Here is a 64,493-nt window from a genome sequence, read left to right as displayed (position 1 = left end):
ATATAATTAGATAAGATGAAATATTTTATTTAAAATTAGATAAAATATTATTATAATATAATTTTTATTTTAAATTTTTAAAAAATTAAATTATTTATTATATTTTTACGTAAGAATTTAAAAAAATTATAATAATTATATAAAATAAAATAAAATAATTTGATTTTATATATCTTAACTGAGAGTTTATCTGATTTGATGGATACATTATATTATAAAATAAATGATTTCATAAAATGTGATTTTATAAATTTAATTTAGACGAAAATAAAGAAGACAGGGGACAGATATAAACGAACGGGGTGGTGGGGGCTTTTGTCTTGTCGGGTGGCCCCCACAGCACTAACAACTTTCCTTTGGTCTGGGCTTTTTTGTTTTTTGTTTTAGGTAGCAGAAGCCAATAACTTCACTAGCTGTTATTTTCAATTACCTCGTTTATTTATGGTACTATGCATTATAATTATTATATAATACTAATAATAATTGGGGCATGCTTCTTTTTCCCGCAACGCAATCCTTTTTTTTGAATTCCCGCCGAAAGCCCGAGTGGAGTGAGACCCATCTCGAGTCAACTCAACCGTCGCTTTCAAATAATGTCCCTAGTTTTCTTTTTTCTTTGTTTTTTTTTTGGAAAATAAAAAAGATAAACATGTCATTATTTTTCCCTACACATTATACTATTATATTTAAAAAAATAATATCACATATAATCATTTTACAAAAAAGAGATCTATTATGTCTCGTTATTCATTTTTTTTTTAAATTATGTAATATTTATGTATTTTTTGACTATAAATATCATTTCTCATTTTAAAATAAAAGATATTTTGATAATATCATTTTATAAAAATAACATCATTTTTAAAAAAGAAAAATGGTAGTGGAGCCTTCAAAGTTACCGCTCAAAATTATTGCTTGATTATTTTAATTTTTATACTTAATGGTTAAGCAAGTAAATATTAACGAAACTATATATTTTTTTTATTTTTTTCTTAATAATTAATGATTTTACAAAATTGTTGAAAAAAATGAAGGAAAACAAAAATTTTAAATATGCTAGTGGCATGCCCAATAGTAACCGTTGGGAGGCCTGCTAGCAGTACCCTTATAAAAATACTCACTTTAAAATGTGTTATTAAATATGTTATAAAATATATTGTATGTATATCATTATTCTTGATAAATATGTAACGACATATTACACAATGCACAAGAATTTTGGTTTGAGAAATTTTAGAGGATATTTTGAAAAGTTTTTCATCTATCTCATTTTATCTAATTTTATTTCCTTCCCAATATCATTCAAATACAAACACTTTCAAATAAATCATTATAATTTTTTTAAATTAATCATTACAACTTTCAAATAAAAACATTTTAAAATCTCAAAATAAAAACAATATTATAAAAATATTTTTTATTTAATTTTTTCTTTCTCATTTTCTAAAATTCAATAAATACAACCTCATTTGGATAATGAGATGAGATGATATAGTTTTTTATAAAAGTTAAAAGTTGAATAAAATATTGTTATAATATTATTTTTTAATATTATTATTGTTTTGAGATTTGAAAAAGTTAAATTATTTATTATACTTTATACGAAAATTTAAAAAAATTGTAATGATGAGTTTAGATAATTTCTCAATCCAAACGGAACCTTAATTCAAACAATCTCATTACTATTTACAAACTATCTACTAGTACTATTTATAAAATTCTCATCTCCATACATATCTCCTAATCGGAACTCGTAAAAAATTAAGAATGCAGAAATTTGTTGTAACATTATATTCCGTATAAAGGTGCTTAATTTGTGATAGTCAAAAGGTGGTTTGAATTGTTGGGCAAGTTTTATGTTTTGTATTTGGGACATTTGGAGTGGCTACGTGGTATTTGTAGTTGTTGATTTTTACCATTGTGGGAACTAACTAGTTTTGTAATTTTGTAACATATCCCAACTAGTTTCACTTTCCTCGATGGGGGGACATGTGATGTCCTATATTAGTACGACCACCTGCCTCTCTGAGAATCGAGCCTTGTTTGGACTATTTCTCATGCTTCTCTCTCCATAATTTCCAACATTTGTTCTGCTCCTACTTGTCCTCTACGGTATAGGTTTTGATTGAAAAAAAGTTATTATAATCTATTTCATTTCGTTATTATAAATTTTATAAATTTATATATAAAATATAATAAATAATTTAATTTTTATAAATATTAAAATAATAATAATATTAAAAAATAATATTTTATTTAATTTTTAACTTTCATTTTAATTCATTATCAAAATCCAATCTAAAACTCTATTAGAAAAATTCTATAAAATGCCGCACTACCCACACCCAACAAATTAACTTTTATATATATATATATATATTTTAAATACTAAAAATAACCGTCCCATGTAAACGCCACGCAACCGACTCCACGTCAGTAAATGAAAGTAGCAGGCAGGATATAATAAAATGACAAAATACTTTGTTTTGATTTTTCTCTTCCTTCTCCTTCTTCCCCCATTGGTCCGTGTGAGGTTGGTATACTCTCAATCTCTCTCTGTGTGCACCTCAACTCTCAGGACAACTAAAGTTGTTACTAGTAAACCGAAATCACTCACTCCCTAACCAGAGGCACACCACTCTGTCCCTACAAATCTCTAAAAATGAAATATAAAAAAATTCTTTTTTTTCTAACTCTTATACTTTCCTTCCCTCAACACGAGTCAACTCTAAATATATAACAATATAATAGATTATTTTATCTCATCTTATCTTATTATCTAAATCAAGATTTTCACCTAAAGATTCCTAAATTATTGTTGAGCAATGTGTGAACTCTTTGTATTTATAAAAAAAAAAAAGATAAATGCCTAGTTACGAAAAAATACTATAAAAAATAGATTTATAAAATTATTTTTATTATAAATTAAATTTAACATATCACATGAAATTATATCAATTTATAAATTTATTTTCATAAAAAATTATTCTATTGTGTTGCCCAGCTCTTATTGCCAGGTGTGCCCATTAGTGCAATCTAGCTTTTTTTAAAAAAATAAAAAATACACAAATTTATTAGTAATAACTTTTTTAAATATTTAAAAAATTAAAGTACACAATTTTTTTGGGTCTTCGATCATTTGGTTTTCGTTAATTTCATGTATTTTAATTGAGAAAAAGGAAAAATTCTGATAAAGTATATAACAATATAATAACTTTTCTTTTTGGTCCTCGTTTTTCATCTTCTTTGTTAAGTGTGAGCTATAATTGATCTAAATTTATTTTTTATTTTTTCCATTGATTTGGGTTTTGCTACTCTTCCTTGATATTTGAATTTTTTGTAATTAAGAAACGGCTTTCCGGAATAATAAAAAAGGACAATTTTTTTTTTTAATTTCGTTTTAACTCTCATTGAAAAATTGATCAGCATGCAGAACCATCTTTGGGTCCAAGTTTATTTCCATTTGTGTGCTCTCTGGAGGGAGAGTTTTCCCTGCACTGCATGACTGTGTGTCCCTTTCTGTCCAGAGAAAGTCAGCGACGAATGCAAATCCGAAAAGCCCCACGCAGATGAGCACAAGCTTCGTAAATGCTGCAGTCTTCTTCTCAATTTACAGATGGGTCTCGAAATGAGTTAGGGGTTTGGGCATTTCTCTCTTCTCAGATTTCTTCCCGCTAAGTCGTCTTCTCGATTTTTAATTTCTTTTTTTAATTTTATCTGACGTGACAAACTCGATTACCCGACAATTACGCATGCAGGTTGTACGTAGCAGACTTGATTCGATAACCCTTGATGGTTGTTTAATTTAAGGGACCCCACAGATGAAAAGGATCACGACCCTTCCGTACTATATCCGGTGCCAAAAGATGGCAAGCGATGCCTCACACCATACCCTTGTCCTTCAAATTTGAGTAACGACGTACGTAATTTCAAAATTTTGAGTATGGTGGTGTAGGTCCTACATTCACATGCATGGGACAAAAATTGAACAGGATTGGAGTCAAAGATTGGTTTGAATCTGATCAGAAGAATAATGTGGGGATTACCTTTGGTAATCAAGTGGGTCACATGCCCAACATGGAACGCACGTGTGGGCCACTTCTCGGCGTTTGTTGGGACTTGAGAAAACTCTCAAGATCCAGTGGTCACATGCGTGCTCAGTGCTCTAACACCTCGTCAAATTAAATAGAGTAATGATATATACATAGTATATCACGCAACAATATGATATTATGATACGTATGTTTTCTTACAACAGATAAACAGAACCGACCGTAGGCAAGTGCTCTCCCATACACTTTTCTCTGTCGCTCACTCTTTCTTCTCTCTCTCTCCTCTCAACCGACTACGTGAGTAGTGACAACCTATATGGTGTAAATTGATAGGCAGATAAGAGTCAATTGAACAATTTTTAGAGCATTGACAATAGTCTTGTTGATGTTGTATTTCACAGTCCGAGCAATACCATGTCAACCAAGCTCACATAAGCTACGGCTAAGAGGAAGAATGGGCTCCGGTGATGTCCGGAATCGCTTCAATGCCAAAATCAATGGAGAATACTTGGGTGATGAAGAAACTTAAATAAACTAGAAAATAGTAAGGGTTCAACGAGTCGTCCCGTGGGAGAGATGACTGTTATTTATATTTGGTTTGGACTCGACTGTTGAGGGAGATTGTGGAGTGTCTGGTCGTGTTTGGGTCAGACCTACTTCCACCTTCATGTCATGATTGTGTGTCAGGTTGCGACTCAAAATGCCGAGGGAGATTGTGGCGTGTCAGGGTGTGCTCGGGGGCAGACTTGTTGCCACCCTCCTGCCGCGGCAGGGTGTCAGGTCATGGTCGAGTCGTCCTACAGTACTTCTGGTAGCACGTCATTACTTGTTGGGTTCCCTGACACGCATTGAATGCAACGTGCCTCGGGTCTGGTGTGCCCAAAATCGAACACGCCCAGTTGCCTACGTCCAGTGGCTGTAGTCTGCAATGTATCTTATGGCAGGGCTCAACAGTTCACTGAGTTCCCAAGCGATCACTGCCTTATGGTGGGCTTCTTGGCTTGGTCGAACTCGGTGCCAAAGCCTTTTCGAATGAGTTTGTGGTCATGAGCTCAGTACGTGATTTCCCGGTCTGAGCTTCTGGCCTGCTTTGAGTTTCCGCTTGAGGGGCCTGGAGTCTCCGCAGCTTGATTTCTTTGGGCCTAAGCCCCTCTCTCCCCTCACAAGTCTAATCATTGGCAAGTCTAATTTTGATTAGAATTTGAAGTTTTAGCTATGGTAAAAACTTTTAAAGAGATTAATTTACATTGGACTAGTTATCCTAAAGTCAAAATAGTAATATAATATTATATATTTTAATAATATTTTTTTAAAAAAATTAATATTCTGTAAGTACACTTGTATTAATATTGATATTTACTATTTTGTATTAATATTAAAAGGGAGGTAGTTCAGTAGGGTTGTACAAAAAATTGAGAAACTGACCTAGACTGACTTAGACCGATCGTCGGAGCTCAGAACCGGCCGAAACCGATGGAGAACCGGTCGGCGTGCGGTAGCAAATAGAGAAAATCGATATTGACCGATTCGGTGTCGATTCGAACCTGGTTCTAACTACTGAACCGACAGACTAAATAAATTATTATTTTTTTTTTATGTATTTTGTACTTAAAACGATGCCGTTCCACTTAAGTTTAAACTTAAGTGGAACGGCGTCATTTTAAGCCTTAGTTGTGTTTTAAACACAGCTTAAATGACGCGTTTGGTATTAAACCAAACGGTGTCATTTAATTCATAACGAATAAAAAAAAATTAAGTAGGACGATGCCATGGCATTGTTTCAAAATAATTTCGTCTTCCTCCTCGCGTTTTTTCTTGTTCTCATCCTCTCTCTCTCCTTTGCAACACACACTCTCTCTACTCTCTCAGAGGAAGCTCGGTCTAGGAACGATTGTGAACTGTTAGAGAAATGAAGCAACGGTTTTGACCAGTATTTCTCCCCCCCCCCCTCCCGTTCAATCGGTTTCGGCCGATTTTCTCCTCCACAAATTAATTTTCGGTCGGCGTCGATTTTATCCAAAATCCGAATTGAATGGGTCAGTTTTCAACCCTAGATAGTTGGATGAAAAAATAATAAAATATTAATTTGATCATTCTACAATGACTCTTCATATATGACTAAAAATCCTAAATTATGTAGCTCAAAATTTCACTAATATTCCTTTGACTAATCTAATACATAATTTTTACCTCAAAAAAAAGATAAAATTTAGACTTGTACTTCACAATCTAAACCATTGCCAATGCTGTTAAGGCTAAGGAAAGAAAGTGTACAGCTATATCCCGTGCAAACGATCATTTGAATAGCTTGTACGAAAAGCAAGCCACTGTAATTTACAAATTGGGAAAGCAACGAGGGTATTTATTTTCGAGCTTTGTTATATAATCTATATCATACTCTATATTTTATATTTTTTAAAATTTTTTTAAGTTTATTCTTTTAAAATTATTTCAAATTTTTTATTCATTATTTATATAATAAATATTTGATAAAAGAAAAAAAAAATAAAAAATAAAAATAATGTAGAGTGTGGAGTATTAGGAGGTTGTAAAGATTTTTTTGTTTATTTTTTGGAAAACACTAATTTGCCAATTTTGTTTGACCGTTGGTCAAAATTTTTTTTATTTAATGATTAATGAAGTAATTTTATGTATATTGATGTATTTTTTTATTTTTTAAGAATATTTAAATGTATTAAAAATATGTGAAAAAAAGGAAAAAAAAAAACCCTCATTAGTTGCTTGTCTAAAAACATTTCAATTTATCTTATTTAATTATTATAATTTTTTTAAATTTTAATATAAAATATAATAAATAATTCAATTTTTTCAAATCTTAAAATAATATTAATATTAAAAAATAATATTATAATAATATTTTATTTAATTTTTAACTTTTAACTTAATTTAACATCTAAACGCAGCTTCAAAATAAACAAAGAACTCCCATGAGAGAGAGAGAGCGCAAGAACTCCATACAAACGGTGAATTATGATTGTTGAGTAAAGCTACTCTTACCGTTTTTATTGTTTTAATATTTTTTTATTTAGTAATTAAGTAAGTATTTTATAATGATATTATGATTTTTTTATTTTTTTAAAAAATATTTTACAGTATTAAAAAAATACATATATAAAAAAATAAAGTAAAAAAATATAATATTTTACATTAACAATAGCTACCAACGGGATTGAGAGCGGTAGCTATAGAGCAACCCTTGTGATTGTTTGGTTTCCAAGATTGTTGCAGATTTCTATTTATTTGACCGTCCCCTTTATTTAAAGAAAAATGTTATTTTAAAAAAGTAATCGATTGAATTTTTTAATTTTAATTTAATGATTAATTAATAAATTGATATTTTTTTAAAATGTATAAAAATGATTACAAAACAAAAAAAAAATACATTTACACTTATCGATTAATTTCATCGATTAAATTATCAGTCTGAATAACACGATCCTTAATTAAAGTATCATGTTCCTTCTAGGAGCGTTAGACAAGATCCTTTAGTTATAGGGCAGTGCTAATGCCATCGAGAGGTATCTCGACTTTGCCCACCGATATGTGTATTTTGTATTTTTTAATTTTGTGTATTTTTTCTAGTATTTTATTTTCAAAAAATTAAAATAAAATCATTAACTCGTTAAAAAATAATTTTTTAACTAATGACAAACTTGACGAGTGAGATGATATGATAATTTTGTGAATAGTAATAAGATAATTTATGAATAGTAATTTTTTATAGAGTTTTGAAAAAGAAAAAAGAGAAAATGTTGAATAAAAAATATTATAAAATTAAAATATTGTTAGAATATATTTTTTTAATATTATTTTTATTTAGTGATTTGAAAAAATTAAATTATTTGTTATTTTTATTTAAAAATTTAAAAAAATTATAATAATTAATTTAAAAATATTTATATTTAAATAATATTTAAAAAAATGAGACGAGACCAGACAATAAGAAAATTTTGAGATCAGATATTTTTCCAAACAATTCTAAAACAAAAAAAAAAAAAAAGGTCACAATCAGGATGTCTCGGTGAGCTTTTTCCTTATTTATAAACAATGCTCTCACAGTCACAGCTGCCTAACTTTTGATTTGGGCCCCAGAAATTTTCCCAGATCCAAATGTCATGATGGATTATCAACGACAACATCCAACGCCTTGCTTTTCCTACTTTGTGATGGCAAAGCTCTAGTAGATTAATTTTATCTTATTATTATAATTTTTTTAAATATTAATAATAAATAATTTTATTTTATTATATTTTAAAATAATAATAATATTAAAAAATAATAATTTAATAATAATTTATCATCTCAATTCAATTCAATTCAACATTCAAACGCATTTAATATTTTCAAACGCCAACCAACATCCAAGCGGGCTCCCCAAAATCAAATTACTGTTGCTTTCCACGCGCGCATTCAAATTCCAACGTCTTCATACCATTAAAAATATGGAAAACACTACTCTTTATCTCACAATCATATCGCTCTAGTTGATTGTTGGTTAATTTTTTTTTAAGTAAGGATTAAAAAAGTAATTTTAAGTGTATTGAAATATATTTTTTATCTTTTAAAAATATAAAAAAAAAAAACCCAAAAAGCGTATGCCATGCAGTAAACGCTGGGCGGCATATAGTAGGGTTGCCCTATGTTAGCGCAGCTGATTTCTTTGTATCCTTGCACAAAGGCTCCCAGCCTTTACTCACTGCCAGCGTGTCAAAACATAATGCTCAATGTGAAGAAGAATCCTCTGCACACATGCATAACGGCTCACAGCCTTCACTCATGCCCAGCACGTCAAAACCGAATCACCTCACAACAGAAAAGGTAAAAGTCATGTGAGGCAATTCCAGAAATGCAACCAACGAATCTTCTAAAAATATTCTGTATCTTGGTTCTGACTTGTCTATAAATAGTAATCAAGCACTATGTGCTATTGTAAGGGAAAATGATACTCTGTAATCAACTCTGAAATAGTAATTGTTTATTGAGGCATTTCAACAAATGATTTGCATTCACAAAGCATTGTTGTTTCTTAGCATGGTATCCAGAGCCGTCTAGGACCTCTGTCCATTTACGATCCCTCCATGGCTCCCCCACTTCCAACTCCGTCCCTCACTAATACTGCTGCCCATCTCCTCACAGTCAAACTCTCTCACGATAACTTCCCTCTTTGGAAAGCTCAACTTCTTGCTTTCCTCAAAAGCCATCAACTCTTCGGCTACGTAGATGGTTCTTTTCCTCCTCCCCCTCCCACCATTGATGACAAACCCAACCCAGCCCATACCTCTTGGCTTCTACAAGATCAGATGATCATTTCTTCTCTTTACTCTTCTCTCACCGATAACATTCTCTCTCAAATTGTTGATTGTCCAACCTCTCACGAAATTTGGACTACTCTTAATAATCTTTATTCTGCTCAGTCCACCGCTCACTTAATGCAAACAAGATACCAATTGGCTACATTAAAAAAAGGTTCCGATTCGGTTTCTACCTATTTTCACAAAGCCAAGTCGTTAGCCTCTTCACTCTCCTCTGCTGGTCATCCCCTCTCTTCGCACGAATTCATCATTTATCTTTTAACTGGTTTAAGCTCTGACTATAAATCTGTAGTTTCTTCTATCACCACTCGACCCGAACCATTATCCTCCTCTCAAGTCTATAGTTATCTGCTAAATCATGAATCTCGTCTCATGCATCAGACTCAAACTACTCTATCTGCTGCGTCGTTCTCGGCCAACTCTACCAATTTTCGTCCAGCTTCAAATTTCTTTCATCAAACTCGTGGCCGTGGTCGTGGCTGTGGTCGAGGAGGTGCCCGTAATTCCTCCTCTGGTTCTCCCAATTTCTTTTCCTCTCAGTCTTCCACCAAACCCACTTGTCAAATCTGTAATCGAGTTGGTCACTCTGCGTTTCAATGTTATCATCGTTTTACCCACAATTATCAACCATCCCCACCACCATCTCTTACAGCTCACTATACCTCCATTCCCAACTCTTCAAATCCGTCCAATTTATGGTTTCTCGACTCCGCTGCTACGAACCATTTTACGTCAGATTTCTCTAACTTAAATTTAGAGTCAACACCATACACTAGACCCGATCAAGTCTCTATTGGTGATGGATCTTCTCTCCCCATACAGAATACTGGCACTGGGCTTCTTCCCACACCTACTGGCAAATTTCTTCTTCGTCATTTAATTCATGTTCCTTCTATTTCTAAGAATTTATTATCTGTTAGACAATTTTGTCTTGATAACTCGGTTTTCTTTGAATTTAATTCTTCTGGTTTCTTTGTGAAGGATTTGCATTCCCAAGAAGTACTTCTTCAGGGCTCCGTTAAGAATGGCTTGTACGTGCTTCCATCACATGAAGAGTCCATTTCTGGGTCCACTAGCAACACTCATCATCAGGCTCTCATTGGTGAAAGGACTACTCCTCAAGTTTGGCATTCCCGCTTAAGCCATCCTTCTTCCCGTGTCACATCTTTTACTATTCGTCAGCATCATCTACCCGTCACCTCTACGTCTACTGTTTCTCTTTGTAATGCTTGTCTTCAAGCAAAATCTCACACTCTTCCTCACCCTCCCTCTCTCTCTAGATCATCGCATGCTTTTCAACTTTTATTTTTAGATGTTTGGGGACCAGCTCCTGTGCTATCCTCTAGTGGTTTTAAATTTTATTTTTCCATTGTTGATGACTTTACTAAATATATTTGGTGTTTCCCTTTACATTCTAAATCTGAAGTTTCTACTATTTTCTTAGCTTTTATTAAATTTGTACAAAATACTTTCTCTAAAAATATTATTGATGTACAAACTGATTGGGGTGGAGAATTTCGCCCATTTTCCTCTCTTCTTCTTAATTATGGTATTTCTCATCCTGTTACCTGTCCTTATTCTCACGCTCAGAATGAGAGTGTTGAGAGACGACATCGTCATATAGTAGAAACCGGGCTCTCTCTTCTAGCTCAATCTTCGGCTCCTTCCAAATTTTGGGCTGAGGCTTTTCAAACGGCCACTTATCTAATAAATAGAATGCCTACTCCAATTTTAAATAATATCTCCCCTTTTCAAACTTTATTCAATCAACAACCTGATTATAAATTTTTGCGTATTTTTGGGTGTGCGTGTTGGCCTAATCTTCGTCCCTTCAATCGTCATAAAATGGATATGCGTTCTCAACTTTGTGTTTTTATTGGATATAGTTTAAATCACAAAGGCTACAATTGTTTACACATACCTACGGGTAGAATTTATGTCTCAAGAGACGTTCGTTTTAATGAAAATTTCTTTCCTTTCTCGGCCACCACTTCATCTCCAAATATTTCCAACTTTTCATCTCCATCCACTTGCACGCCCATCTCCCTTTTTGGATCTGCATCTCAACCCATATCTCCCGATCCTACCAACGCTCCATCTTCTCATATTCCTTCCTCTCCTATCGGTCCACATAGCAGCCCATTACCTATCTCTCATTCGGTCCAACACTCTCCCACTCATTCGGCCCATCTCAGCCCATCCTCTCCAACCCGATCCAATAATACTCCCTCTCGTGTGTCTTCCTCCCCAAACCCTACCTTACCTTCTGCGCCGAACTCATCACATATTCCCCTATCTCCTGCGCCGCACTCATCTAATACTCCATCCACTCCTGCGCTACCTTCACCAATTCCTCACATCCCTATTTCACAAGATCCTACAATCTCTCATCCAATGTTGACCCGATCAAAGACCCATAACTCTCGACCCCTTCAACGCACAGATGGCACTCTCTCTTGGCCTTTTCCCAAACCTTCTGCCTCCATAACCGAATCCACCACTATTCCTGAGGAACCAACCTCGTATACAGTGGCTTCGCAATATCCGGCTTGGCGTGATGCCATGGCTACCGAATTCGAAGCCCTTTTACGGAATCACACCTGGGATTTAGTTCCTCCCTCTTCCAACCTCAATATTCTTGGTTCTAAATAGGTTCTCAAAACCAAAAGACATGCTGATGGAACCCTAGAACGACGAAAAGCTCGGCTTGTTGCGAAAGGGTTCCACCAGCAAGTCGGTTTTGACTATTCCGAAACCTTTAGTCCTGTTGTTAATCCGGTCACCATTCGTTTAATTCTTTCTCTTGCAGTGACTCGGAAATGGCCTCTTCACCAATTGGATGTGCAGAACGCGTTTCTACATGGGGATCTGGAGGAGGATGTCTTCATGCATCAGCCAACTGGGTTTGTAAATCCTGACTATCCTCATTTTATTTGTAAGCTCCGAAAATCAATCTATGGTTTGAAACAAGCCCCGAGGGCTTGGTTTGCTAAGTTGAGTTCGCGTCTGTTAGATTTAGGTTTTCATGCGTCTGCGTCTGATTCCTCTCTATTTATTCTGTCTAATTCAATGATTTCCATTTATATCTTAGTTTATGTTGATGATATTGTGGTCACAGCTTCAAATACCTCTTTAATCACTGACTTTATTCTTGCTTTACGTCACTCATTTCCGGTTAAAGACCTTGGTATTCTACATTATTTTTTGGGTATTCAAGTTTCTCGAAATTCCTCTGGTTTGTTTCTTTCCCAGCAGCGTTATATTTCTAATCTTCTTCACCGCACAAATATGCATCAATCAAAAACAATGAACACTCCAATGGCTTCCTCCACTCGTCTTAATGCTGTTGATGGACCCTCCTTTGAGGATCCACAACTTTATCGAAGTGTTGTTGGAAGCCTTCAATACCTGTCTTTTACTAGACCTAACATCTCCTTTGCTGTTAACAGAGTCTGTCAATACATGCATAGTCCTCGTCTCACTCATTGGCAAGCTGTTAAACGCATTCTTCGTTACCTTCGTTTAACCTCTTCCTTTGGTCTATACCTCTCTCCCACTTCCTCCTTTAAAATCACTGCCTTTTCGGATGATTGTAAATCTACCGGAGGTTTTTGCATCTTTTTTGGCTCACATTTAATTTCTTGGGGTTCAAAGAAACAACCCACTGTTGCAAGGTCCTCAACTGAGGCTGAATACAAGTCGGTAGCAAATACGACTTGTGAAATACTTTGGTTACAATCTTTATTAATTGAATTAGGAATTGTTATTACTGATATTCCCACTTTATTTTGTGATAATCTTGATGCTACTTATCTCTCGGTTAATCCTGTTATGCACTCAAGAATTAAACATGTTGATTTGGATTATCATTTTGTTCGTGATCGTGTTGCTGCCAAATCTCTTGCTGTTAAATTTCTCCAAAGCAAAGATCAAATTGCATATATTCTTACAAAGCCGCTCTCCTCTGTTCGTTTCTCTCTTTTACGATCAAGCCTCACCATCATGGAGGTGCCGCTTGTCTCGCGGGGGGATGTTAGCGCAGCTGATTTCTCTGTATCCTTGCACAAAGGCTCCCAGCCTTTACTCACTGCCAGCGTGTCAAAACAGAATGCTCAATGTGAAGAAGAATCCTCTGCACACATGCATAACGGCTCACAGCCTTCACTCATGCCCAGCACGTCAAAACCGAATCACCTCACAACAGAAAAGGCAAAAGTCATGTGAGGCAATTCCAGAAATGCAACCAACGAATCTTCTAGAAATATTCTGTATCTTGGTTCTGACTTGTCTATAAATAGTATTCAAGCACTATGTGCTATTGTAAGGGAAAATGATACTCTGTAATCAACTCTGAAATAGTAATTGTTCATTGAGGCATTTCAACAAATGATTTGCATTCACAAAGCATTGCTGTTTCTTAGCACCCTAAAAACATTGTGCGGTCTATTGCTGTGCAGCAAAAATGTGAGTTTTCCTGAATAAATCTTGATGACCCAGTTATCAACTATCGCATGTATCTGTGTCCAGCTCATGACCAGACAAATATTATTGCACTACTGATCTGGACCATATATGCATGGGGAACTTCAGTATAATTTTGAATTTAGACGAAAAGAACAAATAAACAAGCGGACGGGAACATTCATCCAAGTTATAACAAGGACAAAAACAACAACAACCACAAGGGATTGGGAGTTATAACAGATCGTTTCTTAAAATTGGTTCAAATCCTTGGACCGATTCATGTGTACAAAGAATGTGACAAGACAGTGAGCGATGCATATCACGAGAGAGAGCTCATGTTAAGATCCCCAAATTTTGCAAAATGGGCTTTTTGTACTTTATTGCCATCATGAGTTGCAGTATGTATATAGCTTATATGAGACAAAGTTTATACATAAGAGGAACATTATATTGCTCATTTACAGTTAATTCAGAGAAAACGTAAAGACTCAAAAGCAAACTTTGTTTCAGAAATGAAACCAAACCCAAGACAGATAAAGTACTAATCACGAAGAACAGCACGGAATCATGCATGGACTGTGTATGTAAGTTACATGTCCCATTCTATCAGAACCTGCATTATGTTTTGGGGGATTCTTCCACTATCAATTGCATCCTCAGTTTAGTTGTCCTAACTTTATTTTCCACCTCTTACGGCCTTGGTCAGACCATGAACACCCCAATTATTAATAATCAATAGTAATTTAAAAAGAAAAATATATGTTACAAGGAACTAGAGCGGCGCGCACCATGCTTGTGGTGTTTATCTGTCCCCCCTCCTCACACACCCATGACCCACCCACAATCCGGCGCATATACAGATGTATAAATAAAACATTCAGCCTAAGAAAATCTTCCTTGTAATTGACACGATTCACATAGGAGCCAAGAGCTCAGGCAGCCTTTGATACTCCATCGAGGAACTCATGAATAGGATATAGCTTGTCATGAAAATACATTGTTACGTGAGAAAAAATACATGTTTTTATTTGGCATTTTTTAATAAAGATGCGCATGTATTTAAGCAGGAAAAGCTACTAGCTATCTCTTGTTTCTAATTGGGAAATATCACATTTTCGATCAAAACTTCGAGCCCCAAGCAAGCACGGTAAAAAAATTAGATGAGTATTAAACATACCTGTATGTTTACTTGGGTCTAAATTAAAGTACTGAAATCAGCTTCCCAAATCTGCAGGAAGACAGAATAATTGCTAAAGATTATGGGAAAAACAATACGTAATTTTACAAGTAAAATAAGCAAATATCATAAGGTTCTGTACATTAATTCACGTTTGATTTGTATCATGAAATATTTTGTAGAACAACAGTGTGTGTGATATCTAGTGGAGAACAGATGGTGGACCATACACAAAATAACTTGTTATGCATGCAGTTATGCATGCAAGAAAATGATTTAAGAATTAGCTAGAAACATCTACGAAAAGGAAGTCATAAATCAATATTGACCAGCTACAGGAAGTTGCAGTACTGAAGGTCTGTTTTGCTTATCACTCCTCTTCAAATATGTCTGATGGATAACCAAACGAAAAATCTTACAATTGGTATTTTACAACAGAGAAGACAACAAGAGTTGACTGAATAAAAGTTGATTGATAAAAAAATAATTGATTATCGCGAAAGAATACCCTCATCAGTAACAAATCATTTTCGTGCTACTTCTAGGCATTTTAATAATCTATATTGCTGGAAAGCAGCAGATCGGCAAGTGACGGTGCTAATGGAAAAGAACTAAAAAACCAACTGGAAATAGATAAAGCTAAACTGAAATAGACAATGTTGTGTCCGGCGAGGAGGGGAGGTGGGTGGAGCCGAAGCACCAACCCCCCTCCCCCCGGTGAATGGAAAAGCTTCGTGGGTGAGGCGATGTGGAGTCTTGGCTGCTGGAGAGAAAATAGAGAGAAAAAATACGAAGATTCAGATTTGTTGTTTACTAACAAGGAACTTATGTAATATATATATCTCTACTATTATATAAGTGGCTATCTAACGATTAGTAAACGGAATTTCTTGTTTTCCGTCAAATCTCAGTTAAATCAACGTTAAGTTTTTGCAGTTTTAAAAACAATGGGTAAAAACTTATTTTACATGTTTATCTGTTGGATATTAGAATGTTTTGTATTTATTATTTTTTTCTTTTATATTTTACCAACCGTCAGTCTATCACTTTTACGTTCTTTCATTGTCTACTTTTTCACTGTCAACTGTTTTTCTTTCGTAACTTTTATACTTTTATGTATTTTACTTTCTACTTTTTTTACTCCTGCAGCTTTTATATTTTATTTATATTTTATAGTGTGTCAGTATACTTATATGCTGTTAATACTTTTTCTCTTTTGCAGCTTTTTCTTCTCAGCTGATGCGTGCTTTTTCTATTCTCGCTTGTCTTTGCATACTTTTTCCGTTTGATAGCCTCTCTCGATTTCGATTTTAAAAGTAAAAAACCAGACCCACTCTCTCTCTAGAAACTCGCTCGGCTCCTTCTTCCTCTACAAACTCTCTAAAAGTCAAAAATCAGACCCTCTCTCTCTAGAAACTCGCTCGCTGAGCTGGGGGGTGGGGAGCTTCGGCTCCTTCTTCCTCTTCCTCTCCTCCCTCTCCTCGCCGGTCGTTCATTTCCAGTGGTTTCGTTTGATTTTTTTGCTTTTTTGTTTTTTTTTTTCAAGTTTTCGGCAGAATAAAGGGGGTAGCCGTTTCGAGCTTCTCCGGCGACCATCGTCCGACACGCGCACCACCGGGAGAAGCCTCACCCGCCGATCTTACGGTCGACTGGCTTGGGAGCCAATCGGAGCGGCGCGTTCCGCCGACGTGCGGTTTAAACGAAACGTGTGGGTATGGTTTTTATTGGTTCTATTTCTTTTCACTCTGTGGGATGTGAATTTGAAGGATGGTTTGATTTATTTTTTTTCCCGTTTTGTGTTGATTTTTTTATTTCATTCTTTTGCTTGTTGGATTTTTGTTTGTTGGTATGGACCATTTTTTGGAATCTGAAGGAAGTGAGTTTCTTGTTCATTCTTCTAGGCATGTTTTAGTTTTTAGTGTGGATCCTCTCTCTTCTCTTTGTGGGATGTGAATCTGAAGAGCATTTAAAAATTCTTTCCAGTCTTGTTGTTCTTCGACTCAAAACCTGTGTTGTTTTTTTTTTTTTTCGTTTTTCTGCTTGTTGGATTTTTCTTTTCCAGTTTTTATTTGTTGGGTGTAAATCTGCCTTACTTTCCTGGGATATTTTTGCAGATTTTGTCTCCTTCATATGTTACCTAGGTAGTTCGAAGGATGACTAAATGCATTCGGCCGTGTATGCAAGTGAAATTTGTGTCTTCGTCATCTCGACCTTGCTTTATGATTGTAGTACATCCTATAGTACTTTTATTTTTATTGCAAACAATATGAAGTTTGTTGGCCCTGATATGAAGTTTGTATCTCTTCCATATACATTTACAAAATAGGATCCCATATGTATCATTCAAATCTACAGAAGCTTGGGAAGCAGTTTCATAAGTAACACCTGAAAGTATAGCTATGAGAATAATCATGGTTATTTTCCAGACTACAGCATTTAAGAACCCAATACAAAACCACTAAGGGATCTAATAAGTTAAGACTATAAATAAATAACGTTTAAAGAATCTGTAATTGGCTTGAGATTTCAGTCTCGAGTTTCTGATTAATTTTCTGTCATATGGAAAATGAGTTCATTACCATGAAATCTGTATTTGAACCATAACTCCTACATTGAGTTTGTAGGCATTTGAATATTTAAGTCCAATTCCGGTCTCTCTGTTTTACTAATGTTGACTGAATGAGGTTCCATGCAGTCCCTAGGAACTTCAGATTGTTGGAGGAGCTTGAACGTGGTGAAAAAGGTATTGGCGATGACATTGTCAGCTATGGAATGGATGATGGAGATGACATCTACATGCGCTTTTGGACTGGAACCATTATCGGTCCTCACAATGTAAGTGCCTTTTGTTTCCTCTCTCCCTTTATATATGTGTGTCAGTATTTGTAAAGTTTTCCGACAGATAAAAATTGCTTTTGTTTGCACATGCATAGATAAAACATTTTATGAATTGATCAAGTTACTTACACTTCTGTCCTGTCAATATGTATTTTTTGATCCATATAGCTGTCACTCTCAAATTTCTTCATTTATTTATAGGGAATTTAATATCATTATTATTATTTGTATATAATTGAGCCTCTCATTTTTTTTTCTAATTGTGACCAGAGCCCTCCTTTCTGCATGCATATTCAACATGGAAATAATCACTGGCCACTAATCTACTAAGAACATTAGTAATGATACTTTTGCATTCTGAAAATTTGGAGGAACAGTGCTAATTCTCATGTTTCGTCTACTCTCATGTGATTCCAAACCATTGGCAATATTTATATGTATATATTTCTTTCATTCATTTGGATTCAAGTTTTGGGTGATGCTTACCAAGTATTTAGCGATCCAACCCAACGAGAAGCATATGACACTTTTGGGAAATCAGGAATCTCGACGTTAGCATTTTGTTCTTTATTTATCAATAGATGTATTTCGAGAGTGATGATGTGTGTGTCTTCTTGTACTATATGTAGGTAGAATGGAATAAAATGTTGCCAAATTTGATTTGAAGATTCTTTTCTGATACATCACATGGTTCCCTAATATTGCAGTGAAGCAATTATTGATCCTGCAGCTATCTTTGCGATACTTTTTGGTAGTGAGCTTTTTGAGGAATACATAGGTCAACTTGCGATGGCATCAATGGCTTCACGAGACATATTTACAGAAGGGGAATAGTTTGACACTAAAAAGCTGCAAGAAAAATTGAGGGTATGAGTTTACAATGCCTCATCAATTTGAGCTTTATGTTATTATTTTATATTATCTTGTACTGGACCTCATGTACTCATTTATTTGTACCATTGCTAGGGTCTTGTCTTGTTTCTGTTGTGAGAACATGAAGTTGGGTGTTTAATCATGATGGAAATAAAAATGCTTTAGTAAAAAGAAGGGATAGGGAAATATATGACTGCTACTTGGGAACTTTACAAAACCCAACCAATCCCAACCATCTGGCTCTGTAATGGTGAGTGATCTATTAAATTTAGATCTTGATACTTACAATAGTTTTCTGCATCCCATTTTCTCTAATGAAAAGTGGTGTATATCTTGGCTTTAGATGCTCCAATCAAATTAAAATATCTTAGTCATATTGTGAAATACAAAACCATGATAGTACGGTTCACTTGGTTTCTTCATATTCTTTTATTTCCAGCTTAAAAACTGTTTATTCCAGGAAGTGTTCTATGTCATTCAATTGTATAAACTGAAACTTGTATATATGTCATGGTTTTTGCTATTTGGATTTTAATTCCTATAAACTATTTGGATTTTGGTGATTTTTTGCATTGAGTTTCATTTGCAAGTTTTGCTTCAAATTCAGTGTTTAATCTGACTCAAAGTTCATAACCTTGTGCCCAATGGTTATCAATATCATAGAAAAAATTTCTGAAATTGAACTTTTCTCATCCATGGATTTATATTGAATATGACCTAGCCTTTGTGATGGTATATTGAATTTGCAGGGTATCCTTCAGTCAACTGAGCAAGGAGAAATGGTACCGGCAAAGTTTGGGCTACCACAGAGTGGTCAGACAGTTGGAGATGTACACAACAGCTGTTCTGCTTGCAACCCTACGTCCTCCACACCCGCCCTAAGAAGAACAATGCAGTCAAAATTAATAGATTTCAAAAATCAACTGTCAGAATTATCGTAGTGTTGACTACGAATTAAAGTCAAACTATTAATCTTTTTGTAATACAATAAAAAACTAGCTAATATTATGATTAAAAAAAATTGAAATGTAAGGGATGTAACATTATTAAAAAAATGAATTTTAAGTACGTAATTTTCAAATTAATATATACTTGTTACGCGTTGCCTGTGAAAGATGCTTATCACATCTTTCACGACTTAATTTACACGATAATAAAGAGATGTTATGCATTGCATGGTCTGCCACAAACAAGTCAACCAGCATTTTGAACTAATATTTTTCTTAATCTTGTATTAAACAAATTTAGCAAAGTGATCAATTTGTAAAATTTTTATTATACTGTCGTATTTTGAACTAATCCTTTTGTTTTCTAATCTATTCAAACATATAATTATTATACTTTATTACTATATCATTATCTAACGATACTTGTTAAAATTTGTTAAATAATTTATAAATCTAATTTTTGTTTGTAAAAAATTATATAATTTTTGTAAAAAATCTAAACTAGGCAAACGTCCCTTGGACGTTGCTCTATTACTAGTATATATAAATGCAAGATGTCCAAATGCTGCAAACAAGGTGTTAAGGATGAGACATGTACATCAGCTTATTCAGTTACATGAGTCATGTATAACATACATACATATACATACATATATATATATATATATATATATATATATGAATTGATATGACTTCACAATTAAAGTATACATCAGAAAATCCAAACACTCGGTTATGCAATCGGTTAAAGAGTTACCGTATGGTTGTTAAAGTGATCTCAATTCATCTCAAATTAATTATTGATGAAATTTATTATTTTTTTAAATTTTTTATAAAAAAGTTTAAACTCATCTCAACCTACTTCATAGATTTAAATACATATATTAACCTATTTATATTTAAATACATCTCAATGAGACTTGTAAGATATTATTATTTACAGATCAACTAATATCATCTTAACATCCAAACACAATAAATAGCCATTCTTGTAGATTCAATGTGTCAATATATACAATCACTTAACAATATTATCTACAAGCACCAACGTAAAGTGATAAATTCGATAAGTTAACGGATCAAGCTTACGATAAATTAGAACAAAATGAAACCAAATAGAGTTATGTGAACTGACATATCAATGACACGAATGACTTCAACAAAATATGAGCGGGGCAAGACCACATCGTTGCATAATTCTCCGAAACTCATGAAACGATCTCCACTAGATACTATCATCGGAGTCTTTAGGAGAGGTTTGGATTCAAAATACACATCAACTCATCATTACAACTTTCTTAAATTTTCACACAAAATATAATAAATAATTCAATTTTTTCAAATCTCAAAATAACTTTCCTAAATTTCTACACTAAATATAATAAATAATTTAACTTTTATTTTACTATTCACAAACCATCTTAACCCATCTCAACTTATCTCTAAATCCAAACCCCTCCAATTAACTGTGCAATTCCCTCCACAGCGCTAAAACTCAATACATTAGAAACAAATATCCTGAGTAGGAATCACTCGGTTAACACACATTTTCATTTTGAATCACTCGGTTAACACACATTTTCATTTTTAGCTACAGGCTTGGGAAAACGCAAAAAGTTTTACATAGTATGCCCCGATAACTGATATATGTCTGTCGCTAAGGCGTAGAATTTCATCTCAAATCCGCCCAAATTCCAGCGAGATATTAATTGGTAGATATAGATGAAAACAAACGAGGTTCGCTGCAATCGGTATATGAAATACCAAATATCGATCGGTAATTCAACTGCTGATCGAGAAAGGAAGATAGACAAAATAGAAAAAAAAGAGGTCATTCAACCAAGTCATTATTAGTTCATAATTAAATTCGTAGTTGACATTTAATATCAGGAAATGGACTTGCTTCGTTTGTTTGGTGGTGCAGGTTCATCCAAATTTATTGTTTATAACTAGTAATCCGTTAACTTGGACCAGGTTTGTACTACTACTCCATCACTTCACGGACGGGTTTGATGCATGGTGGTCTTGCCAAAAAGGTTTCGGTTTTTTAGCATTTCAGATCCAAAAAACAGAAGGCCCCGGCCCCCACCCACCCACGCGGTTTTAATTCAAAAGGCCTAACCTCAGCCTTCTTAATTCCTTCATTATTTTATACAGATGACACAATCTATCATGGTACAATTTGCAGTGAAGGGATACGAACTAATTGACTTGGGAAATAATTGACCACTAAACGTTCAAATAATGGTAGTAGTTGTGTAGTTGAAGCATCAAAGCCCAAGGGACGTCTGCATAATGGCATAAATAATTAGAGACCGCCCAGCACATGGGCATATATATATGCATGGCTGATTTGCATGCACTTACAGAAGGAAGGGTACGGCCTATGCCATCCACCGTCGTCCGTACCAAGTCTCGTATTAAATTGAATTGCAAAGGAGGGATATATGAGAGTGAAAAAAAATATATGGGACTTTTGAAAAGCAAGCGCCATGCACGCATCAAAAGTCGAGGACCGCGGCCTGCTTTCTTTGCTTTTTCAAACGGCTAGCTATCACCAAAGACAGATGCTTTAAGATAGTTTTTATGCTGGATTTCACTTTTCGTTAAAATTAGGGTCAAAAGTCTATGATTTCAGCTTGCCGCAACAAAAAAAGGTTCAAAATAAGTTTAGAGTGGAGGAAGTCCTTTTCGCGGACAACGGAACGATCGCTCCAGTCATACAAACGGCCATATTATATCCAATCTCAAATCCATTCCAAACCGCTATACAATTACTTAACTGCCCTCTCTCTACTACATTTAAACAAATATCTCATATTTACAAGGACGAAGAAGGTCCTATCGCTTGTTAGAAAATAGCGAGTAGGCAATATTTATTCGGATGACGTATATCAAAGCGTGTAATGTTATATATAATTATGGAGAGTCCAGTCTTTGTATATATATATAATTTAAAAAAAAAAGAAAAAGAAATCACCATTAAAAAAAGATAATATTTTTATATAAAAATCAGATTTATTCATATTTTTTAAAATGTATAAATAAACAAAAATTACAAATTTTAAAACTGTAAATATTATTTTACAATAAAAGCACTTATTGTTGTTTAGCCGGGACTGAACTGGATTTGTATACCCAAAATCAGAGGCTGTATTCTCTACAAAAATTCACTGCCAATCCTTTGTTTTTTGTTGTTGTTTTCCTTTTGTTGTCATTTAATCTCAGAGAAATGATATTTGCAGTTGTAAATGTGTAAGCGCCATACAGTCATTTTAAAAAAAGTAAATAAATATAAGACCTACGTGAAAAGAAATTAATTTTTTATGAGTAGATCCCACTCTTTTTCAAAACGATTACACGGTATTTATACATTTCACGACTGTATGTAACATTATTCTTAATCTCAAGTCCCCACTCATTGATAAAATGAGTTGGGAAGAGCAAATGCAAACCAATTGAGAATCACACTTAAAATTTATCACATGTCCACCAAACCTAACGCATCTGTTCCATTTATTTCCACATTTTCCTCCCACCGTACCCATACATGAGTTGTTCTTGTATGTGCTCAAGAACTTATTAGATTTCGTTTGCAATTAATTAGGTGAACACATTTTTGAAGTCTATATTGAAGAGTGGCAAGTTATTAAGTCTTGGTTTGAGTTGAAAGAGTTCTCAATCCATTTTATATCATCTAATCATTAATTTTTTTTACAAATTATCAAATAAAATATAATAAATAATTTAATTTTTTTAAAATTTTAAATAATAATAATAAAAAATAAAATATTTTATTCCATTTTTATTTGGAAAACTAACCTTGAGCTAAAAAGGAAGTGTGCAAAGATATTAGGGGTGAGAATGTAAACTCAGGGGAGGCCTGGATTCTGGACACGGACACCGCCGTGAGTACTTAACTGGTAGCCTTATCATTAATTAATTTATTATTCTTTTGAATTGCGTACGTATTCCAGAGAAAGAGAGCGAGAAAGCAGGACGTGCGACAAAGCAGGACGTTCTCAGCAAGGCATGTCTTGATCAGCAGTGAACAGTTCAAATAACCCAGCCACAGCTTTCTCTGGTCGGGGATCCCTTCATCTTCCACGCCGTCACGCAGTAGGCTCAGCAATCATGGTGCAGGCTTGCCCACCTCACAGTCCCCTCTCGATTTCTCCTACTCTGCTCTCTCACCTGGCACTGTGACCATGCTTGTACTCGTTTAGCGGTTCGTCGACACTGCGAAAACTTTCATGTCGGAGAGAGTTCGGATGGAATCTTTGATAAAGAAGAGTGGAAATTTTCAAAAGAGAAAGGATGGGTCTAAATCGTTTTCTGGTAAAGGTGTTCGAGCTGAGTCGCACATTGATTTGAGCTCCGAGTCCAGGGAGAGCAGCGGTTTTTCAAGATCGAGCTGCGAGACCTCGAGTGGGGAAGTGAAAGCAAAAGGGTCTTCTTCCCCGCCTCCATTGGGCTGGCCTATTGGCAATGCTCAAGTAAGCAAGTGTTCGGCTTCTGATGTGGGCCAAGCTGAACAAAAACAACCCAATGTTGACGATTCGAAATTGGAGAAAATGGGTTCCCAAAATTCAGGTTTGTTATGTTTGGTTTCTAAGAAAATTTCAGAATACAATAATTTCAAATTTTGAATGTTACTGCTCTTTCGTTTTTTAAGACCTCAGGAAGAGGAAGTATCCGCTGGGCTGAGTCTGATACAGCTATATTTGGAGCTCAAACCTACGATTTATATCTTTTTATTCATTCCTATTTTATCAAGAGCCAAATAGAGTCTGAGGGTTGGGCATGATTACCCATCGCTTCTCATTATCTGACCATCTCTTATAAATTATACTGAACAGAGATGAATATGATGAAAGAGAGGTTTTCGAAATTGTTGCTTGGTGAAGATATGTCAGGGTCTGGGAAGGGGGTGTGCACGGCATTAGCTATCTCAAATTCTATTACCAATCTCTGTGGTATGCTCTCTATCTAAGTTTAAGTTAAGTGTTCGGTGGGATTATCCCATGTTGAGTTTTAGATTACTTCATCTGGCTCTGTTTCTAAAAATTATGTAGCTACCGTTTTTGGGCAAATATGGAGATTGGAACCCTTGCCTACTGGGAAGAAATCAATGTGGCGAAGAGAGATGGATTGGCTACTTTGCGTCAGTGATCACATTGTCGAGTTGATACCCACTTGGCAAACATTTCCTGATGGTAGTAGGCTTGAGGTATTGCAATGACTGAGTTGTTATTTTGATGTTGAAATTAGTCTGTAAAATCCTGTTTGGTTGCTGCGGAATAACATAACAAATGTTTGAATCTTAAAATTTTCACCATTGATAGCCCTTTGGGGTTACCCATATTTATTCTGGCTAACCATACTGACGGCTGGAATACCAACCGTCAATAGCGTGATAGAAAATGATATGGGAAGGCTAAATATGGGAGCGTCAATTCATTTTTCTTGTTTGCTTCTTGTAAATTCTGCAGGTTATGACTTGCAGGCCGAGATCAGATATTTTCATCAATCTCCCAGCCCTACGTAAACTAGACAAAATGCTTCTTGTAAGGTTCAGTTTTTCTTGTTTAATAGTATACTATTTTCTGTACTGTAACCATTCTTAATTTGTTCGGCATCTTCTTTTGTTACAGGAAATATTAGATAGCTTTGTCAATACGGAGTTTTGGTATGTTGATCAAGGTATTGTAGCCCCAGATGCAGATGGGTCTGCCTCCTTTCGCAAAACAACTCAGAGGCAGGAGGAGAAGTGGTGGCTGCCTGTACCCCGAGTAGCTACTGGCGGCCTCAGTGAAAAGTCAAGAAAACTGTTGCATCACACACGTGAATGTGCAAATCAAATATTAAAAGCTGCATTTGCCATAAACAGCATAGCTTTAGCTGAAATGGAAGTTCCTGAGTCATACTTGGAAGCTCTTCCAAAGGTATGAAAATCCAGTATCGGAGATTTGGAGGATGTGTGAGCTGTATATAATTGGTGTCCATATTGCAATTTATTGATCTCATGTTTTGAATCCTTCCATACTATGCTGTAAATCTCTAGAAGGACAAGACACGCATATATGTGTACGAGTGTACGTGGGTGTATTTGTAAACACGTGTTAGATCCTTGATATATTCTCCATTTGGCTCATGATGTTTCTTCAGCTCTTGAAATGGTCACCGTTCAAACATCACTGATTTTGAACTTTTGTTAATTTGCTTCAGAATGGGAGAGCCTGTCTAGGGGATGTTATTTACAGTTACATCACATCGGATCAATTCTCTGCAGTGTGTCTGCTGGATTGCCTCGACTTAGCCTCAGAACATGTTGCTCTAGAGATTGCCAACCGTGTGGAAGCCTCCATACATGTATGGCGTCGAAGATCTCACGCTAGACTTCCATCTAATCCTAACCGTTCCACTGGGAAGTCCTCATGGGAAATGGTCAAGGACATGATGATTGATGGGGATAAGTGGGAGCTGCTGGCAGAAAAGGCCGAGAGCCTCCTACTTTGCTTGAAGCAGCGGTTCCCTGGTCTGACACAATCTTCTCTTGATATCAGCAAGATCCAATGCAACACGGTTGAAATTCTATCCTCTCCGATCAACTTGTCACACATTTCCCTTCTATTTCTTGAAAAATAAAAAAATAAACTTCATTTGCAAACTTTCAGGATGTTGGAAAATCCATTCTGGAGAGCTATTCAAGAGTTTTGGAGAGCTTGGCATTCAACATTGTGGCGCGTATTGATGATTTACTATATGTGGATGACTTGACAAAACATTCCGATAGGCTGTCATCGGCTCCCACAGGGAGTGTGATTGCTCACAAGAAAGTCTCTATTTCATACTCGGTGCCTGACTCGAGCACTCCATACAAAACTTTTCCCACTCCTAGCTTTTCGCCAGCACCGTTGATTAGTCCTGCCAGGAGAGAGAGAACTCCTTTTGGATTTGTTGTGAAAAGAGTCTTGACGAATTATCTTGGTGTTGAGACGAAGGCGAGGATATGTGACACCGAAAGTTTGGAATATAAAAAAGAATCAACAGCCCACCAAAATGGGATGAAATTGCGTCATGATCGCTGAGATTCTGTCTGTAGATGTATTCCATGGAGAGGATTTTTAGGGAAGAAGCGGTGATAGAACTTAAACATTGAAAAACTTATGCTCTGACCAATTATTTGTTGTTATGAGTTGGTAAATTAATATTTGCTTTGAAGTTGAATATCGACAGTTTCAAATTATTCAATCAAAAAAGAAATATATTGATTGGGGCATTCCGAGAATTGAACTCGGGACCTCTCGCACCCTAAGCGAGAATCATACCACTAGACCAAATGCCCTTTTGATTTGCATATTGGAGGCTCTCATACTTAACATTAAAACAAAGCAACACTGGCAGCTTGGATGTTGTAAATCTCCTGTCACAATGGGAGACAGTTCTAGATTTATGAAAAATCTCAATTAATGAAAGTGTTGAGAATGGTTGTGAAAAAGTAATAATAAAATATTGAATAGTAATTAATAGTAGTAAAAAATAGATAAAAAAAAATAATAAAATAATAAATAGTAGTGGAGTATTCTGAGAATACCTGTGAGAATACTTGAGGTATTCTTGGTATCCAAATGTAGCCGATTGAAAGTACTTAGTTCAAAAGTTTTACCGAAGTCATCAAGCTATCTTGACAAGACTATTACGCTACTTATCTAGATTTAGGAAGACATGAATAAAATAAGATATGGTATGAATGAAGATAGCTTTACTTACTATAGGGAATTTAGATTCTTGACACTGAAGAGATGTTTGGTACAATAGTGTATGGCTAGAAATGGATGCCTATATATTTAAAACTTTTGATAAATAAAATGAGGCTTAATTCAAACATAACTAACCTCATTAATAATTTTATTTTAGAGATTGGTGGCATTTAGGAAATGAAAGCAACAGCTGATGAAAGAATTGGGTGGGTGTATGCTCATTACATGCTCTCCATCATTTTTTTATTATTATTTATATAAAGTACAGTTTTATAATTAAGTGAAAAATATGAGTCAAATAGTTAAATAAGGGTTATAATTTGTTATGATTCCGGAATCAGTCAACGAAGTCGTTGTAGTATAGTGGTAAGTATTCCCGCCTGTCACGCTGGTGACCCGGGTTCGATCCCCGGCAACGGCGTAAATTTTTGTTCTTTTGCGCATTTGAAATCACTCACCAGTCGATGTCGTCGCCTACATCAAACGGTCCGTCCTCCGGATCGGCATCCATGTCTAAGGTGTCATCTCCATTTTCGGTTAATGTGGTTCAGATCATGCTGGGGACTTTGGCTTCTAGGAGCTTGTTTCCGTTTGTGATTTGGTTCCCGTTGGGCTTCTTCTGTATGTGTTTACGGTATTGTACGGTTTTACTCGCTTGGAATATTGCGTGAGCTCGAATTGTTCTTCTGTCGAATGCAATTTATCATCGAGTATATTAAATTGCGGATGGTTTCAGTTTGTGCTTATTATATCTTTGGGAATTATATCATATGGGAGACTCATGAAGTCGAGAAAATGATTGAAAAATGCTATATATAATAATCTAATTGTATATGATATTAGTTTCTGTATTCAACAATGTATTCCGATCTCATCATATTTACTTTTCATGAGTTGAAATTAAATACTATTATTGTATCGATGCTGTTTGCCAATTTTTCTGAGTGAGCTTGTAAAATGCTGTGTCAACTTTCTTTAATATCCAGAAGAATTACTGCTTTATAAGAAAAGAGATGTACACGTATTAATTTTCTGTTATGTGCTATTACTTTACTAGCATATAAATACTACATGTAATTAGACACAGATTAATTACAAGAAATCATTTTCACTTCTCTCATCTTTCCCGCTATCCAGTCCGAGATAAACTCTTCCTTCTCCTCCTTGCACCATGGCAGTATAAATCTTGTCATAGTATAAAACAACAATTTCAAGGATCTGAATTCCCTGGAATTTGTCAAATGAGTCATACTTGTCCTCTGCCTTGCTGTCAGCTGCCCATGAAAGTTTGATCCTTTTCGAGAAGGACAAAAAATAAAGTCGAATGATCAATGATCGAGAAGGAAGCACTATCCTCATCGGCTATAAAACCCACTTCCGGAGTAGGTGCTGCAATAAACAAACATGCCTTTACTCTAGTGCTGTATCCACTATCTTTTGTGGGTTTTACGCGTGAACACTTCTTGAGCTGCCTGTTACACTATAAAAGTCCGCAGAGTTGGTGTGGGCAGTGCATCAGAGAAATACAAGTTCCAATGAAGTACATTTGGTTTCTAGTGCTTCTTGTTGTTGTAGGTATTGCTGCCATTGATGAGGTTTATGGGGCTGGTGAATGTGGGAAATCTTCTCCTGACATGGAAGCATTTAAACTAGCTCCATGTGCATCAGCCGCACAAGATGTGAGGGCTCATGTTTCTGATCGATGCTGCAGTCAGGTGAAAAAGATTGGCCAGAACCCAAAATGCCTTTGTGCTGCTATGCTTTCTAACACAGCTAAAAGTTCCGGGGCTAAACCAGAGGTTGCAGTGACCATCCCCAAACGCTGCAATATAGCTGATCGTCCAGTGGGATACAAGTGTGGAGGTATGTAAACACAATTTACTCACCCTCTCTTTCTGCTTTTCAATTTCTTCCATGCTCCTTCAACGATTGGAACAGCTACTCTCTGTTTTTTTGTTTTTTGGTAATAAATTCACTTGCTCTGCTTTGCAGACTATACATTGCCTTGAAGACTGAAGCTCCCATGTCATGGTGTCTGTGATTGTGAAGTAGTTGCTCTTGGTACTAACGTGCTGAGATATTTCTGTGTAGCTGCAGCATCTAGCTGAGCAGATTACTGTGATATTTAGGCACACGAATAACAAAAGAAATAAATGAATGGTGTTTGATCCGGGGTTCTGACCACCTTAAGTGTGCAAAGCATGAATCAGAATACTATTTCTCTCCTGCATTTTCAGCTATATTCAAACTCATATTTAGCTACATTTAAACTGGTAAATGGCTGCAGAACCATAAACATTAGTTAAGGTTTGACAAACTTGGACAAACTTAAACTGGTATTGAATTCCATACGCCTGACTTCTATGCTTCTAAGGGTAGCATTCATAAAAAATCTTGTGTAGAAACGCAACAGCAAAATGGTGTAGTTGAGAGAAAACACTAACACCTCTTGAATGCTACCCTTAGAAGCATAGAAGTCAGGCGTATGGAACCAATATCTCCTTTTGGCATTAAAGGTTACAAGGTATTTGATCTTGAGAACCAATATCTCCTTATCTAACGAGATGTAGTTTTCTTTGAAACTATTTTTTCTTTCAGTTCCTCCTCAGATTTTGTTGTTTCAAATCATTCCTCAATTGTTCTAGCTTATCCAATCTATGATATTTCTCTTCCCTCAAATGTGCCTTTTGTTTCAGATCTTTCCCCTCATTCAAATATCCACAATCTATCTTCTTCTTCCCCTTTTACATAGGTTCTTCCTGTAGCTATTAAGCAATCATCTAGAGCTCGTAGAGCACCCAATTATCTGCAAGATTATAAATGCAAACTAGCTACTGCTCGTGCCGTTTCAGATCAAGGTTTTAGTAAGTCCCCTACTTCCCATTCTCGTTCTACTTTTATTTCTTATAAAAAGCTGTCTCCTTCTTATCTTTAGTTATAGGGGTGTAAACGGTCCGGTTCGGTCTGGTTTTGAACATATTTTAGAACCGAACTAGTATACATCGGTTTTGAGATTTGAAGAATCGATATCGCACCAGTTAGATCCCTAAACTGGTACTACCAATTTTACCGGTTTGGTCCAATTTTTCTGGTATATTATATATAATATATAATAATATAGTGATAATATATTGTAATATATTATAATTGTATTATAGACTATAGTGATATATTATAATATATAATATAATGATATATTATAGTATATTATAATGTATAGTGATATTGTATTAGTATAACTACTAATACTATAGACTACAGTGATAATATATAGTTATTTATATAGGATTTTAAATTTTAATTTTATTTTAATTAGTAATTTAGCATATAATACAAGATTATTTTATATATAATTATATATATTAGATATCAAAATTATATATAATATAAAAAATTAATTGAACCGGTTCTAGACCGAACCAATTTAGAGCTATACCGAACTCATCGGTTTTTTTTTCACCCCTATTTAGTTCTATCTATTTCCACAAATTTTTAACCAAAAACCTTCAAACAAGCCATCCAATACCCTTGTTGGTGTGATGCCATGACAACTGAAATAAAAGATTTAGAACTCAACCACACTTAGGCCCTTACCCATTTACCTGAAGGCAAACAATCTATAGGCTATAAATGGATGTATAAAATAAAATATTACTCCGATGATAGCATTGGAAAATACAAAGCAAGGCTAGTTGCAAAAGGATATACACAGATTAAGGGCCTTAATTTCCATGAAGTTTTTTCTCTTATGGCCAAACTTGTGACCGTGGGATGTGTTTTAGCTGCTGTAGCTTCTCAAAACTAGTTTTTACATCAGCTAGATGTAAATAATGTATTTCTTTATGGTGATTTGGAGGAAGAATTGTATATAGAAGTATCACCTGGCTTTACCCAAGAAGCATAAATTGTGGAAATTGAACAAGTCCTTATATGGACTCAAGCAGGCTTCTCGGCAATGGTTCTCCAAACTATTCCCAGCTCTTATTTCCTATGGTTTTATTCAATCTCATGCTGATTACTAATTGTTCACATTGCATGATTCAGGACATTTCACTATTCTTTCGATATACGTTGATGATATTATTGTGGCTGGTGATCATCTCCCTTCTATTATGATTTTAAAGTCTTTCCTCGATCAAAGATTTAAGATCAAAGATCTTGGAGACAATTCTTTCTTAGATTGGAAGTAGCTTGTTCTTCCAAGGGTATAGCTCTCAACCAGTGCAAGTATGCCTTTGATATCCTTGAGGATTCTGGTTTTCTCGGCTCCAAACCTCTTATATTTCCTATGTAGCAAAATTTGAGGCTTAGCAAGGAAGTTGGTCCCCTAGTAACAACCCAACTCAATAATACAAAGGTTAGAATATTGATAATTTTTATTAAGCTTAAATTATATTTAATGGGCCATATTGGATAAGCCCACGAGCGATAAATTATTAAGGTTGATTTGAAGTTTTAATTAGGCTCAAAACTAGGTTAAATATCATTTATTATTTATTGAACGAGTTAGATTCCTTTTACAATTTAAAGATTGACTATTAGAAATTTATTTCAATTTTAAATCATTTTTTATTGAAATCTCATACGCAATCCCAGTCACTGCTAATCCTACATTGAATGAACTACTAGATCATATTTTTAAATTCAAACTCTCTTATTGAATGATCATGATCGAGTCAAACTTGAACTCGAATTCGTCGACATCGTATTCTAATAGGGATACAATTCTATAAGTCATTTTCACGTTAAAACTCTTTAATCGAGTCCAACTCGAACTGATAGTCACCCTCTCTCAAATCTCTCTATAAATATCTCATTTTCGTGTGCTATTTGAAAAAAAAAAAAAACCATAAACCTCCTAGTCCAGCACCATGATTGATTTTGTGTCAAAAATTTTAAGAAGCAACGCTATAAGGTAAGTAGCATGATCATATCCTTACACATATGTACGGTAAATAACATGTATTTTATAAAAGTATTATGCATGTACGCCCTCCATTTGAAGCCTCTTTTTATGTACCTAAGTCATGATAAAATTATAAAAATCTATGATTTTACGTAAATAATTATGCATCAAATTATTTATGAAAAGTCTTGATTTTCTATGAGAGTTAGGCATTAAAATATTTTGTGAAAAGTCATGATTATCGAAAGATTTATGAAAAAATCATAATTTTTATGTGAGAAAACATGTATCATGACATTTTATAAAAGAATGCAATTTTATTTGATATCTATGATATGAAAAGTATGAATGATAAGACAATACCATATTTTATGAGCATATTGCATTGCCAAGTTGTACATGCTGGTAGTGCACCCAATGTGTATTCTTTAGGGATGGATTCCACAACCCACAACCACGAGCGGAATTGAAATCTACTTAGATTCCCTAACCCTAACTCACAGGGGTCAACAGTGGGTATTGGCCTATGATAAGTGAAAGATAAGTTTATGTTCATGTTATTTACGTATGTATTTATGAGTATGGATATTTTTCAAGAAACTTTATGTTTATTATGTTTACTGTATGATGTGTTGTTTATTGAGTATTTGAATCATTTTTGTATGTTTTCAAACCATCCCAGGTGATGACATTTATGAGGATGTGACTGCAGGACATGACTTGGCTCAGGGAGGCGAGGCAGAGGCTTAGATAGTTTATGTCTTGCTCAGTTTTTTGATTTAAAGTTTAATAAGTTATTTTGGTAAGCACATGAAACTTTATTGAATTTAAATAAATACTTCCGTAGACTCTCTTTTGGAATTTAAGTATTTAATAAAGATTGATTTATTTATTATGAAATCTTTATTATCTGACGCTTCATTAAAATAAAAGTTTTTAAGTTCAAATTTAGTAGCACACCGATTTTTCAAAAATTCAAAAAATGACTTTATTGGGGAGCGAGGTGTTACACCCATCTTGCAAGATGCTTCTTCATATTGAAGACTTATTGGTCATTTGATTTACTTGGCCATTACTAGGCCTGACTTGGCCTATTCAATTTAAGTTCTTAGCCAATTCATGGATAAGCCTCACTGCCCCATTTAGATATTGTCCATCGCATCTTAAGGTACCTTATGTCGACTCCTAGCCAATATTTGCTATTTCTAGCAAATAATACACTTCATCTCAAGGTATTCACTGACTCTGATTGGGTTGGATGTCCTGATTCTAGAAAATCAGTGACCAAGTATCTAGTGTTTCTTGGTGATGCACTCATTTCTTGAAAGTCTAAGAAACAACAAACTGTATCTCGATCTTTAGCCGAATATGAGTATAGGGCTATGGCATTAGCTACTTGTGAGATCACTTGGCTATTTTCTATTCTTCATGATTTACATATTTCTCATATAAAACATGCTCTTTTGTTTTGTGACAACTAGAAAACACTTCAAATTGATGCCAATGCTCTGTTTCACGAGAGAACGAAGTATGTTGAAATTGATTGTCACTTTATTCGAAAAAAGTTGCAAGTTGGAATCATAAAACCACTTCATGTCTCTAGTTCTCATCAACTAGTGATATTTTGACCAAACCTTTTAATGTTGTATAGTTTCATTTTCTCTTAGCCAAGATGGGTGTTGTTAATCTTTACTCTCCATCTTAAGGGAGAGTATTAGCTTTATAAGAAAAGATATAGGGTTGTAATCGAGTTGAGCCGAACCGGTCTTTGACTTGCCAAGCTGAGCTTGACTCAAAATACTCGAGCTCGTGCTCGAGATTTTTTTTTATTCTTTGTTCGAGCTCGACTCGATAAGGTAAACTCTCAACTCGAGCTCGAGCTCATCCCACAAATGAGTTTGAGACGAGTCGAGCCAAACTCGAATTTTTTTTAATAAGATTTAATAATTAATAGATTAAATAAAAAAAATAAAAGATCTAATATTGAATTTATACAACTAACAAGTAAAACCTCTATTGAATTAAAAAATTTATAAATAATTAATATCTAATTAGTTGATATTTATCTAAAATAACAATATATTATCTGCCTACATATATTATTAATTCATACACTTAATATGATAGCATATATCTATTTCATATATGGTTATCACATACTAGTATACGAAATTATTAAATTTTATCGACTAATTATTAATCAAATTATAAAATATATCTATGAAAGATATTTACTATATAGACATAAGTAATTAGATTACATATTATATAATTAATTATAAAAGTAGTATGCTTATATTATTAGCTAATACATATATATGTATATATTTATCAATATATGAATGAGTTTTAATCGAGTCGAGTTAACGAGTCGACTCAAGCATAAACGAGCGGGCCTTAATGAGCCTTAATCGAGTAGAGTCGAGTTTTGTTGGGTATGTGTCATTTACACATCGAGAGGGTATCTGCTTTCACGAATGAACTTTTTTTTTTCATAAGCCGAGTTCGATTTGAGTTAACCGAGCGAGTACCGAACGGGCTATCGAACAGACTGATTCATTTACAGTCCTAAATAGAGATGTACACGTATTAATTTTCTGTTATGTACTATTACTTTACTAGCATATAAATACTACATGTAATTAGACAGAGATTAATTACAAGAAATAACTTTCACTTCTCTCATCTTTCCTGCTATCCAGTCCGAAACTCTTCATTCTCCTCCTTGCACCGTTGGCAGTGTAAATCTTGCCATAGTACAAAACAACAATTTCAAGGATCTCAGTTCCTGAAATGCGTGAAATTAGTCATACTTGTCCTCTGCCTTGCTGTCAGCTGCACATGAAAGCTTGATCCTTTTCGAGAAGGACAAAAAACAGAGTAAAAAGATCAAGGATCGAGAAGGAAGCACTATCTTCGTCGGCTATAAAATCCACTTCCAGAGTTGGTGCTGCAAAAAACAATAATGCCATTACTCTAGTGCTGTATCCACCATCTTTTGTGGCTTTTACGTGTAAACACTTCTTAAGCTGCCTGTTACACTATAAAAGGCCGCAGAGTTGGTGTGGGCAGTGCATCAGAGAAATACAAGTTCCAATGAAGTCCATTTGGTTTCTAGTGCTTCTTGTTGTTGTAGGTATTGCTGCCATTGATGAGGTTTATGGGGCTCGTGAATGTGGGAAATCTTCTCCTGACAAGGAAGCATTTAAACTAGGTCCATGTGCATCAGCCGCACAAGATGCGGATGCTCTTGTTTCTGATAGATGCTGCAGTCTGGTGAAAAAGATTGGCCAGAACCCAAAATGCCTTTGTGCTATTATGCTTTCTAACACAGCTAAAAGTTCCGGGGTTATACTAGAGGTTGCAGTGACCATCCCCAAACGCTGCAATATAGCTGATCGTCCAGTGGGATACAAGTGTGGAGGTATGTAAACACAATTTACTCACCCTTTATTTCTGCTTTTCAATTTCTTCCATTCTCCTCCAACGATTGCAACAGCTATGATTGCTCTCTGTTTAAAACTTACTTGCTCTGTTTTGCAGCCTATATATTGCCTTGAAGACTGAAGCTCCCATGTCATGGCGTCTGTGTTTGTGAAGTAGTTGCTCTTAGTACTAGCGTGCTGAGATTGTGTCTTTGTAGCTGCAGCATCTAGCTTAGCAGATTACTGAGATGTCTAGGCACACGAATAACAAAAGAAATAAATGAATGGTGTTTGATCCGGGGTTCTGTCCACCTTAAGTGTGCAAAGCAAAGCATGAATCAGAATACTATTTCTCTCCTGCATTTTCAGCTATATCCAAGCTCATATTTAGCTACCTTTAAACAGGTAAATGGCTGCAGAACCATAAACATTAGTTCAGGTTTGACAAACTTGGACAAATACAACCATCCCAAAAAGTTGGATGAAGACTTGTGCAAATTCAGTTATTTTTCATATTTTATTTTGTGCACTTTTTCTGAAGTGAGATTCAATAAGCGGTTTAATGAATTAAGCCCAGAAGAAATAAAAGCAAAAGATAGTATGAAGAGATTAGGATCCTAATTGATAAGAACTGCCAAAGTTAGTTTACCAGTGACCCTTCCGATTTTTGAGGACTCCCCCTCAAAAAAGAAAAAGAAAAAAAAACTACTATTTCATAAACTTGCATTCATTTCCAATTGGTAAAACGTCAGCAGCCAATTCAAGTTGCATCGATTGAACAGAAAGAAACCAAGTCGGTAAGTATGGGATGCTGCTTTTGTGTAGACTGTAGAGAGCGAGAGAGAGAGAGAGAGAGAATATAGTCTTTGTAGTCTATATATATATATATATATATATATATTATATATTGAGTTACAAGTGGATCATGGATAAACTCCAGAGCGTATTAAGTACATGGAACAGTACTAGGTTACTCGTACAATGATCATCCAAAAGGAGTACTGGCATCAAGCTCCTAAATACTAGAAATATAAGACTGTCCCAAAATGTATCAGTTGGGACAAAAAGAACCCAACACGTTTTCCCAAGTCATGACAGTGTTATATACTAATATAATATATTATTGCTACCAGCTTATTTCCGTACGTAATATTAAGCTACATGATCATACTGTCGCCACCCCTGCAACATAGGTAAATTAACACCATTTCAGTCAATTTATTTAATTAGGGCCATATAAAGGCAAAGGCAAAGCAAAGAATATTAGAACTACACCCAGCAATGAGTTTATGTTGTTCGTTGTAAATACTAATTTTTTTATATTTCATTCTCTCTCTCTCTCTCTCTTCTCTTTAGGCCTTTTCAGCATCTCATTTGTTTAATTGCGCAGTTTAACTTTTCGTATAAACCATAATTGGAAATTAGGAATAAATGGGAGAGTTAGGAGCCCAAAACACATGAAAAGCGACAATCGTGTCTTTTCATATATAGCCACGAGTCTTTTGATTCGTTTCCCGTAACTTATGGCCCTTAAAAATGGTTCTAAAATATATATATATATATATAAACCTTTTTCATGTGTAATGAATCTTAAAACCAAAAAGTGGTCTCAGAGAAGCACATAATTAAAGAGATCCATCAACCATTCTGATGAAAAAGAATTCGGAATACCTTTGCGAGGTGCAGGATGGGTAATTCATTCGATGTTAGTAATAAAGGGAACCTGCAGAAACCAAGAAATTAAATAGTATTTTAGATTTCTATTATTTCTAATTAAATCAACATTATATTTACCCATTTTGTTTTTCTCTACAACTACGCAGCCATCATATATACCTTGCCACCAGTTCCCTCTGGAAGCGCTGTTTGGATTGTTTCCGTTTGAATCATCCTCTCCGCCATCCTTTTTAAACTAAAAAAAATTCGAAGATATGTTCATCAACGTCAGAAATCATCGGTCACTATATGTTTTATCTACATATATATATATATAAACATATATCTATATGTTATTTATATATATATATATATATATTCAAGATCATTGAAAGAAACGGCAAATCTCATCCTCGCATAATTAATTCTTATAACTTATAATTAGCTAGCTAGGTCTTTAATTATACGCGGTCCAGCTATATATATATATACATATATCAGCAACTTATAATTTTTTATTATATTACTTTATTTTTCTCAATTTTAGATTATGATCAAACCTTAGCTTATAGATGCACACATAATTATATATTAATATTGAAAAATATATATATGTACTTATCACGTGTGAATTAAATGCATGCCCTACACTCACAATATGTTGGGATTCGGTGGAGCGGGTCCTTGGAGAATAATTTTCTTGACCACCGTAGTAGATAGATGAGCTAAAGTAGCAAGCTGGTTCTGAGCTAAAATAGCATGGTTCCATTGTCTCTTTCTGGTAACTGGAACCCTTTTCTCTAGCAGTACTTTCACCCTTGCCATTCTTGGTAATAATATCTGAATACAACCAAACAACCTAGATGATCAGGTTATGCAGCATACATACATATACATAAATTCACATCAGCTGGGACTGGTAAACAATACCTGGATTTCCATATTTGCCACTGCCACCTCGATTATGAGTGGAGTCCCTCCCTAGCACCTGAAGTTGACGAAGGAAATTAAACAATTAAATTAGATCAACTGCATAGTTCCAGCTGACATGCATGACCAAATCAGGAAGCAAGTTTCTTGATGCAAATTTCAAATCTTATTTCTTATAATTCTCTTGATGAATCTTAGCAAAAAGAGGACTCGTGCATCTAAAATATATGCATGTAAACGTACATTCTCTGATCTTAATATGTACAAAATCAAAGAAGTCGATATATGCTCTCATCGATCTCCGACCCACTTCAAGTTTTGATCAATTTCTAAGCTCCATAAAACTTGCAAGTCCTAGCTAGTCATTAAAGAAAATGGATGACGTGATTCTGACGTTTGATTTGAGTTCTACAGTACTCGCATCCGATTGTAATATTTTTTCTAATTTTAATTTAAACAGAACAACATGCAAGAGATACGCACAACAAAAATATAAAAGACCATATTGATTAGATGTCATTGTCGATGGTTCTGAAAAAGAAATACCGCTGAGGGAGGTGGAAAAATGGATCCAAATATTCCAGAAGTGGAGGATGATGAAGTTGCTGAAGAGGGGTCCTTGGGACCAAAGAGGTGATCGAAAGTCGTGGATGAAGATGAGACACCCACTTGCTTCTTGTTGTTCTCCATAGCTACTACTGTTATCACTCGGAAAGAGGTTTCGATTTCTCTGTCAACCAACGAACAAAACTACCCTTATGATAGATATATATGTATGATCTCTCAACGGCCGAAGACCCAAAAAGGAAGAATTGGCTAAGATTTACAGATCGAGATGCAAACAAAGTGATAAATTAGAGAAAAGCATGAGAGAGAGGCAGACCAGATAGAGAGAGCACGTGAAGACTGCAGATGTGGAAGTCTTGTGAACGGTCGCAACTATTTATAAGCCCCAAAATACGGTGCTCAGATATTGCTTTGCTTCCCCCATATGCTATCATTCAATTCAATCCTCTCTCTGTCTGTCTCTGTGTCTGTCTCTCTCTTTTGACACATGGGTGCATCTTTCGCATCCAAGTGGACATGTTGCCAGCTCCAAGCCCCTACTGCCACGTGTTCTTTGACCTTTGTTCAGTGGTCCATTCTGTAGATGATTTTATTATTATTATTATTATTATTGTTTATGAAAAAGAGACTGATATAATTTCCATGAATATATAAAGATCACTTGAGCAAATTAGGCTCAAATCTGTTATATATGGTCCTATATGTATAATCGATCCCAAAAAGAAGAAAAAGGGATAAGGTAGCAGGCTCAACTTGAAATTTTATGCCTACTTTTGCCAAATAGTTAATGAAGATATTTTACCTATCTTTACCCCAAATCTTTCAAAACAAAGAACTATACTTTCTACTGTTTGAATATTGAGAATCAAATTAAGGTTGAAGGGGAGAGAGGGAGAGAGAGAGAGAGAGAGAGAGTAATCATTCATGATAATGTAAATCTGTTTTGTAGTTTTGTAGCAAGTGGTAGAAAGGATCATATATATGGATATGTCTGATTATCAATATGATATGTTAGGATAAACGCTATCTTATTTTGTGATATATTCTAATCAGCTTAATTCATAGCTAGCTTGGCGTTTTCAATGCTGACAATAATGAAGTACGTACGTAATACAAAATTTGATCATATTCATAATCATTTTTAAAACATTACTGGCTTGATGATAAGTTATTAATATAGGTTATGATCATCTACAAAGCAAAGCGCGCATTATAGAAGTGACAATTAAAGATATTATATATTAGTAATTAATGTTAAATGAATCAGGATCGGATGACATGCATGCAGCATGCCTCATCAAGTGCTTAATTGTAATTTTCTTCACTTTCAAAAAATATAGCATATTTAATATTATATTCTAACTTGCATTCTAGTAGTAGTAGTAGTATTTTAGGCAGAGGGTTCTAGCGAAATCTCTGGTCATTAATTTGTTAGTTAGCTAGCGGGTCATATATGCTAGCTTGTTCAAATTAAGATTTTTTGCGGGGTAAAAGGGTACAAATTAGAGGATTAAATTTTTATAATGATAAGATTGCCCAAGCATTTCCTTTGATATCATTCGTGAGGTTCCTTTTGGATAGATTGGGATAAGTACTGCGTGCATGCATAATCATTCATGGAATTTGACATATTCCAGCACAACGTGGAGCTTCCGCGTTGCAACCCGATACGGCTGGTTAATTGGTGTACGCGCAGGCTGCGGCACGTACTCCAAAGTCCAAATCCTTTCTACCTTTCTACCAGCTTGTGGAAGTATTATAAAAAAAAATAGATTTTTGTAATTAATTTATTATAATTTAATATTTTTTTAAAATTAATTAATCTTAAATAAGTAATTTTTTTATTGTGAAAAAATTATTTTTTGTTACTGTAAATCAGAAAGGGTTAATTAAAAGATGATCAATCACGTACGTACCCATCTCCATCTGATAAAAAAAAGCCGAAACACCTACACGTTCCCAATGAATGGCCCAAAATTGCCTGGGGTGGATGCATGGTATGGTTACTTAATTAGTTAGTGCAGCTACGCACGTACATGCATGAGTACAATATTACATGAAGGGAATTAGAATTCTCAACCTGTTGCTGTGTCCGTTGGATAGCCATTAGTCAAAAGCAATGTACGTACGAAAAGAAATCTTACAGTATTCGTCCTTCTACTCTGGAATCTTAAGCCGATTTGCTGCACTGTCGTTTTCACATATCCAGTCCAGTGAATGCTGAGAAGAATTTGATTTTAGAACATGCATTCTCCATTCATATGTACTTTACGTGTACATTGAATTGTATGGAAATTTTTTATGATGATCAAAGAGTTCAATTAATGAGCAAAGTACCTGAACAAATTCCTATTCTAGATCGGAATGATAAATATATAAATAATGCTACTTAGTAATCTTGACACTTAATTAATATGACTAGCATCACGTGGCGGTGCTAGTCAAAAGAGTCATCTGAGTTCTAAGTTTCAGATAGCCCAATAGTAGCACTCTATATATATAGCATTTCAAAAAATGAAGAAAATTAAGGCATGGTTTGGATAACATGAAAATATTTTCATCTTATCTCAACATCTAAATACTACAAACACAAATTTTTTTTAATTTCAAATATTCAACTTTTTTATTTAATCATTACCTAATCATTACAATTTTCTTAGGTTGTGTTTGGATGTTGAAATGAGTTGAGTTGAGTTGAGTTGAGATAATAAAATATTGTTAAAATATTATTTATTATTATTATTATTATTTTGAAATTTGAAAAAGTTGAATTGTTTATTATATTTTGTGTTGGAATTTGAAAAAGTTGTAATGATGAGTTGAGATGAGTTGAGAGTAGTTGTGATTCCAAACGAAGCCTAAACTTCCAAACAGAACACAAAAAATAATTCAATTTTTTTAAATCTCAAAATAAAAATTATATTAAAAAAAATTATATTCTAACAATATTTTAATTTTATAATATTTTTAGTCAACTTTATCTCTTTTATTTTTCAAAACTCTATAAACATCTTAACTTAAACTATTTTACTATTATTCACAGATCATGATCTCATCTCACTATCGAAACGAGACCTAAGTGTTGATCTTCTGAGATTTGACCCTACATCTAGCCTCGTTTGGTTACATAAATTATTTCATTTCATCTTATATCATCTAATTATTATAATTTTCTTAAACTTTCATATAAAATATAATAAATAATTTAATTTTTTTAAAAATTTTAAAATAAAAATTATATTAAAAAATTATATTCTAATAATATTTTATATTAAAATTTTTTTTTAATTTTATCTTATCTCAATTGTATAACCAAACGAGCAACCTCTCCCCGTGCGTTGTTGCCAAATCTACGGTACGTCGTAGTAGCTAGCTAGGATCTGTTCATTAATATGAAGGCATTTGTTTTCGATCTCCTGTCCTAAACATAGCAAGCTAGGATCCTTCCTTTGCGTGTGTGGCTCAATATATATGTGCCAGTGCAACAAGTTAATTTTGATCATTCTTCATAATGTAATCGTGGAAAATTCATTGATTTCTCTGGTGGATGATCATTTCTAAAACATTCGAATATCACGTACGAGGCCAGCTAGCTAGACGTAGCATTGAGAAAATTAATATGCTTACCTACAAACAAAAAAGGGACAATATTGTATATGATCATATGAAATGGTCTCCCTATTACGGGTGAAAAACACACAAATTAATTGCGACCCAAATCGTACAAAATAAAAAAATAAAACTCATCGATACAAATGATAAGTAATACACTTTGTTGATATACCTATTATTAGAATAAATGATAGTATCATATATAACATGCAGATGATAGTGCAACTGCACATGTACAAGAAAATAATCTTCTAGAATGAACAGTAGACAATTCGGTCGTAATTCTCTGCAGTACTTGTAACTGATTTTATTCTCTTTTACGTACCTTGTATAAATATTAAATACCAATACATCATCAATGAAATATTACAGAGTATTCAGCAATGCCTTATTCTGTGATCACCAATCATTTTCCTATATATATACCAATTAAGTTCCACATGAGGAGGATTAGATTCTTTCTACAAAGTCAAAATATCAAATTAAATTGAGAATCAATTCTTATTCTATTATTTCAAATATTGAAAACACTACTTCCCCCCCACCCCCACCCCCCAAAAAAAAAATATTTGACCGAATTTCTATTAAAAAAATATTTGACATTCGAAAAAAAGAATTAAAAAATATTTTCATTGTGCATTTATCTTTTCTCGTTCATGTTGACATATATATATGGCGCAAACGTTCTTGGAACCACCATGCATGTGTACATGAGGATATATATTAGCTTTCTTTGACGACATTGCGATTTATTTTGTTACTCTCGTTATACATGGAAAGTTGGCATAATCGGATCCAGACACGCCCACACAGAAAAAATTAATTTAATTTATAATAAAAGTTTGAGACTAAATTCTCTTATAAATAAAATTTTGACATATCGATGCACATGTACTCCCCACTCACTAATAAGTATAGTTTTTATTATCATGTCTTACTTTTCATTTCCAAGCTATATATGTATATATATGAGTAATATTACATACAATCGTAAAATGTACAATACACTGCACAATCGTTCTGAAAAAAAGTGTGGTCCACTATTAAAAAATTAAATTTTTTTCATGAGAATCTCGTATTTACTCTCTTTTTACAAAAAAGATTGCATGATTGCACGACACTTGTATACTACACGACTGAAAATATCATTGCTCTATGCATAAACATCTTATTTTTTGAAGCAAGCACATCATAATATGGTATTAATGCTCCACATAAAACCAGAAATTAATCCAAGTGGAGTACTATTAATAAGTACAAACCAACTCTCGTTTGTCCAACGAGGCTAATTTATAATTAAGCAATATTATAAGTAGATGCATATATATATATATATATATATAATATAATCAATAACTTGATAGAACTTAATTACTAGGCATAATAATATTGCTGAATCACTGAAGTTTCCATGGAAGGCATTGGAGCAGCTTGTTGGGGCAAGAAGCTGCTGCGTCCCACGTGCTTCTGCAATCACCTTTTATACCATCACAACACTTGCACACAATCCCAAGAGTCGCCACAAACGTTTTTGAGTTATACCCTATAAATTTATCACAATAATATTATTCATTCCCTTATTTTACAGATGGCCAATCAATTCTATGACTCTGATCATCGAAATATAACCCGTAATTAAGCAAAAAGATAGAGTTTTTTTTTTTTTTTTTTCCTCTCCTTCCACTTTTCAGCTAAGGATTGTTCTTCATTAATTTGCTTACCTTGGTGATCATGATGATCTTCGAGTACTACCAGTGATTGCCTGGCTTCTGACGCTCTTGGTTGTTCATGCAAGGCAAGGATCATCAAGATCAGCCAGAAAGAGAGCCCAAAAAACTTCGACATAATACCCATTAATTTCCGCAATAAATCTGAACAAAAGTTAAAAGCAAAAGGAGGTAAGTGTTTTGAAAGGGCTAATAAAGGCATGAGAAAAACTTCCCATAGAATTTTAAATTTTAAAGTACATTCTACGGGGGGGCCAGTGTGCATGGGTCGTTATATTTGAATTCTTTGGGAGGGCTTCTAGATCAACAAATGGTAGATAAAGAGCCACGCGTTTTCCATCTCTATTAAGTTTCTAGAGAGGGGTGGGCCAATTAATTCCAAAGAAATAAGAGCTTTGCACTCAACTATTTTCCGGATAGATGAAAGGAAGATGCATGAGAGACTTCGGCTCCTTGCGTGTTTAATTTCTGATTGATATCATATTATATTTAATGGGTTCCTGACAATGACACCATTAATTTATGTTTGATTTAAAAATAAATTAAATTAAAACTCTTCATCGAGTAAAATTGATATCGTAAAATTGATAGCGTTCATTAATTTGTTTCTCTGACTGAAATTTTCTGATTTCGCTTTTAATTATCAAATTATTAAGAATATTTTTGTAACTCCAGTTCTATATTATATATATATAGAAAATATATTTGTAATCGTAAATTATGCAACCGCTGCATAATCGTTTTGAAAAAAATAAATAAAATATAAGATCTATATAAAATTAATTAATTTTTAATAATAGACCTTACTCTTTTTTAAAACAATTACGCGATATTTACACACTTCACGTAAAATTATTCATATATATATATATATATATATATATATATATTAGTGTTTCGGCCTGTCAATATCCCAAGTGCGAACAACTTGAATTTTCCGGATCTTTCTTTAAGAAGTAGTGTAAACATTTCCAGAAGGCGGGCGGGCGGGCTTCGTCTGACTCTGATGCATAATAAAAAAGACGTATGCATTTTCTAGATCTGTTCATTTTTAATGTGGCTTCTCATGTTTCCAGAAGACGTTTGCATTACTAGTGGCTATTGCGGGGACAAAGCTGACATGATCGAGAACCCTATCCTGCTTAATTAATTAATTGACAGACCAAACTCTTTGAACATGCAAATGTTTCATATTAATTTGATTTCTCTGATCAGAAAGTGAAAAGAAATAATGACCAAAAGAAATTAATAGAGAATAGAATCCTGATCTCTACGACTGATTGGGAAAATAGAGGAAGTGATCATATATATTCAGAGGTAATTAATAAGTTTGGAAAATTAGAAATGAAGACTGAATTGATTTCTTTTAGTCGAAGTAGTACTTATTCGGACGTACGCATTCCGTACTCTTATCATCCATTGCGATAGATATGATGGATGGTACAAATGAGCCGGACTACTCTGCCGTCTAAAGTAATCCACTCGTCTTACCGTACAACACTTTTTTAGATTTTTATTTTTTCTTTATTTTTATTTTTATATTTTTTAATATATTTAAATATTTTTAAAAAATAAAAAGAATACATCGATACACTTAAAATCACTTTCTTTTAACATTAAGTAAAAAAAAATCACCGAGCGATCACACCAAGCAGTATAAGTGGGGCAGCAGAGTAGACTTTTCCTGATACAAATTATTGTGATCATATAATCAAGTTTTCCATTATTATTTTACCTTCCTGCCCTATTGATGATCTTTTAGATCATTCTTACCAAACTCTACATTAATGGAAAATTGGTACTTTCTTTGTCCTTTTTATTCTAGTTCTTTACTTTTCATCCCCATCACTAGTAAATGGAATTCCAGATGAAAGATTCATAAACTAAAGTCAGAAATTACCACTAAATGTTGCTCTTTAAATCTAAAAAAGTTATTCTTATTCGATTAACTTTTTAAGTCCAAAGAGTGGAAGCCTTGGCCATGCATGAAGAATTGCCTAAATGAGATGCAAACAAACCATGTATATATATAATAATAGGAAAATGTTAATGGAGTCACTCAAACTTACCGCTCATACATTTTAATTATTATTATTTATTTATTTTTACTTAAATGAGACTAATATTATAGATATTCATCTTTCCACTGCATGTGGTGAAACTTGAGCTTGGAAATGAAAGGTTCAGAGATTGATAACACGCATCTGATACTGGAGCAAAAGCTGCCAGAGGACAATCTTGCCATGCCAAAACAGAAGCTGGAGGTCCTTGATATCCTTAAAAGCAGCTCCAACAATCTTTTCCAAGAATTTCAATGTCATTATCTTCATCATTTTCATTTCCCTCCCTCTTTTCTTCTTCATGGTTTACTACGAAATTTTCCTTCAAAAAACTCTTTCCAAGAACTACGAAAGATAGTGCCTTAAGAAATTGGTTGTTCTTTTGGCTGTCTAGGAGGCGGTCCTCTCTCTCTCTCTCTCTCTATAAGCAATCACACTCCGGTATAGCTTTGGCATTGCCTAAAGATCTTTTTAGAAAGAAAACATGATTGGTGTCAAAAGTCTTATTAATGTTGATGAACACGAACGACCATAAATAACTTCTCATCTGTTGACATTTTTTGTTTTTGTCATTTTTTACAGACCATGGTTCGGTTTGAAAACGAAGATCAGAAGAGTTGATCATGCGCAGTCACGAAGAAAAGTTGCCGACTATATTTTACCATACTATATCAGTACTGCCTTCATCACATTCTTTCGTCCATGCAGCGGCAGATATCTCTTAAAATTAATATGTAATACATGATATATATATATATATATATTTTTAAAGAGTCAAAGTCACGTGTTCAAGAGTGACTCCTCTCTAAATTTATTGAAGTAACCATCACTTATAGCGGAGGAAAATCGAGACTTTATGCTGACACTTATACTGCAAGAAAAATAGACTTTTGTGACCATTTGTTTGAAACAAAAAGACTATTTGTGTCCAAAACAAATTTATTTTAGCTGTAAATAGTTATTTTGTTAAAATTAACTAACCACAAATAAGTAGTTTTCTTGTAATTAATTAAATTAGGCTTACAAAAAAATACCAAGAATATAAACTAATAAAACCCAAGCGTCCAAAAAAGACATCCCCTTATTCGCAAGATCTATACAATGAATAACCAATCCCAAGCAATAAATTAAACACATATAAGTCAAAAGTTCCGTCGCCAAACTTTCATACTAAGAGTTACGTCTGAATGTAATACATGATATTGTATCATAGATGGACTAATATATATCATCATGGAACATACACAACAATGGGGCTCCTCACTTGGAACTTACCATCAGACCATATTACAGAAGCTGAGGCTATGCGTTTCTTTATTCTTCCCTTGATCGTGAGCTCAAAAGATAGCTCTTGTCCAAGCTTTTTGAACGCCAACACGCTTGGCTTGACTTTGATTTGAAGTCCATCATGTGGAGAGGTCACAACAGCTTTATACGATGACATTGGCGATCCAACATTGGTGACAGTCCGATAGAAAACATGACGGATAAATTTGGAGGAGGACGTGGGCAGAGCAAAAGTAGGATAGTTTAAGTCGAAAACTGTTCCATTAGATTCTTCAGAACAGCGATCGTTTATGTGATCCCCAGTAATTATCTGTAATAACTCGGTGGTATATCCTTCCCGACATAAAAATTTGATGTAGTCAAGTGGATTAATATCATATATCAAACCAGGATATGGAGCCTTGATAGGATTTATATTGCCTGCACCATATGCAAATTCAGCATCGGGGTTCTTCTCAGCGCTCATGGGCGCAGCTGCATGCAACAAGCAATACACAAAATGGGGAGAGAGTTTGTCATGCATGGTAATGTACTTATGTAATGCGCATTGAATCATCATCGAGATTTTGGGAACAACATTATTAATTAGAACATGATTGATATCGATATTACCAGTAGTGATAAGAGCAGACATGATAGCTGCAGGTGACCAAGTAGGGTGGAAGGATTTGACGTAGGCAGCCGCCCCTGTTGCATGTGGGCAAGCCATTGATGTCCCCGTTTGCATGTTGTATGAGTACTGTACTCTTTTATCACTTTGAAAGTCAGAAATTCGGGCGATTGGAGGCCATGCTGCTAGAATGTGGACTCCAGGAGCAGCCAAATCGGGCTACAACAAATTTTTTTCTTTTTAAAAAAAGGTTTGAACAAATCATTTGATGAGTAACTAATAAATAAGGACCAATGTCAAACATTATCAGTTGCGTAAGTTCCACATAGTCAATTTGAGAAAAAATAGGATCACCATGAAAATGTGAACTTTCTCTCGTGGATCTCAGTTATGTTCTAATTTTTTAGAAAAGAATATTGTACAAGATTTATGCACTGTAAAACTATACAAGTTATTTTTCTTACGTGATTATTACTTTAAATTACCTTGAGAATGGTGGGTGAAATTAGGTTTGGACCCCTTGATGAGGTGATGGATATGTATGGGGACGATGCATCTTTACGCTCATTACTCTGGAGGATCGTCGCAGTTGGGTTCCTGTAAATTGTGTATATATTTTAAATGTTCGATCACAGCTTGGATCAATTGATAATGCTATACGTACGAAACTTGTTCATAATTTTGGTATAAGCAGATATACCTTGTGGATCTTACGTATGCGCGAATGTTTTTAGCATCCTTGGAGTCAAGCACAGATGCAGGCAAGGGAAAATTGATAGCAGAATCATGTCGGCGTCGGCCTCCCATCACGCTACCAACTGCACCAGCTACAAATGACCCTTTACTTGGGACATCACACAGTACAATTTTACCCTTCACCAAGTTACGAGCAAGCGAATTTGGCGTGCAAATCCTGCATTTTTGCAAGGAAAAGTAGGACAATATGTCGATGATTTTGTTCTCACATTTTGACCGCATATATTTTTTGTTTTTTTATTTAATAATTAAAAAATTGACTATTGAAATATTTTTTTAAAATATCTAAAGATATTTTAAAATATTTTTAAAAAAAATACAATTTACACTCGAACACGCTAGCTTGTCGGTAAACATTGGACGGGCAGCGCGTCCTTTTAGCCATAATTAGTAATTTAGTATAGTACTGCCAGTAATTTGATAGATTTTTCATTAATCTTGCAAAGACAGTATGCAAATGGTTTCTGTACGTACATTAAATAAGTAAATAAATAAAGAAAATAATTTATATATAATATTTTTCATAATATTTTATATAATAATATTTTAAATAAGAGATATTTTTATAAAATATCTTATAAAAGTAATATTATTTTATAAAAATATTCTTATTTTATGAAAATATTTTTATTTTATAATATTATTATGCAATATGTTATACAATGTATTGTGTGTATCTCATTACACAATAAATAAATGATAATTATAGATACCCGGAGAAGGACCCATTGAAGCCTGCTGCAGTGTTTGGTGCATCTCCACCATAAATTATTGGATACATTTCATTCTTTAAGTCAAATATATTAATTGAGAATCCCTACATATAAAGAAGAGAAAATTCTCAAAATTAGTTTGTAGTTGTAATTTCTTGCATTTATATTGAGGAAAATGTTAAGTAGCCTCCTTAATTTAATGGCTCGTGTATTTTAATTTTTTTTCTTAATAGTTAAGAAAATGATTACTAGTGATCAATGTGTGTTATTTTTTTAAAATGTTTAAATATATTTAACAAAAATATATTTGAAAAAAAAAATTAGAAATGCACTAAGGGCACATCCAACTACATGCGCGCGCACATCCAACGTACGATACATTCTTGGAGTTGGAATTGGTTAATAATTAAAGAGTAATGCTATATACAGTCGTAGAACGTACAAATGCCGTGCAGTCGTTTTGAAAAAGAGTGAGATCTACTCATAAAAAATTAATTTCTTTTCATATAGATTCTATATTTATTTATTTTTTTCAAAGCGATTGCACGGTACTTGCACACTCACGATTGTAAGTATCATTTCTCATGATTAAATTACCTGATAGATCTTCTTGTTACCCAATATGACCTCAGTGAGGAACATTCGATCTATAGTGCTTGATGCCACAGAGAGAGACCAGGGGGAAAAGTTGGTTACCGTTGCTGGATCTGGACCCTCGTTACCAGCAGCAGTTGATGTCAATATTCCATTTCTCATAGCATGAAAGGAACCGATGGCAATTGGGTCGTCAAAATAGATCTTAGCAGTGGTTCCACCGAGAGAAACGGAGATAATGTCGACTCCATCAGCGATGGCATCATCGAATGCTGCAAGTATGTCATGAAAAGAACACGACACTTCCATACCCCAACATACTTTGTACACAGCAATGCGTGCCGATGGAACCCCTCCTCGTGCTGTTCCCAACCCATACCCCAGCAGGCTTGCCTCACTAACTAAGTTTCCAGCAGCTGTTGATGCTGTATGTGTCCCATGCCCTGCAACATCTCTCGGGGATCTAATATCTTCTTTCCCAAATAATAGTTCGAGTCTGTAGTATTGTGCTCCAATGATTTTACTGCGTATACAAGTAGTCATGTGACAAGTCACGACAGCATTAATGTGTTATTGACGCTTAATTATAACCTTTTCTTGGCGAGTTTAGATAAGAGATCTAGATCATGTTAATCTTAATCCCAAGCACAGACAAGCAAAAAAATGTGATTGTAAAGCCAGATGATATAGTAGTACTTGTTGCAAGTGAAGTTGGCTGAGGTTTGACAGGCCCCCTTCCATTTGCTAGGTGGTGGACCAAATCCTTTGTCATCAAAGCTATCAGACTCGGGCCAAATTCCAGAGTCCATCACCCCTACAATGATGTCGCTTTCAATAGTTCTTCTTCTTTTAACTTGCTGCGGAAAGCCAAGGAAGTCCCATGACCTCGTCGTTTGCAGCTTTTTATTTTCGCTGGGAAACACGGACACTACACCATCCATTCCTGCATATATATTCAATATTGTACGTACGTAGAACATCGATCGTGATATTTTTGTTACAGATATAGAAGATGGATTACATGGATTGATTTTATTTATTTATTTATTTTGGGGGATGGGGAGAGGAAAGATTAATAATATATTAATGGTACACCGACCAGCCACTTGTTGAGCTTCTTGCTCGGTTAGCTTCGCTGCAAATCCACTGAAACTCCTCTTGTAGCTGTAGAGCAGTGATTCCGGTCCAGCAGTACTGCCAGGCCATGCATATTATAAATTAAGTTCAAAACCAGGTGGTCTGGGCGCATTTCAATGACAATGATCTATATATATGTAATTCATGCCGCTTTAATTTAAAACCTGCCAATGACTTCTTGCAGCATGCTTGTGTGAAGAGATGAGGTGGTGTCCTCGTCCCCCTGCCTCTCGCCCACATACACAATATATACCTTCATGCACAATTTCACAGGAAGAAAATGAACTCTCGCCCATATACACAATATAAGAGGTCGGCTATATATATATAGATATATATGATCTTTTATCTATATATATGATCTAGTACCTTTCGGTCATTCTGAGAAGCTGAGTGACGAACATGCAGTGTGAAAGCGAGGCTGAAGAGGAGAAGCCAAGAAAGAGTACTACTAGTAGTAGTTTTACAAGCCATTGAGGGGGATTTGCTTTGAATTAACTTGGCCTCGCCCGTGTTGTGTATATATACACATGATAGATCATACCTTCACTTATTATAGTAGAAAAAAGTAGTTTCTGATATATATATATTTTTTTCTGTTCTTTTTAAGAAAAAGTTTGTTTTTTATATCAAAATATATATTGAAAAAGTTCAAACGAAATTAAACTATAAAGTTATTCCACGATAATTCTCTAAAAATATTCCCCATCTTGTGATCCTTTCCCTTCCCAAGCTTCTGAATCTCTGATGAGTGGAGTACCGCATCATGTGTGACGTTCAATTTTCGTCCGAAATTATATTATATACTCGTCCCTCTGAAAATGCCAACTAAATTAAAAAGTTAAGAGAAATGATTTATACAAGCATTAAATAGATAAATCTAGCGTAAAATTTTGTAAAAATATAAAGAAAATTCTATTCTTTATTAATAGGTTCCGGCCAGTACTTTTTTACAAAGAACTTGTATGAAACTTGTTTATTTAAGACTTATGCCTAGTATTTCTCAATTAGAATAATGTATGTCTTCCCATAAGATTAATTTAAAGAAAAATCTATTTAAAGACTACTACGTACATACCATCTACATAGAATTCATAAAATTTTTAGATTAAAGAAAAACATTAGTGTGCGAAGATAAATACACTAAAAATTAGAAAGGTAATGTCGAATCAGATTATGGCTTCTATTGAGCACGATATTGTGTTTGCAAAGTTACTAACAATTTATATGCGTGAAAGGCTTTCCACTGTATATTGCACATGATGTGTTTGCTAAGTTACAAACAGTCCTTTTGTATGTATTGCACATGATCATGTGTACGTTTGCAAAGTTGCAAGCATGCAGTACTCTTTTGTGCATGGCTATTGCGCGCACATGATTCAATCTTGTAATCATTAATCTTTTGTGGCTTCTATTGATTTTTTGTGGCTTCTATTGTTTTTTCTTGTAATCGATCTTTTGTTGCTTTTTTAGAAAAACAAGATTAATCGAAAAAGTAATTACCTTTAGCTAGCGATAGACGTTAGTAGGATATAATTTCTTTATCCGTTTCGATTATACAACCATGCATATATATATATATATATATGATCTGGTTGTTGAATGGTCTTGATCAATCAATCACAGGGCCGTTTGGATAATGCCACGGCTATCAACATCCATTGATGATTACAAATTTATCAAAGTGACATTAACTGGGGGCCTATAACAACAAAAGCGACAATTATTGGAGCACCAATCCTTATTTTTTTTTTTTAAAAAAAATATGGCTATTATGTAAAATTAGCACCGTATTTAAATTATGGATTATCTCGAATTAATGTTCATCAAACATCAAATTACCAAACCTTTTTAATCATCCATGTTTGTGCTTCATGCAAGGAAAGAAACGCAATTTTCGGAAAATCGTTTTACTTATTAATATATTATTGTCGGAGATGAGACGTGGGTATGCGAGGAGATCGAGGCCGAATCATCTTTTTCTTGAAAACATCTTGAAGTGAAGGTGGTGGGATAGGAGGAATAATCTTTCTCATACAAATAATTGTACGACCCACTTATATATTTATGTCCCTCTCATTATTTTATTTAATTGTTAAAACAATATGCAACGTGTGTGGTTATGAACTAATTAAGGAGTGATCTCTATTTATATATCTACTGACGAAAGATTAATGTTGTCCTTAAAATTTAAGATAAAAAGTAGCATTTCTCTAATTGTCGAAATATGAGAAAATATTGAAAGAAAAAACAATTAGCATTCCCTACCTTCCAACAATTAGATCTAATTTAAGAGTTCATAGATTTGGTTGATTCTTTTATATATATATATATATATACACATTAGCTGCGAACTGCCTCAAGTGCGTTAGTCCAGGGTGCACTTGACATAATGATTTAAATAAAAAAAAATAAAAAAGTTAGTAGCTTATTTGTCTAAGAAAAGAAAATATAAGGTTAAAGAAATATAAAAAATAAATATTAAAATAAAATCTAAACTTCATTAAAGTATGAATTGGTCTGTATCTATATTGAATTATCTATTTACTCTCTATATAATAATAAAATATTATTAATTTTTTATTTTAAAAAATTGAAACAAAAAGAAAGGACAATAGTATATTGTCAGAACAAAAAAAACATGAAAAAGATATGTCAATTTATATGCATCGCGGGACTATTAAGGATATTTTGATAAAACACGATCCTTTATTAAATTCTATAAAGGAACTACACGTCAAATGGTTAAGGATTTTAAGAACCTTTTGGTAAAACATGATTTTTCATTAAATTCTACAAGAGGGCTACACGTCAAATGGTCAAGGATTTTAATGAACTTTTGGTAAAAATAACTTAACAGAAAAACTAAAAATGTTAACGAAAAAATAACAAAAATTCCTATTCATAATTAGATAGCCACTTATTATAATAGAGTAGATAGATAGATATATACATATATATATATTTATATATAAAGAATGTAAATCAATGTTTTGAATACTATTTCGGTCAAGGCATTGAAACGAAATATTTTGATACTGGTACTGTTTTGAATACTGTTTCGGAATAGTCTATATATGAATAAGTTATATATAAATATATATGTATATAAATTATAAATAGTCTTGTTTGAATTGAGAGAGTCTAAAAATGAGCTTGCAGTTTAAAGAAATGAAAAAAAAAAAAAAACAAAAAACAAAAGTGTAAAGGTCGAGTTATGTATATCAGCCGAAATCCGATATATTGACTGGTACAAGTTGATATGGCCAAAATTTTGACCAATACAAAATAATATACCTGTCTGTTCCGGTTACCCGACCAATACGGCATATTTTGACTATATCGATGGGTATGAAATAGATTTCAAAACACTGATGTAAATAGTATGTTATAAACTTTTAATTTTTAAGGTGGTTGGGGGCCGGTGTGGGAACCACGTCTTGATATTTCTCGTTTGTAAAATTACAAAACCATAAAGAAATCGGATTTTTTTTATAGGAAAAAATCGGAATTTTTAACTGATGATAAGTGATTAAAAAATGGAGAGAGATTGTAATAGATCCATTAGATTCATAAATTCGGATTTTCATGCGACATGTCGGAGTCTGTCAATGTCCAAATCAGGAGGCATTGGCTCTAAGATCAGTCCAAATAAGCCAACGTAATGGGCCGCCCAGCCCAATAAGACAACGCAATGGGCCATCTTTCAATTAAACGATTCTATACAAAACACGAATTTATAACTGGGCTCTTGCATTTTGTAATTATTTTTTGAAAAAAAAAGCCATATCTATTGATAGAAACGTTAAGGCCTCGTTTGGCACAAGTTTCAATCTCAATTATTTCTAATTATAATTTCATTTATATGTACAAAGAAATATTACAGCCTACAGTTGATGGACTTGTTTTATAGACATTTCTATTAATAAAAAAAAAAAACAAAAAATGAATCAAAGATACGATGCCTCACAATTGAAAAATATATATATTACAACCTTTTTTTTTCTTTTTCTTTTTCTTTTTTTCCATCCTCTTTATTTGGTAAATAACTTTCCAATTTTCACTCGTTCTTTCCCACATGAAAGGCCGGTTTAGGTGCCTTTGCTTCCGTTATTCTGTTTCTTCTCATTTGGCTTTGGAAAATTCTTACCTTCCGACTCCCTCCTAATTTTCCTTCTCCCTGAACTTTTCCAAAGCAAAATCATTGTGATAACAAAGCAGTTCACCATCTTCATTTTTTTGGGGTTAGTTTTTTTCTCTCATTGTATTTTCTTAGAACACGTTTGCTTCTCGAGTAAAACACAGGCTGAAAAGAAGCCACATTTGCAATTTTCATTTCCATAATTCCAGCCATTTCGTTTAGAGACAGAAGCGGATCGATCTTGATTATCGATTTTGGCATTTGATGTTAATGCATGCGTGGTTTTGGAACTAATCTTGTTATCTGTCTGTCTGGTTGGCAGGTTTTGGGGAGCTGTAAGGAGTAGAACAAATGGCGTACAAGGTGGACCATGAATATGATTATCTCTTCAAGATCGTATTGATCGGGGACTCGGGCGTTGGGAAATCGAACATTCTATCCAGGTTTACGCGGAACGAGTTCTGCCTTGAGTCCAAGTCCACCATTGGTGTTGAATTTGCGACCAGGACATTACAGGTCGCTTTTAATTTCATACCTTCACAAGATGTAATCTTTAATTTATTTGCTTATTATTTACCATTCCTTGGAGTGGGCTCTGATCATGCTACGTATATTACTGTACTCTTGTTGATTTGATCAGTTCCCCCTGTTGAGGATTCAGAAAATCTTACCTTTTTGGGGATGGATTTATATTATAATATTCATATATTTTTTTACTATTATATATTTTGATTCGTAAAACTAAAAAAGTATTACGAATATTTCAAGGTATAAAAACATTCTCAAATTTGGGGATATATGACGCACGTATATGGTAGTGGAAGATCACAGATTACAGATGACTGAGTGAAAGTCAAGGATAAAAGCCACTTTTAGGAAACACAAAGTAAAAAAGTGATAATGTAGAAAAGTGATATAATTTGTGAGTTTTGTTTGGAAGAAAATAATATTTTTGGCTTCTAAAAAACTTGTAGGGTCAAAATTTTATGTTTTAAATAAGAATTTAATTATTTTAGAAGATTTGGGGTTTTGACAGAAATTTAATATATAGATTGAAAAAAGAAGTTTAAAAAATATAGTTAATAGTTGTTTTAAGAGAGGTAAAGGGGTCATTTAGATTTCGGGGAGACTAAAAGAATTATATTTATTTCTTACCATTGAACTATGCCTAGCTGCATCCTTCTCCCTTTACAGGAGTCCTATGGAGTAATGGAGCTTAGACTACAAGGAAATAGAGTAATCTGCTTTGTGCTATTTGAAGTTTTCAATCCATCTTTTTGCTGCAAATATTAATGCTACGTACAAGTCCCGTGCGTGCGTGCAAGCCCGGAGCTTATACAATTCATTATACTTTTGCTGCATAGATGATGTATGTGTCATGCATTAGCAGCACTTCCAATTGATAATGATGATCATGTTGTTGCAGGTAGAGGGGAAAACAGTTAAGGCACAAATATGGGACACGGCTGGTCAAGAGAGGTACCGAGCCATCACCAGTGCTTACTACAGAGGTGCTGTAGGTGCGCTTTTGGTCTACGACATTACCAAGAGGCAAACCTTCGACAATGTCCATCGGTGGCTTCGTGAGCTCAGGGACCATGCTGACTCCAACATTGTCATCGTGATGACCGGGAACAAGGCTGATCTCAATCATCTCAGAGCTGTCTCAGCAGAAGATGCTCAATTCTTGGCTGAGAAGGAAGGCCTCTCTTTCCTTGAGACTTCAGCTTTGGAGGCCTTCAATGTCGAGAAGGCATTCCAGACCATTTTGTTGGATATTTACCATATAATAAGCAAGAAAGCTCTGGCAGCGCAGGAGGCAGCTTCCTCCTCTGGAATTCCTCATGGCACTACCATTAATGTCTCGAATCCGTCGGGTAATAGAATCAAAGGAGTTTGTTGCACTAGTAATTAACTTGGTATTTCTCCATAGATAGGGGAAGGATGAGAAGCAGGTATGCATGCATTAATTGACAATTTTGTTCTTTCTTTCGTGACTGACATGGGGGATACTTAATTTCTACCTTCTGTCGTGTACATTTTCTCTAATAGGTCATTTGAGAACCAGGTTTCTCGTTTATAAGAACCATGGACGTTGAAAGTGAAAATGATTGTCACCATTTTTGTTGTTTGATTTGACACTTATTTGTACGGATACCCATAAAGTTGGCGTCATTTACTGGGAAATGTAAGCGATAAGAACTATAATTACTTGGTGGGAATTACCCTGCTAGCCATATATACCAGTAAATATTCCAGAAAGTTTCTAGAGCAATGTAGCTCAACTTCGAAGGCATGAATGATGCAGATGGTAGCTAAGCAATAAAACACCGACTGATTTACTTTTGCACCTCTAGTAAAAAGTTCATATTGTTAGACTGTAGGAGGCATTTTCGACATACGTCCTCCCTATGAAAATTGAAGGGGCATGTCGTCCAAGCTTCTATTATGAGCTGAATTCTTTCGAGGAGCATATTGGTATCTTTAAGATAAAGCCACTGAAAACATCTCTTCCGATTAAAATGGGAAGTTCCCAGTGTAATGAATGTGGTCCAGGGTGGAGCGTAAACCATACTTATTGACAGCTGCATTGGCAGCCCTAAATCCTCCTCCATATGCTGGGGAAGCGTCATTTGCGATTTGGTGCATGAAAAACTCACCCAGTTTATTTTCGACATCAGACTTTCCACCTTTTTTTGAGGATGATGATGAGGACGAAGCTGCTGATGTAGATGGCATGCTTCCGAATCTTGTCGTCACTTCTGACTCGAGCCACATGTATGAAAGCACCTGACAGATACCTTCCTCTACCACTGGGTTAAGATTCCGGAAGCCTGCATAATTCAAAGTTAATGAAGATGACATGATGTGTATCCAGCAAATGATCAAAAGAGATTCAGAAGGGCATCTACCTTTAAGGCGCAACCAGCCATGCATCAACTCATGGGCAAGAATAGCACCTGTGAGTAATCTGTATCCAGCAAAGATATCACACATGATTAAGATATGAAAATATCTTATATTCCAGAAGTGGATCTAGTTATTGTTAACATTTATCTTGATATACATAATTTGTCCAATTTCTCACGGTTCTAGCATAGATGGTTCCTAACATATCAGAGTTGTCCGAGGCCCTTGTGTTGTGCAATCGAACGGTTGTGGTTGTTTCGATACTGTTTAGACCCTTTACATGTGAAAGGGATTATTGGTGTTTAGGCTATTTGGACAGTCATTAATTCAAAAGATACATGTCCATATCAACAAAGAAAAGATTCTAATTACACTCCGGTGCCTGCACTACAAGAATAGCAATACAATGAATGGCCAGAATAGGGAGAGTATCACCAAAAGCAACCTGTATGGAAGGGGGTGAACTACGAAATCTCTAAAGAAGGCAACTAAAGGAACTTCGTTGTTTTCTTATTTTTCTAACAAAGATTTATCATCCTATGGATACTGAAAGAAAATTAAAAGCACACTGTTTGGAGTGTTTGGAAAATTCACAAACCCATTTCCCCGGGTAAAAAATGGGTCTCACCTTGGAAGACCATAGAGAACAAGAATCGCCGTAACTTCACATTTTCGAGTCAACTTTTGGGGTAGGGTTCTCATTCCTACCAGTCGATAGCCACCAATTCTCGGCCTTCTATATATCTGAGTAACATTAATAAAAAATCACAGGGAAAGCACCCAAGAGGCAATAAATATCATTAATCGTTAACTTCTTTCAAAATCAAAAAAGCAAAACCAAATTCTACTAATTTCTGATTACATACACTGGTGACTGTCTGCTCTTCAGAAAGACATAAACCCCTTGTCTCTGGCATGTGATGAACGCCCTGGATGGAACCACTTCAGAATCAGAAAAAATTCTACGAAATAGTAAATAAAATGCAAATGGCAACACTTATTACATTCTTCTCCCCCACAATGGCTTCATTAAGTGCTTGTCTTTCAACCAGAAGCATTGGGATTTGCTGATCTAGTTTCATGTTCATTCCTTCATAATAATCTCGTATGGCGTGGTAAAGGGGTTGACAATCACCGGTATCCATGACAGCAGATTCCATGCACTCTAAGCATAAACGCCTACCATCTCCTAGAGAATAGTATCTCGCGTTCCAAGACTTCAAGAGGGAGGAAAAGAGAGCGTAAAAAGATAAGCAGGTCAATTTGAATTGATAGAAGAAAATATATTCACTGTCTGAATGATTACCTCTAGACGTTCACAACTACAGCAACGAGCTGTGTTATCATACTCATGTGATGGACAATATTTTTGAGACCAAAATGGATGGCACCTATACTCGATCAAACCGGCAGCATTTGTTGGGATCTGGATTTTTTTGTATATTAAAAGTAAGAATGTAGATAACACTCATGATGGCAATCAAAGATTATCAAAATAATCTCAGCTATAAAAGAGATTAACTAGCACTCTTGATCCCTTAAGATTATAAAAACTTTATTGTGTAGTAACCCGGGCTTAGAGGATAGGCCTGAAAATATACTTTAATTGAATAAACATACTAGTGGACACGTATTTTTTATTAATTGAAAACCAGCATGCAGCCTCGGAAAAATCAACAAGCAGTATAGATCAAATGAGGCATAGTAACTTCTCTTACAAATTGGTGGCAAACTTCACATTTCGGATGCTTCAGCTCTTTATAACAAGATTTGTGATAAGGGTCCCTCCCTGACAAAGAAAACTTGGATCGACAGAGAAATCGTTAGAGCAGGTGAAGGAGAAGTTTCATCATCATTACTTGAATGGTTATTCCACCTATTACTTCGAAAAATCTCAGAAATGGACACGTAGAGTGGGGAGCAAATCATAGAAAAAAGAGCGTTGTAATACCCTGACAAGCCAAGAACTGATTACCTCATACTCAGTAATTGGGTAACCACAGGCATGACAGCAGAAGCACTCCGGATGGAAAAATGTTCCCATGCAACCCAAATAAACGCCATAGCCTATGTTACGTTTGCATCCACCGCATATCCTGCAAGTTATACATAAAAAGGAGCGTGATCTATCAAATTCAAGATTGAAGAGGTCATGACTCTCAGACAAGCAATCAACTTTTTTCTTTATCATTATTAAAGTGGTTATGCTGATCTTTGAAAGCCCTGTAGAAACTACAAAAATCAATACGAATTCGAGCACAACCCGTATGCCTAGAAAATCCTCAATTAGAAAAAAAAATATTTAAAAAGAAAAGAAACAAAGCAAAACTTATGGCAAACTGTAATGACTTCATCACCCAAGCAACAAAAGTAAGTTATCTTCTAGGAGAATCCGTGGAAAACAACAAAAAGAACAACCAATGAAATTCATATATGTGCCAGAATGTGTGTCAAACTGCAAGCAGTGTGGTTTGGCCGTGCAGATTATGTTTGTGTGCGCTAATTCTCATTACTTATGTTCGTGCAAAGAAAGAATTTATTCAATTCCAAACTGAAGTATATGTTTATCATATTTCACTCTTTTGAAGCTAACGCTACCATGTATATGAAAAGGTCATTACCATGATCAATTGGGCACTGCCAAGTTATTTATTATTATGCATCAATCACTATTTACTCTTACACCTCACACTTATAACTTTTTATTAGATTGTGGAGTGTGTATGAGAATATTTTCATAGGCATGGGGTGATGAATAGTGACGATGAGAAGAATTTTTTATATATTTTTTTTTTATAGACTGGGAAGAACCAGAGGACTTTTCATGCGAGAAGACTGTTGATTTCTAAAATCAGGTGGTATAAAAAGTGTCTCATCTTTCAACTTTGGAAACAGCCAGTTAGCCACCGGTTACCAACTTGATCTTACCAGAAAAACCTGGCATTTGACATGCTGATGAGTGATGGCGCAAATAATTACAACTATGACTAAGAAATCTTACCTAAATTCCCTCGCATAATATGGGACAGGGGGATAAGCAGGATATGGAGGTGAATGCAAGCCATCCTGAAGTGCCCTTGCAAGCTGTTCGTCATTGTCTGCCCGTCGTCTATATCCTGGGGAAAAAAGAAAAAAAAGTACAATTTAGATCGTGACCTTTTTTGTGTATGCGCGTGGGTGTAGCAGAGGAGCAACATTTATTTATTTTAGGTCTTAAACAATGTTAACCAGAACCTACCATTGGGTCTCCTAAATTCTTCAGCCTGGGAAAGTTCAATTGCACGGTCTAGTTCTTCTTTTTCCTTCTGAGCCCTATAGCGATCATCCTGAGTATTCTACTAAATTAGTAAAGTCTTTCTTATATTAACCAAGCAGTGAACATGTAAACATTTCAACACCATCATGTAATGTGAATGAAATCGAGTTCCTGTTATAGATTAATTGAGCATCAAAGCACAATTTCTATAATTTCTCTGTGTGGACTAGATCAAATCTAGAATCCCAAAAAAGAAAATTCTGCGCGTTGAGCTAGATAATGCTGCAAATGTTTATCCACGAACATAAGCGTATTTTCAAAATCCCCCCATAAAAAGAATAAAAAAAAATTAAAAAAAAAAAAGAAGAGGAAAAATAGCATATCAGTACAGGCAATGTTTATTCTAGAAGAATTTGCGTAAAGGGTTTAAAATTGGGTAAAGCGTGTTAAGAATATAATATAAATAATGAAATTTATTTCTTTTATCATGTTAAATTTTTGAGATAATTGATGATTTATATAGTATCAGATTCTGGTTCTATATTTTACCCAATTCAATTATATATTCCATGTATTGTACTACATCAAGGGGAAGTCTACCTACAACCGAGGGGTGTATTAAGAAGATATACAAATAATGCAATCGTAACTAATAACAATTGAGAAGTAACTTTACAAAATTTTGCTGCAATCGTAACTAATAGCCATTATCGGCGTGGTAGAGAAGTGTTTACCAATGATGTAGCTGGTGCAGGCCAAATCATGTTTTCCTCACCAAGGAGCTGGGGATGATGGGTACTACCTCCAACATCTCCCCGATTGGACCCACTCTTGAAAAGCTTACTCAGCCAATTCATAAAGCGAGACTTTCTCTCCCCCCCGTTCGAAGAAGCAAACTCCCCTGTTTAGCACAAATTATTTCAAACCATCCCCCGACATCCAACCAAAAGCAAATCTCCAGTAATATAAAGAACCAAAAAGCCAGTTACTGCCTACGAAACAAAAAATAATGGAAGTGATTGTAGTCCAATTAAGGAATTCAACTAGTATATTCCATATCGAGACATACGAGCAAACATATATACATATAATCGAACGCGTTCGAAATGATCCGTTGCCGGTATTAGTAGAAACTAGCAAGTGCGAGAGAAGCTATATATATATAATTGGGTAGTGCCAAGTACCGTAAATACAAGGCTGAGATAGTTGGTTGACGGTAGAGGGAACCATGAGGATCGAGAGCTATGTATAGATTTCGCCGGAAGATCGACGGGGCCGAAAGGAACCGTAAAAATAAAGATATGAAAAGGACAAATAGAAAAAGAGACGGGTGGGGGGAGGAAGTGACGGCTTGGAGAGGAAGGAGGGAGGGACAAGGCAATAGACATTGTGCGTTAATAATGGGTGTTGCCAGTTGAAAAAGAGAGGGGAGTGGAAGCTTAGAGAATCTCTGAGAGGGAAAGATGCCTGGCTTGGAAAAAAATGAAGGAGAAAGTAGAGAGAGATCGCTGAAAGTTGAATTCGGTAAGGAATCTGCTGAGGCGGAGAACAAAAAAGTAACGGTGGAGGGCTCGTGAGAATCCAGCTTACAGGGCTTTCACTTTCAGAGACAGACCGGCAAGAAAGAGAGATCGATGCTGTATGGAATAGAACAGTGCACGCATTAGAATCTGGAATTTCCTTTCTCTGCGATTTGAATTTTGGAGGAATGTTGCCGGGAATAAAAAGAGTTTCAAACAAGTGCCCTAGATGTTAAGCTCTAATTACACATTTGCCATCGGTTTTCAATTTATTTAGAAAAAAAATTGATACAATTATAATTATGAAAAATTCTTCTTATCAGTTACTATTTATTATTTTATACTCCTATATCTTATAAAAAATATATCTATACATTATGAAAAGTATTCATATACTCTATAAAAAAATTATAAATGTGAGGTGTGAAGTGTGAAATATCTATAGTGATTGATCTGTAGAATTATTCTATAATTATTTCTATAACTCTTTTTATAATTTTAATTTGTATATTAGGTAATTATATAAAACTTGAAAGTAAATAACAATTCTGACTATTTTAATGAAATAATACTATCATATTAGTTTATCATAAAATAGTTATAGAAATATCATTATTTAAGAGAAAATGAATAATTATTTGATATTCTCACAAGTTCCAATTATAGGTTAGGATAAAAAGTTATGGATTAGACAGGGCATGTCTTATAGAGAATAGAGGAGGAGGAGGAGGAAAATAGAAATAGACCAAAAATGGTAGACAGACTATAAATTGCGATTAGTTGTGGTCCATAAGGCATAAAGCATTCCACCTGCTCCCCTTGTTTCAAATAATGCCTTATGTTCTCTTTTATTTTGTTTTCTATGATTCCTTTTTAACTTTTAAGGACGATAAAATAATTATGCTTTTCATCTTCCTCACTTGCAGTTGCTGATTGAAATAAAATAACACTGTCGATATCTTCTTTTCTAGATTTCCACTTCCCAACGACATTCTTTGGAAAAAAAAAATTCCCATCTTCATGCACAGTTCACAGACAGGAATCCACTTTAGAACTCCATCACTGTACTTTGGAGAAATTTTCCATCTGCTCACCACCCGCCAAATGCCATGTTTTTTTCATCATCAAACAACAAAGAAAACAGAAAACTCCTAAAATTTCAGGAAAAAAAAAAAATATGAGGGGGGAGAAAATAACGTTGTCTACTTTTTGAGGTTCACAGGAAGTCCGCCTCTGTTT

General features: G+C 34.5%; 7 protein-coding genes, 1 long non-coding RNA gene and 2 other non-coding genes across 16 annotated transcripts; 6 read left to right on the top strand and 4 right to left on the bottom strand.

The window, feature by feature from the left end:
* Nucleotides 1-16,213: 16,213 nt before the first annotated feature.
* Nucleotides 16,214-19,792, top strand: LOC108983669. Of its 2 annotated transcripts, XR_001994912.2 has the most exons (5): nt 16,214-16,738; nt 17,722-17,861; nt 18,572-18,731; nt 18,831-18,987; nt 19,487-19,792. It is a non-coding gene; the product is annotated as an uncharacterized LOC108983669 (long non-coding RNA). The 2 variants fall into 2 exon arrangements; XR_001994911.2 differs by lacking the exon at nt 18,831-18,987.
* Nucleotides 19,793-23,660: 3,868 nt separating this feature from the next.
* LOC109012014 (rop guanine nucleotide exchange factor 5-like) lies at nt 23,661-26,919 on the top strand. The gene is made up of 7 exons (XM_018993440.2): nt 23,661-24,277; nt 24,544-24,660; nt 24,760-24,914; nt 25,177-25,251; nt 25,339-25,629; nt 25,913-26,269; nt 26,362-26,919. Exons 1-7 carry the CDS (start codon nt 23,938-23,940, stop codon nt 26,773-26,775), a joined length of 1,749 nt encoding a protein of 582 aa, XP_018848985.1. The 5' UTR covers nt 23,661-23,937; the 3' UTR covers nt 26,776-26,919.
* Nucleotides 26,920-26,960: 41 nt separating this feature from the next.
* Nucleotides 26,961-27,032, bottom strand: TRNAP-AGG. The gene has a single exon. It is a non-coding gene; the product is annotated as a tRNA-Pro (tRNA).
* A 764-nt stretch (nt 27,033-27,796) lies between these two features.
* On the top strand, nt 27,797-27,868 carry TRNAD-GUC. The gene has a single exon. It is a non-coding gene; the product is annotated as a tRNA-Asp (tRNA).
* A 1,009-nt stretch (nt 27,869-28,877) lies between these two features.
* LOC109012015 lies at nt 28,878-29,677 on the top strand. Its single transcript, XM_018993441.2, has 2 exons — nt 28,878-29,310; nt 29,440-29,677. The coding sequence occupies exons 1-2, from the start codon at nt 28,983-28,985 to the stop codon at nt 29,454-29,456; spliced, it is 345 nt and encodes a 114-aa protein (XP_018848986.2). The 5' UTR covers nt 28,878-28,982; the 3' UTR covers nt 29,457-29,677.
* A 5,534-nt stretch (nt 29,678-35,211) lies between these two features.
* On the top strand, nt 35,212-36,136 carry LOC109012017. The gene is made up of 2 exons (XM_018993442.2): nt 35,212-35,777; nt 35,897-36,136. The coding sequence occupies exons 1-2, from the start codon at nt 35,450-35,452 to the stop codon at nt 35,911-35,913; spliced, it is 345 nt and encodes a 114-aa protein (XP_018848987.1). The 5' UTR covers nt 35,212-35,449; the 3' UTR covers nt 35,914-36,136.
* Nucleotides 36,137-36,158: 22 nt separating this feature from the next.
* On the bottom strand, nt 36,159-39,338 carry LOC109012018. 3 transcript variants are annotated; one of them, XM_018993444.2, is made up of 7 exons: nt 39,248-39,338; nt 38,911-39,094; nt 38,365-38,422; nt 38,090-38,274; nt 37,615-37,690; nt 37,450-37,501; nt 36,686-36,960 (listed from the first exon to the last, which is right to left on the bottom strand). In XM_018993444.2, the coding sequence occupies exons 2-6, from the start codon at nt 39,052-39,054 to the stop codon at nt 37,485-37,487; spliced, it is 480 nt and encodes a 159-aa protein (XP_018848989.1). In that variant the 5' UTR covers nt 39,055-39,094; nt 39,248-39,338; the 3' UTR covers nt 36,686-36,960; nt 37,450-37,484. The 3 variants fall into 3 exon arrangements, with proteins under 3 accessions (XP_035539057.1, XP_018848989.1, XP_018848988.1); XM_035683164.1 differs by lacking the exon at nt 36,686-36,960 and adding an exon at nt 36,159-36,191 and having other exon boundaries at nt 38,911-39,327; XM_018993443.2 differs by having other exon boundaries at nt 38,911-39,327.
* Nucleotides 39,339-47,370: 8,032 nt separating this feature from the next.
* Nucleotides 47,371-51,926, bottom strand: LOC109012007 (cucumisin-like). Of its 2 annotated transcripts, none has more exons than XM_018993427.2 (10): nt 51,797-51,926; nt 51,592-51,680; nt 51,390-51,484; nt 50,987-51,233; nt 50,294-50,813; nt 49,697-49,800; nt 48,928-49,140; nt 48,713-48,824; nt 48,230-48,446; nt 47,371-48,091 (listed from the first exon to the last, which is right to left on the bottom strand). In XM_018993427.2, exons 1-10 carry the CDS (start codon nt 51,899-51,901, stop codon nt 47,562-47,564), a joined length of 2,232 nt encoding a protein of 743 aa, XP_018848972.2. In that variant the 5' UTR covers nt 51,902-51,926; the 3' UTR covers nt 47,371-47,561. The 2 variants fall into 2 exon arrangements, with proteins under 2 accessions (XP_018848972.2, XP_035539056.1); XM_035683163.1 differs by having other exon boundaries at nt 50,294-50,786.
* A 3,608-nt stretch (nt 51,927-55,534) lies between these two features.
* On the top strand, nt 55,535-57,830 carry LOC109012009 (ras-related protein Rab2BV-like). The gene is made up of 3 exons (XM_018993432.2): nt 55,535-55,671; nt 55,891-56,084; nt 56,995-57,830. The coding sequence occupies exons 2-3, from the start codon at nt 55,920-55,922 to the stop codon at nt 57,481-57,483; spliced, it is 654 nt and encodes a 217-aa protein (XP_018848977.1). The 5' UTR covers nt 55,535-55,671; nt 55,891-55,919; the 3' UTR covers nt 57,484-57,830.
* LOC109012008 (protein DA1-related 2-like) lies at nt 57,763-63,327 on the bottom strand. Of its 3 annotated transcripts, none has more exons than XM_018993428.2 (12): nt 62,919-63,327; nt 62,469-62,635; nt 61,717-61,804; nt 61,480-61,594; nt 60,454-60,574; nt 60,197-60,280; nt 59,785-59,904; nt 59,483-59,695; nt 59,345-59,407; nt 59,107-59,222; nt 58,481-58,539; nt 57,763-58,402 (listed from the first exon to the last, which is right to left on the bottom strand). In XM_018993428.2, exons 1-12 carry the CDS (start codon nt 62,962-62,964, stop codon nt 58,086-58,088), a joined length of 1,509 nt encoding a protein of 502 aa, XP_018848973.1. In that variant the 5' UTR covers nt 62,965-63,327; the 3' UTR covers nt 57,763-58,085. The 3 variants fall into 3 exon arrangements, with proteins under 3 accessions (XP_018848973.1, XP_018848975.1, XP_018848974.1); XM_018993430.2 differs by having other exon boundaries at nt 62,469-62,726; nt 62,919-63,326; XM_018993429.2 differs by lacking the exon at nt 62,919-63,327 and adding an exon at nt 62,804-62,883.
* Between the last annotated feature and the right edge of the window lie 1,166 nt (nt 63,328-64,493).

The sequence above is a fragment of the Juglans regia genome, chromosome 12 (genome assembly GCF_001411555.2).
Source record: "Juglans regia cultivar Chandler chromosome 12, Walnut 2.0, whole genome shotgun sequence".
NCBI classification, from domain to species: domain Eukaryota; kingdom Viridiplantae; phylum Streptophyta; class Magnoliopsida; order Fagales; family Juglandaceae; genus Juglans; species Juglans regia.
The sequence above is the reverse complement of the archived record's forward strand: the minus strand, read 5'-3'. Positions and strand labels throughout refer to the sequence as shown.

Excerpts from the sequence above, each read along its gene's own strand:
- LOC109012017 (XM_018993442.2), top strand. The coding sequence starts at position 35,450 with ATGAAGTCCATTTGGTTTCTAGTGCTTCTTGTTGTTGTAGGTATTGCT.
- LOC109012015 (XM_018993441.2), top strand. The coding sequence starts at position 28,983 with ATGAAGTACATTTGGTTTCTAGTGCTTCTTGTTGTTGTAGGTATTGCT.
- LOC109012009 (XM_018993432.2), top strand. The coding sequence starts at position 55,920 with ATGGCGTACAAGGTGGACCATGAATATGATTATCTCTTCAAGATCGTA. Across the intron at positions 56,085-56,994 it reads TTGCGACCAGGACATTACAG|GTAGAGGGGAAAACAGTTAA; the intron begins GTCGCTTTTAAT and ends ATGTTGTTGCAG.
- LOC109012007 (XM_018993427.2), bottom strand. The coding sequence starts at position 51,901 with ATGGCTTGTAAAACTACTACTAGTAGTACTCTTTCTTGGCTTCTCCTC. Across the intron at positions 50,814-50,986 it reads GCCAACTTCACTTGCAACAA|TAAAATCATTGGAGCACAAT; the intron begins GTACTACTATAT and ends TTGTATACGCAG. Across the intron at positions 48,447-48,712 it reads TTTCACCCACCATTCTCAAG|CCCGATTTGGCTGCTCCTGG; the intron begins GTAATTTAAAGT and ends AATTTGTTGTAG.
- LOC109012018 (XM_018993444.2), bottom strand. The coding sequence starts at position 39,054 with ATGGAGAACAACAAGAAGCAAGTGGGTGTCTCATCTTCATCCACGACT. Across the intron at positions 38,423-38,910 it reads TTTTTCCACCTCCCTCAGCG|GTGCTAGGGAGGGACTCCAC; the intron begins GTATTTCTTTTT and ends CGTCAACTTCAG. Across the intron at positions 38,275-38,364 it reads TGGCAAATATGGAAATCCAG|ATATTATTACCAAGAATGGC; the intron begins GTATTGTTTACC and ends GGTTGTATTCAG.
- LOC109012008 (XM_018993428.2), bottom strand. The coding sequence starts at position 62,964 with ATGGTTCCCTCTACCGTCAACCAACTATCTCAGCCTTGTATTTACG. Across the intron at positions 60,575-61,479 it reads TATTATGCGAGGGAATTTAG|GATATGCGGTGGATGCAAAC; the intron begins GTAAGATTTCTT and ends TATAACTTGCAG. Across the intron at positions 59,223-59,344 it reads AAGAGCAGACAGTCACCAGT|ATATATAGAAGGCCGAGAAT; the intron begins GTATGTAATCAG and ends AATGTTACTCAG.
- LOC109012014 (XM_018993440.2), top strand. The coding sequence starts at position 23,938 with ATGTCGGAGAGAGTTCGGATGGAATCTTTGATAAAGAAGAGTGGAAAT. Across the intron at positions 25,630-25,912 it reads ACTTGGAAGCTCTTCCAAAG|AATGGGAGAGCCTGTCTAGG; the intron begins GTATGAAAATCC and ends AATTTGCTTCAG. Across the intron at positions 26,270-26,361 it reads GCAAGATCCAATGCAACACG|GATGTTGGAAAATCCATTCT; the intron begins GTTGAAATTCTA and ends GCAAACTTTCAG.